Source organism: Rattus norvegicus, chromosome 10 (genome assembly GCF_021556685.1).
Source record: "Rattus norvegicus strain SHRSP/BbbUtx chromosome 10, alternate assembly SHRSP_T2T, whole genome shotgun sequence".
NCBI classification, from domain to species: domain Eukaryota; kingdom Metazoa; phylum Chordata; class Mammalia; order Rodentia; family Muridae; genus Rattus; species Rattus norvegicus.
Window position 1 is genome coordinate 107,791,125 of NC_141543.1, and position 60,948 is coordinate 107,852,072.

The window sequence follows — 60,948 nt, forward strand, 5'->3', positions numbered from 1 at the left end:
TGAGACGTGCTTCCTAGGAAGAGGAGACAAACTGAGCCACAGCTCGAACCTCTCCAACTCCCCGCCCCTACCCCCACCGACACACACACACACACACACACACACACACACACACACGCTGTGCTTAAACTCTGGCACAGCAACACCAGAATGGCAGAGGTGGGGGAAGGGTAGGAATAGAGGCCCAGTGCTTCAGTGACCCTGAGGGTAGAGCTCTTGCATGGCATGTGCAGGGCCTGGGTTCCATCACCGATTCCAGAAAGGAATGTAATGGCCCCGGCACTGCCTCCGCCCATCTGGGACACTGACCAAAGCCTTCAGGACTATGTGTAGCTGTCAACCTGTAGCCATCCGTCTTGCTATATCCTCCTAGGGAAGGACAGAGAAGAGGGAGGGAACGGGGTGGGGGGAGGAAACTCCTAAATCATAGGCAGATGGCGAAACTTAGAATAAACTCCCATGATAGTCAAAACCACGTCAATAAACAGCCGTGAAGCTCCTGGACACTTTAGCAATTCCCCAGGGAGAAGGCAGCCTCCCTGAGCACCCCAGGCTAGCCCACCATGTTCCCATAACCCTTTCTAGTTCGCCTTGGTGTGTGCTGGGATCAAGAACCCTCCTCAGCCCCTGCACACTATCCAGCCTGTTCTTGTCTGAACCACATGGAACCAACATTTCATCCTGGTGGGCCTTCGCTTTCCAAAGGGTCCGAGGGGCACCTGTGTGTTTCAGGTTTATGCCAGGTTTATTCTTCCTTGAGTTGCTTTTTGTGATGGCTGCTGCTGAATCTGTCATGGAGATTAAATAAAAGTATGTCCAAAGTAAACAGCCACAAGAGGAAAGGACAGAAGGAGGTGTGGCGGCATCTGAATCACAGATGGGGACACGGACAAGTGCTTCTCAGGCACACCTGGATCTCAGGCACACCTGGATCAGCCACATCTGGCTGCCAGCAAGGCAGGGCGCACTTGCCCTCGTCATTCAACCAGGTCCCAGGAGAGCTGGGATGTGGGTGAGGGAAGACAGGCACAGACCAGGCACAGTCTCCATCATCTTTGCCTTTTAATAGAAGATTTGGTTTCGTCATTTACGAGTGTAACATAGTTAAAAATAGAGCACTCTGCTTGTTCTCGGAGAAGGGGTAAGGCTGACCACAGCTCTGGGTGACACTGCTCATGTTTCAGTCACTGACAAAGTTCAGGAGACTCTGGACGCTCACAGCAAGGAGTCGTTTCAAATCCCTGGGACTGAGGACACATGACAAACACTGCCAAGCCCCCCAGGCCTGGTGTGGACCCCGAACACGTACTGACCAAAAGTGACCAGCCATGGCTTACAAGGGCAGGACAGCAGCAGTCCCCAGGAGGCACAGGGGACACAGAGACCCTGACTCTGGGCCCAGAAGATGACAGGCTACCAAAGTAAGTCACAAACACACAAGATGAATGGTCACAGGGCCGAGGGTACTGAGCTCTGCCCCAGGCAATGCAGAACTGGATTTAATGCCATGAAACTTGCTGGGTCTGTTTCAATGCAGAGCAAGTCAGGACCTCCCTGCCCCTGAGGAAGAGCCTGGTTAGCTCCTGAAACCAAAGATGCCCTTGATGTAGCCTGTGAGGCCGCTCTTGGTCTTCTGCTCCAATTTGTCCTCAAGAGGTGGGAAGGCCACGTGGTTGAGGGCCAGGTCAAAGAACAGAGGCTTGCAGGGGATGGGCTGGAATCCGGGGGGGAAGTGCACGAGGCTGGCCTGCTTGGTGACAAGGGAAGGGTCCAGGCAAAAGGTCTCAAACCGTTCAACGAGAGGCTGGAAGACAGAGCAAAATGTCAATCAGAAGGCCACAGTAGGTACTTGAAATCAAACCTGGGTCCCCTACAAGAGCAACAAGTGCTCTTAACTGCTGAGCCATCTCTCCAGTCCTGTGTCTTACATCAATTACTGGCAAAGAGTAGCTTGTAGGGACCTTCCTCCACTTCCCTTCCTTAGGGGATGTGGACCCCACCCCCAACAAGCCACTGAGTAGGGTGTCTGGGCAAGGAAAGGAAGTGGGGTGCCTAGACCCAGGGACAGAATGTCCCTTGCCCCTCAAATCCCAGAGCCAGCCTGGCCTGGCCTTACCGTATTGTCCTTGACTTGGGAGGCCGTGTCAGTTTGATGGGACTCATTTGCATCTGAAAATTCCACAGGGATTTAGTAAGAATGGGGACTTTGCACACTCTTGCCATGGTGTGGCTTTTCATCAGTGTTGATCAGGGCTCTAAATCCCAAGTAAAGCTAGGCAGCAGGAACACAGCAGGGATCCACTGTGACCAACCCACAGGAGCTGCAGAGTTTGGAAGATGCTAAGGAAAAAGGAAGTTCGACTGGGTTTTCCACATTGCTCTGCATGGCTGAGTGCCCAGTGTAGTGTAGCAGGCACGGGCTAGGAAACATCAATCTTAGAAGATGCTTTCTACAGTAAAACGGTGGTGCTGGGTGTGGAAGCAGAGTAGCAGAGGGGGTCTGGGGACTCGGCCAAGAGCAGGGAGGGGGCTCACCCAGGATAGCTGCGGCCTGCAGCGAGCACTTCTCTGACCGCACCTGAGTGATGAGCTCTTGCACATCAGGCAGGTCCTGCAGTAACAAAGAACACACTCACCAGCAGGCCGGGGTAACTGGTCCCACTGGGGTTTCACCATATTTTTTTTAAACTTAAAAAACAACGCAGGAGGCAGAAGCAGGCAGATCTCTTGTGGGTTCAAGGCTAACCTGGTCCACAGGAGAGTTCTAGGACAGCCAGGGATACACAGAGAAACCCGTCTCAAAAACAAAACATACCCAAATGTCTTTACTATAAAAAAGAAAAACAAAAAATTCAACACATGTTGGTTCTTGTGGTTAATCCTAGCCCCTGGGAAATAGGGGCAAAAAGAACCAAGAGTTCAAGGCCAGACTCAGCCACACAAGTGAGTTTGAGACCAACCTGGAGATCCCATTTCTGCAAACATCAGAAACCAATACCAAGGCTACCCTGTCTTCTTTCTCGTGGGAAAGGCTGACACAGCTTAAGAGAGCAATGCTCTGCTGAGCTCTGAATGCCGACACCCAGTGTACACAGCCGTTAATTCAAACTTCACGAGCACTCTGGGGCAGCCGCTCTGAACTTGGCATTTCACGAATGAGAGTCCTGAACCATGGCGATGGTAAAGGCTGGGCCAGCCACACCCCCAAGGCCAAAGGTGGGTGCAGAGTCAGGCTGTGAAATCCCCAGTGTCAATCCCAGATCTCACACTAGTCGGAAGCACTCATGGGGACACAGGTGATCCCAGTGAGTAGCCGATCTGAGGACAATATGTGGGTGGGGTTTGTTTCTCTTCACACAGCCCTGGCATTTCCCCACTCTTATTTCTGCACACAGGCCTTTGCTGTGATTCTGAGCTTGCTTTACAGCCTAGACTAGCTTCAAACTCCTGATTCTGCAGCCTCAGCTCTTCAGGGCAAGGGTTACGGGTGTGTCCTACAAGAGCTGGTTGGAATGACTTCCGGTCAGAGCTAAGCCCTCCTCAGGCCCAGAGCAGAGTGGGTTACAGTCCAGTGACTCAGGGCGAAGGGAGGAGAAGGGCTGCCTTAGTGCCAGCCAGTGACTGCACCCTCACAGTCCCTGACCCCTCATGAGCGCTGGAAACACAGAGAGGTCAGCTCACCTTCAGGCTGTTCTTGAAGGCTCCCCCATGAGAACTCACTTCACTTGCATATTTGAGAACTCTGTCATACAGGACGAGGGCTTCGCTCCACTTCTTCACCAGCACGTAGGACTGAGCGATGAAGAAACACCTGACAGAGAGAGTTGCCGGCTAAAGCAACAGCCACCCAACACCAGGGCTGTCCTTGCTGGCAGGCTTAATGTTAAAACTGGAAACAGGACTCTCAACTCTGGATCACAGCCTGCAAAACCCCACCCTAACGCTCGGCAGGCAAACTTCCAAGTGTCCCAGCAATTTCAGATGGCTCTGGAGGTCTAACGAGCGCCACTGCCTTTCACTTTTCACTGGCTGATGTCAGAGGAGGCAGTTGCCCAGGATGATGGCAGAGAGGCAGGTGAGAGAGGAGTGCAGACTACATCCAACATAACCCGAGTCATTGCTGTTCACATGGCTACACCATAACTATCTATTCATCTCTAACCATAGCTTTTCAAAAACAAAAAAAAAAAAAAAACAAAAACAAAAACAAAAAAACACATCAAAATTCTACAGGGCTAACAGAGCTTTAGTGCTGCCATTGACATAGCAGGAGGGACATGAGTAAAGACAGGGCGCCCGAGGGAGACCAGGAGACGACGTGCTCACTCTCCTCTGCCCTCTGCCTAGACCCGTGTCCTTGTGAGCGGTCACTTTCAAGTGAGCCACACTAAGACTCAGCTCTTGGTGTGAGGATTTGAGGTGCTTGGTTTACCTCAGTTCAGCTCCCTGACCTGGCTGCTCCACTTTGCCAATGTCTTTGCAACGTGTGGCTCTCTCAGAGCTTGTACTGGAGTGAAGAAGAGACAGAAAATAGGGCTAATCCCGAAGTCCATCAGAAACTCAGATGGAGGGCTGGAGAGGTGGCTCAGTGGTTAAGAGCACTAACTGCTCTTCCAGAGGACCTGAGTTCAATTCCCAGCAACCACATGGTGGCTCACAACCATCTGTAATGAGATCTGATGTCCTTTTCTGGTGTGTCTGAAGAGAGCAACAGTGTGTTCACATACATGAAATAAATAAATCTTTAAAAAAAAAAAGAAAAGAAAAGAAAGAAACTCAGATGGAGAACTCGGGGCTCCTGGCCGCCATCTTTGCTGAGGATCCCCTTTAAACAAGCCGGGCTGAGAGCCAACTGTAATTGACCTGTGGGAGCGGGAGCCACCAAGCTTAGTGCTGGAATTGAGAGCAGAGCCCCTAATCCTAAGGGATGTTACCTGTAAGCTTTGAACACCAGGGTCTTGAGGCCTATCTCTTTCTGGAAGGTTCTGTCTTCTTCTAAGCCAGGAAGCTGCAGCAATTCCACCAGATTCTGTACAACAGATAGAACAAGAAAACCCATGAGGAGGAGGCCCAGCCTGATCTTGTCAGGAGACCTTTCAGAAACAGGTACAGGCAGAGGAGTCCACAGTCAAAATGACTGCCGGTGTCCCCACCCTCCCGGCACCAAATCACACCTGTGCTTTACCACTCAACCCATCTCACCAACCTTCAGGGACTTCCTGGACCACATGGACCGGGAACCTGCACTTCAGGCTGGTCCACTCACTTGACGGTGACAGGCAGCTTGTGTTTATGCATATACTAACATGTATGTACACGTGTGCATATATGTACATGGAGGCCAGAGGTCAAAACTGGGTATTTTCCTCAACTGTTCTCTGCCTGATTTTTCTTTCTCCCTCCCTTCCCTTTTGAGACAGGGTCTCTTTATTATGTAGCCCTGGCTGACCTGGAGCTCACTAGTGGAGAGACCCAGCTGGCTGCCTCTGCCTCCCACACCTCACCCAGGTGTCATCTCTTTTTCTTTGCAGGATGTTTTTTACTTGTGTGTGTTTGTGTGTGCACACGTACAGTGCTCAGCGAGACCAGAGAAGGGTTTCAGATCCTCATGAGCTGGAGTTCAGGTGATTGGGAGCCATCTGACTTGAGCTCTGGGAACCAAACTTAGGTTCTCTGAAACGGGTATATGTGTGCGCGCGCGTGCATGAGTGTGTGTGTGTGTTCTAACTGACCAGCAGGTGACACAGCGTGGATTCAGGTCTCTGAATGCCCCAGCACCTGCAGAGTATCTTCCATGGGGAAAGCACCAAGGGAAAGCCTGCAGGTGCACAAGCATTTATACCTCAAAGTGCCTGATCTGGAACACTAGGCTGTCAATTCCCTCAAGACCTTTGTCCTCCCTACCTACTGTCACCCTAGGCTCTCAAAAGCCCTTCATATCCTAATCATTTCGTGTTCAGCACGGCAGAGGGGAGCTGCGTTTCTGGTCCCTGGGGGTTACCTGCAGAATGATGTCGTAGAGCCGGATGAGGTCCTGAGGCCGGGGAGAGCGCTTGCTGTCATCTTCCGGCTGCTGCTGCAGCAGAGCCCTGTGCAGCCCTTTAGCCATGTTCTCATTTCTCCTGATCGCTGTGGACAGCTTGATGTAGGTCAGGTAGCTGCAACGTACACACCGGCTCAGGCTACACAAGGAAGCTCTTGCTCAGGAAAGAATGCTAGACTGACCTGGGACTGACCTGGGGCTGACCTGGGGGTGACCTGGGACCGACCTGGGGGGTGGGGTGCAGAGTATCACAGAGAAGGGCTGTCTGGCCCTTCACACCTTCCCCAAAGCCACAAGCTCCCAGTTTCAGAGGACACTGCTAGTCCTCAGAAAGCAGCAACCAACTTCTGATGGGTGAGCTGCTGGGTCATGACCCAGGGCAGTGTGCTGTCACCATGTGGCCGCAGTCACACTTAGTCACAGGGGCTGCTTTAAGAGTGCATACAAGGATGAGAAGGGAGAAGGCCACAGCTACACTAGTCAAGACCAGCTAGGTTTTGAGAGAGAAGAGACGTAAACACGTAAAGAAGGTTAAAATAACTGAGTTTAAACATGGTGTGTACGGAGAGATGCTCCTAAAAGATTTTCCTATTACACACGCAGGCACAGGTTTACTTACAACAGTCATGAAAACACAGTAACTACCTGATTCCTCACTCATTACTCTGCCCCAAAGACGCCCTCTCCACATGGACATCTTAACAGAGCAGAAAGCCACACCCTGACCCAGCCAGCTCTGACGGTGGGATGGCGTCCCACGTGTCCTCAGTCTGAGTGGAGGTGAGGGTTCAGAGGCCCCGCTCCAGGTCAGGTGAGCTCAACCCTGACTCTGGGGCTCTAGAGGCAGAACTCTCCAGGAGCTTCTTTCTCCTCAGGCTGATTAAACAGATAACATCTATGGCCAACCCTGTGCGATATGCCAAGGACCTGAGTCATCTGACAGTCAGTTTGACATCCACAAATACCAAACCCCCAAGAATGGAGATCAAGTGTGACTAGGGAGGAGTGTGTGTGTGTGTGTGTGTGTGTGTGTGTGTGTGTGTGATGTCAAGCGGACACACTGACACAGAGCCTTGTGTTATTGCACAAGTAGCAGCAGCAGCAGCAGCAAATGCAGAGGGAGAACCAGCCACCAGCAGGCAGGGTAGCCAGTGCCCACACAGGAAGACACCAGGTAGATGCTGGTCTCACACAGAGGCTTGCAGGGCAGATGGGATGGACTGAAGCCAGCCTGGTCTACACAGTGAATTCTAGGACAGCAGGGCTATGTAGACAGACTCTGCCTCAAATGAATAAGCAAAGAGAAAGGAAGAAGAAAAGGGCTCAAGAGTCAGACAGGTGGTTAAGAGCACAGGGTGCTCTCACAGAAGACCAGGGTTAGAGTCCCAGTACCCACACAACAGCCCACAACCACCTGCAACTCCAGTGCCAGGGGACCCAGCGCCCTCTTCTGGCCCTTGGGAGCAGCAGGGACACATGGGTGCAGGCAGCTGTATGTAAGAAGTAAAACTTCAAACTGTGGATGCACATAAACCCCCACCAAGTCACTCACCTGTGCAGGTACTGGAGATTCGATACCTTCCCTGACTCTCCATCGACGGTGTAATCTCTCTGTTTCTGAAAAAGCAAAAAGGGTAAAAATAAAACTCCTGGCCTTGGGGTTGGGGATTTAGCTCAGTGGTAGAGCACTTGCCTAGCAAGTGCAAGGTCCTGGGTTCGGTCCCCAGCTCCGAAAACAACAACAACAACAACAACAACAACCCAAAAAAAAAAAAAAAAAAAAAAAAAAAAAACCAAAAAACTCCTGGCCTTGGCTCTCAGGAACCATCAACTACTATGGGCCACAAAGTTCCCTCCACAGAGTCACACATTCTGTCAAGTGCCTGTCATGCCCTCAGAAATCAATTCACAGAAGGACAAGATTATCCCGTTGCCACTGACAGCCAACACCTGGCCTTGACGACAGAATGCTGACAACAGCCGGTTGAGGCTCCCAGTCCTCTGCTCCCTGTCCTGCCCCAAACCCTACATCAGACAGTCCTGTCAGGCACAGGTGCACCCCTGCACTGCTATGGCGAGACTGAAGAAGAAAGAGTCTGAACTTGATTACAGTCCGGGAACTTAGTGAGATCTTGCCTCAAACTATCATTTAAAAAAAAAAAATAGGGTTGGGGATTTAGCTCAGTGGTAGAGCGCTTGCCTAGCAAGCGCAAGGCCCTGGGTTCGGTCCCCAGCTCCGAAAAAAAAAAGAAAAAAAAAATAACCCACAAGACTTGCCTAGCACGCACAAAGCTCTGGGTTCAATGTGTAGAACCACAAAACAAAAAAAGCAACGAGACCACAGCCCCACTGCTTTAGACCCAAATTCTACCGTCTCTGGTGTGCCCAGTGCCGTCACACCTGAGTGAGGCTGAGGACAGTCCCCTAAGCCACCCACACCCTTGACCTCCACCATCCGTGGAGATGTTACTGCACGTGGTACAAAGACTCTGGGTGTTTCGGCAGTCCTCCAGCCTCTGTGTTACAATTGCAGGTGTGCGCCACCTCCCCTCTTTATAGCCATCTCTGTGTAAGTTAAAATGGCGGGAACCAGTCATGGCTTCAACTTGTGCAGACCTAACTCTCCACAGGCTGAGGCTGGGGCAGGAACCGGGATCTATCTTGGGTTACATAGTTAGGTTCTGTGTCAACAGAAGACCAACAGGTGGAATCATCTACAGGGGACGCTGCACGAGGGAGACACTAGGGTGTGGTAGAAAGCTGCTCTTAGGTTTTCAGTCTAGAGGCCTGGAAGGATCTCGGTAATAACACCATTAGGAAAGGCAGTGCTCATGGGCACATCCAGCTGAGACCATTGGATGATGGCAGAATGACCAAGGGAATGACCAGAGCCCAGAGGCCTCTGCTGCTTACAAGCTCATCACATCTACAAACAGCCCAAGGCCAAGTGCTGACCCCTGGGAGCACCCTGCAGGACAGCACAGACGTGGGAGGACGGAGGACCCAGCCCAGGGCAGGAGATGGGCTGACCTGATCAGGCTTGAGCTCCTCCCTCACGGCCTGGAGGGCGTCTCGGCACTCACTGAGCATCGACTCGAACAGACGCTCCTTCGTTTCTTCACTTTCAGCCTACACAGCGGCAAAATGGAGCAAGAGATTGTTTGCAGCAGACCGGAGGAGGGCATGGCCATAACGCCATCTCCCCCCACCCCCATGTGCATGCACCCCTTTCCCCAAGATTCTTTAAAAGTTCTGTGTAGGGGCCACAGGGGGCCAAAAGAGGGTGCGGGGTCCCCTGGAGCTAGAGCTGTGAGCCACCAATAGTGAGCTGGGATCTGAGCCTGGGTCCTCCGAGAGCAGCAGCTGAGCCTACATCAGGTCTCACCGCCCTTCCAAACCCCTGAGGAAGGCAGGCATCATATGGCTCCGAGGCCTCATCTGCAAACCTTCACGATGTGAGCCAGTTTCTGGTTTCTTTAAGATTCAAGCACGAGACACACATTTCTAATCAATAACCAACCAGAAAGATATTTCTCCTAAGACTAAGTTGTCTTCTCTAGACATTCTGGGTCCAATGTTGTACATGGCCAACTCTTTGAGAACAACTTCTGGGCAGAAATGGTTAACGAGAGGTGACAGTCTTCACACAGTACTAGGCGTTACCCTTGCTACACCGCTTGGATAAATGACCAAGTGACTCATTAACTGTTACCGACCTAAAGAATCCGACCGAGCAGGGAGGCCACAAAAGGCAAAAGCAGTTGGCCCTGTGCCGCTGCCGACCACTGAAGTGAAAGCGTCAGCACTCCATGGTTGTGTGTGACTTTCCACAGAGCTAACAGGCATCCTGAGAAAACCCTTCAGCTGGCCTCTCAGGAACCACAGAAACCCGTCCAGAACAGCCGCCCACGCCCGTGAGAGGCGAAGGCGCTTGGGTGAAGCTGTCTGAAGATCTCTTGTGTTTTTCCTCCTTTTTAAGTGTTACTAAATCTCTGTAAACTGTCCACTGTATGCCACACAGGCACTTCCACTCACAGGCCACCTGACTTTCCTGTCCCCTACTCACCCGGGAAACAAATCAGGGCCGTGGCCTCCCTCCCGTAACTTGAAGGCAAACAGGGCCCCATCAGCTCACTTCCCACCAGAGCAGTGCCTGCTGTCCCACAGACACCCGTGCTCTAGACAGGCCGCAGTGCAGTGAGCAACAGCGTATGTAGCTGCTGGGACTAAACATCTATGTGATTTCCATTCAACAAAAACCGGGAGGTGCTGTTCTGTCCGCTGGGACTCCAGAGAAATCCTCTTCATCACCTAATCAGACTCTGAGGTTTCGGCGGAACTGGGAAAATAGAGTAAGATAGGTGAACCCCCGTGAAGCCATCTAAGGACTTGGACAGTCACCACAGAAGGGCTCAGCTCCGCGGCAGCACTGCTCAGATGTGGGGCTGTGCTGTCTGGCAATGGACAGTAAGTAAGGACCCATCTTCCTTCCTATTGGTAGGAAATGTTCAAATTTAAAAATCAAAGGATTCCAGAACACTAAGCCTCCCAGGTCACCACGGTACCCGAGTGCTGAGGACAAACTTCGACGCTCCCCCACGTTCTACATCTCAGTGAGGATTTATGAAGATTTTCCACAACAACCAAGAAGAGGTCTGAGGGAGGGAGGGACTTGGTGGGCTGTTTTCCATGTGCTGCCCACGCTGCTGAGTGACTCAGAGACCAGCAGGACCTGAGCACTTGCCATGGGTCTTCCTGCCTAGGGCAAAATGTCTCCAGACAGGAAGTCTTCGTGTGTTTGCTGCTGTCTTTTACTCTGGAACCTAAACCTGAAGCCCAGGTGACGCCCGAAAGCAGACACACCTTTCAACATGCAGGGGCAGGACTCCTCACTGCACAGCCCAGCCCACATCTGCTACAGAGCCGGTGCACAATGGCACACTCCCTAAATAAAACCTTGTGGCCCAGCCAGACCCTGTCCCCGTGCCGTGCCTAGAAGTGACGACCTGCCTGCCTAGTCTCAGTGAATCAGTGGAACTCCAACGCTCAGGGTGCGTGTGCTTCGGACTTTCTTCCCCAGTGGTGCCCTAGGCCAGCCAGGGCAACGACACCGCGCCACACCGGCTCCAGCCGTTACAGACACTCCTGGGTTGTTCTCACTGGTTGATAGGAATTTTGGGGAGATGGTGGTGTGTGACTAAGAGACACACAGGCATGCCTGGCCGCATTCTCCACCACACCCACAGGAGATCATGGGGACAGGACCCAAGTCTCACCCAGCCGGAGAGAGAGGTCCAGAAGAAAGAACACAAGGAAACAAAGACAGCTACAGTGTACTCATATACATAAATAAATAAATCTTTAAAAAAATGAAAATGTTATTTTAAAAAAATGGGGGTGGGGAGGGGTAAATGCTCTTATTCTTTCTATTCAGCTGGGTTCGATCGTTGGGACTTGCATGGTGGAAGGAGGAAACTGACTTTTCTCTCCAGTTGTCCTCTGACAGCAGCTGTGTGTTGTGGCACGCACGTCTCCCCCAGCCCCACAAAAGCACATTTAAGATGTAATAATAAATAAATATAACAAACAAAGACAGGTTTGCTGGTTTCCCCCAGAACTGAATGGGGTATAAATGATCAGGCACGCAAATGTTTAAAATCTCACAAAGGAGCTGCCCGCCCCAAATAACCTCCCAGCACCACTGCGCGTGACCACGGGGACTGAGTAAGTATAAGAATGTAAGATGATGGGGTTGGGGATTTAGCTCAGTGGTAGAGCGCTTGCCTAGGAAGCGCAAGGCCCTGGGTTCGGTCCCCAGCTCCGGAAAAAAGAACAACAACAAAAAAAGAAAAAAAAAAAAAAAAAAAAAAAGAATGTAAGATGACGCCGGGTGCTGTGATGCACACCTTTAGTCCCAGTGCTTGGGAGGCAGAGGCAGGAGGATGTCTGTGAGTTCGAGGCCAGCATGGTCTACATAGCAAGTTCCAGGGCAGTAAGGGTTACAGAAAAACCCTGTTTCAAGAAAAAAAACAAACACACGTGCACATATGACAGCAGGAATGAAGACGGCACGTTCGTCCCCCGTTACTCCTCCCTCCTCTACCTCCGACAAACGGTTCAGTATTTCTGTCATGAAGATTCCTACCGGGAAGAAATCAGCTAGGGCTGCCAAAATGGCACTGCACTTCCTGGACAGCGGAGGGGCCACTGTCAACTGAGACACCAGCCACTGAAGTCAGGTAGCCACATCTCTGAGGCACGGGTGGATAGCACTGGAGTCCCCGAATGAAGACAGACACAAACTACCCGCCCACTGCTCCAGGCGCACCCGAATCCAGTTTGTCTGTGCAGGAGAAGCTGTGTGTGTCTCCTAACATCCACTCTGCCGAGGAACAGCCACACATAAGCAGTGAAAGGCTCGAGGCCAGGGGCACAGGGTACTCACCCTCAATACAGAACCCTGGACCAACTTCCCGGCAGACATGCACAAATCATGTTCATAAGGGAGAGGCACGTGCTGGGTCTGCCTGCACGCCCCCTTTGACCTCAGACTTCAGAGGCCAGCCTGGTCCACACAGAATTCTAGGCTAGCTAGGACTACACGGTGAGAAAGTATGGTGAGACTATCACTACATGTTGCATGAAGACACACCTATATGATTTCACGATTAAAAAGTTAAGTAGGGTTGACAAGATGGCTCAAGGGTAAAGGAGCTTACCCCCCACAACGCCAACCTGATAACCTGAGGTCATCCCCAGTACTCACAGAGAGAAAAGGAAAAAACCAACCACATAGAGTTGTCTTCTGACCGCCACATATTGACATACACCCAAGCTCTTGAGTACACACACACACACACACACACACATCTGGCTTAGCACACACCAGAGCTCTCGAGTGCAGGTGGGAGTGCACACACTCTCTCACACATACAATACTGGCCCTCTGGTGGAGTTGGGGAACCTCTGGGAAATGTCACAAGACAGAGCAGCCGTACCACAGAGCCTGCTCTCCTGTGAAGTTATTGTTGGCAGCTCCTTTTCTTCTTGGAAAAAAGACTTTAAGGCCAAGAGAACAGTACGTGCAGAGAAGCCCGAGTCATCAACACTGACGTCCGGCTGCAGCCCTCACTTTCAGAGTAGGAGGCTGAACAAAAGCTTCAAAATAATCATTCACTCAGAAAACAGACTGAACCTGTTTATTTTAAAACAGAATATCATATCAAAAGCCTGAACTTGCTAAGTAGACCAGGCTGATGACCTAGATGGCCTTGAACTCACAGAAATCTGCCTGTTTCTGCCTCCCTGGTAGGGTTAGAGGGAACCTGCCACCAAGCCTGCAGACCTGAGTTCAATCCCTAGGAACCATGAGGTAGAAGGAAGAAACTAACTCCTTCAAAGTTCCTCTGACTTTCACATGTGTACATGTGGCCTTACATGTGGTAAATAAAAAAAAAAAATAATAAAATAAAAATTTAAAACTTGGGGTTGGGGATTTGGCTCAGTGGTAGAGCGCTTGCCTAGCAAGCACAAGGCCCTGGGTTCGGTCCCCAGCTCGGAAAAAAAAAAAAAATTTAAAACTTAAGACAGTGTTCTTAGTTTGAAAATCTATTCTCAATAGTAATTAAAAACATAGAAAAAAACCCTTTGATCCTAGCACTCAGGAGGCAGAGACAGGTAGGTCTCTGGGAGTTCCAGGCCAGACTGGTCTACAAAGAGAGTTCCAGAACAGCCATTGCTACACAGAGAAATCCTGTCTCAAAGAGCCCCCAAAAAAAGGGGGGCGGAGGAGGCAGGAGAAAGCCGGGTGTGCACCCCAGGCTTTAACCCCAGCTCACAGGTAGGAGGCGCAGGCAGGCAGGCCGGCCTCTGTGAGTTTAAGGCCGGCCTGGTCTACTCAGCAAGTTCCAGGCTTCAGTATGACTGCCTTGCTGCTCCATCACTTCGGGTGCGGTGAGGCCGATAGCAGACCGCACGCAGGCCCTGAGAGGCTCACCTGCTCTAGCCGCATGGTAAGCATCGTGTTCATCTCCTTCTGTGAACACAGTTCCACTCCTGAGTCATGAGCTCACGGTGGTTGGCTAGATTTTCTTTTCTTTACTCAGAACTGGAATATGGTCACTTTACTTTTTTTCTTCTCCTTGTCATCAAAACCCTGAACCGTGACCTGTCTTGTCTTTTCCTCCCAGTGCCAGGGACTGCTCTGAGGTGTCTAGCATGAGCGTACTTGCAGCCCCCGAGCTGCTTTACGAGTGTCTACCCGATGTCAGCCCTTAGTCACAAAAAAATCCACAGGCATTTGTGTGTACGAACCCACTCACAAAATAAATGAACGTAAAGAACTTGAGTTCGCTCTCCAGCCCTCTAGCTTAGGAAGAACAAACTTTAGGTGCTGTTGTCTCTCCGCTTGAAGCAAAGGAAAAGAAGGTGGCAGAGCAGTGTGCAGCACAGGCCGGCACAGAAGTAAATCCTTCAATTGCTAAAAAGTTGCTTCCGACCCAAAGCAGCCCCTGTGGGAAGTGGCTGTGAAGTCACCGACACAGGTCGCAATGCAGGCTCCAGTAGGTGCCAGACTTTGGCAGCTCCTGACCTGAGAGGCCAGTGTACCTCACTGTTTTCAAAGCTGCCCCTCGCCTGCTGTGGAGGAACTCTAAATGGCCTCACCGTGGCCTCAGGAGTGCTCTGGATGCCTATCTTTGGGGCTACATCTGCTTGTTCACAGCTACAAGCAGGTGACCATGTCAGTAAGGAGCTTCAAGTACAGCTCTACACGACCACTCTGTGCCAACCACACAGAACCCGATATTCTGGTTCACCCAGGCTCTTGTGAACGGCCCAGGTATGAGGGGTGGCCCTGAGGGCAAGGAGGAGGAGACAGCAGGTCAGACTCCAGCAGCCTGACAGCAGCTGCACCCCCTCTCCCACACCTCTTTTTTTTTTGGTTCTTTTTTTTTTCGGAGCTGGGGACCGAACCCAGGGCCTTGCGCTTCCTAGGTAAGCACTCTACCACTGAGCTAAATCCCCAGCCCCTCCCCCACACCTCTTAAAGCTCCTTTTCCCCCATGACTGTCACTGTAACCTACCCTGTAAATGTAATTCCTGGGGTTGGGGATTTAGCTCAGTGGTAGAGCTCTGCAAGCGCAAGGCCCTGGGTTCGGTCCCCAGCTCCAAAAAAAAAGAAAAAAGAGGAAAAAAAAAAAAAAAAAGAAAAAAAATGTAATTCTTTCACACCTGACTTTACAAAGATGACCTTCAAATACACACAGAAGCGAGCAGCATACCAAGAGTCCTCCCTCCTCACCTGCACAATGGCGGCTTCATTGTCAGCCAGTCCCAGTAAGAAGATCCTCACTTTGTCGATCTTCACGGGAACCGTCCTGCCCCTCCACTCCACCTCACTCATGGTCGCTGCCTGCTTGGCTCGAGTCTGAGTGATCAAGGCCTGCATGGTGGAGTTTAGAGGTTAGAGGTGGCCACACTCTTCCAAGTCACCTTTCACAGCAACATGTGTATTTCAGATTACCTCAAGTTTTTCAGCAAGGAGCCCCTCTGTGCCCCCAGACCTCAGTCTCATCTGCATGAGTTCATTGATGGCTGACTGGTCCCCTGTGAGAGAGAGAGGGGGGGGCAGTTGTTTAGGGCTTTGTGCTCTCTGGACAACCCCTCCATTTAGTTGAGACTGACAGTTCCTTCCCTTTAGCGAAGTGGAACATGCCACAGCAGCCCCTCGGCACCATCTGCTCTGAAGATGAGAACCTTGGGAACACTGGTCACAGCGCGGGTACACGGCCTCACACTGGTCTAAGTTCTCAAGAGCTCAAGGCCAAGCTGAGCCCTAAGATTAACCATGGACCTTGAGAAACTACGGCAGGCTAGTACAGGCCCCACTGGACAACAGCTCTACCATGGGGCTGATAGGACTGGAGACGGCTCAGCAGCGAGAGCATTCGTGGCTCCACAGAGGATGGTATGGCGGTCCCGGGGGACCTCCCTAGGCAATGCATGCACACGGGACACATAAACACGGGCCGGCGCATAGACACAAACATCAACATCTTTAAGGAAAAAAGTCCCACTCTGTGGAGAGGATGGGAAGGGAAGTTGTGCAGGTTTGGGCTCAGGGAGAACATGAAAATCCTCTTATCTTCTACTTAGTCTTACTGTATACTCGAAACTCCTCCAAAATGTACGACCACATTGGCCGGAGACGCTCAACTGCTCCGGGGAGTGGAACGTAAAGGGATGCAAACAGAAGCCAAACAGCCAGGTCTGAGGATTGGAGTGCGGCTGTCAGAGACAGCTCTTCATCAGTGTGTGTGTGTGTGTGTGTGTCTGTGCGCACGTGCGTGCGCGCACCCGCGAAGGTATGTAACACAGTGCCCGTCAGACAGCTGCACTGTTACTATCACTAAAACTAAGGCTAACTCAGCTGTAGTGTGTGGTCGCACCCTCAATCCTAGCACTTGGGAGGCAGAGGCAGGTGGGTCTCTGCGAATGTGAGGCCACTCTTGTCTACACGGTGAAACCCAAAACAAACACTCTCAGGCCATGGTTGGATGTTGAGACACAGGGCAAGTCACATGAGCCTCCCAGCAAGCCGAGAGAGGTGAGAAGCACCTCCCTGGAGCACTGCTCACCAATGTTATATGCACAGTAGCGGATGTTGGGCGAGATCTCCTCTACGCGCTGGTTGTACAGCACAGCCTGCTCCTCTGTGAACGCGCTGGCTAGCTTCTCATAGATAGTTCTGCAAGCAAAGACATGCCAGACATTCTTAAAACATGGAAGCCATATTTTAAGAAAAGAAACTCACAAGGACCATGTGGTCAAAAACAAAGCCCAGCCTTTGAGGGTATCTGTTGCCCACCAGAGGGGCAGATTCTAAGGACAGGAGGGGAGAAGGGAAACGGCCTAACTCCCATGAAGGCAGTAGCAGGTTCTACAGCCCGACTGGCTGTGGCTGGAGCAGCCGTCCTGTCTGGAGCTTACTTGCATCTGTTGAAAGCCTCAATGGCAGCTTTCCACTCCTGGTGTTCAAAGCGCAGCATCCCCGAGAGGTAAGCTGTATAGGCCTGTGAGGGGACGGACAGACGGAAGGACGGAAGCAATGAGCAAGGAGCTTTTCAGGTTTGCTTTTCTGTTGCTGTTGGGGTGCTGTGGAAGGACCCCAGACTGTGTACACTAGGGAGGTGCTCGACCACTCAGCATGCTTAGCCCGCAGAGAACTGCTGCTTCAGCACGCCACGCTCTGGCCCCATGCCCACGATGGCTTCCAACTACTGCAGCGAGTGTGGTGGCTTGCATGCATGCTCGCTCGCGCGCTCTCTCTCTCTCTCTCTCTCTCTCTCTCTCTCTCTCTCTCTCTCTTCCCCACCACCTCCACTCCCTTTCTTTTCTGGAGACCTTCGGCTTTTTACCGTGCAGCTCTGGCTGGCCTAGAAATCACCATGAAGACCAGGCTGGCCTTGAACTCTGGGTTCCACCTGCCTCTGCCTACTGAGTGCTGGATGAAAGGTGTGCGCCACCCTGCTTTGGAGTCAGATTGGCTTTTCTTTCTTATCCAAATATATGTGGACGTTTTGCCAGCATATATGCCTGTGTACTGAACTTGTGCCTAGAGTTACAGACAGCTGGGATCTGCCGTGTGGGTGCTGAGAACTGAACCCAGAGCCTCTGGAAGAGCAGCCAGTGCTCTCTCTAACCACTGAGCCACCTCTTCAGCATCATCAAGTTGACTTTTAAAGAGAAAAACTAACTAAAATAATAAAGTGTGATACATAGATAGTTTTTATGGTTCACTTTTTCCCAGGAAAGAACTCAAAACAAAGGATACCCAGGTCACAGCTCATGCCAGACATGTGTCCATTTCACCTCATCACTGGTTTCTAGGCCATCACATAAGCATCAGAAGTTCAACACTCGGCCTTGGAGGTGCTCAGCAGGCAAGTGTTACTGTGAGAGCATCAGTTTGATCTCTGGAATCGTTTCCTTCTACAAACATGTCACCCCACACCCACACCCCAAACACAATAGCATTTCTGTTAAATTTCAATACTGCCAGGCATGACAGTACACACCTTAAAATCCCAAGCATTCAAGAAACTGAGGCGGGGGGAGTGTGGCTCTGATTCCAGCACTCTCCCACGAGTATAATCTCCGCACTTGTTTAGGCCTGGCAAGACGGTTGAGTGAGGTTCAGCCCGGACCATAGAAGGCCCAGTTTAAAAAGAACAGACGTGGGGCTGGCGAGATGGCTCAGTGGTTAGAGTGAAGACAACCGGCTGCTCTTCCAGAGGACCCAGGTTCAACTCCTCACTCCTATATGGCAGCCCACAACTGAGTGTGACTGAGAACCAACATTCTCCTCTGACCTCCAGGAGTACTAATCACGCATGCTGTGCACAGGCATACATGTAAATAAATAGCCACACATAAAATAATTAAAAACAGGGCTGGAGAGATGGCTCAGTGGTTAAAAGCGCTGACTGCTCTCCCAGAGGTCCTGAGTTCAATTCCCAGCAACCACATGGTGGCTCACAACCATCTGTAATGGGATCTGATGCCGCCTTCTGGTGTGTCTGAAGTCAGCTACAGTGTACTCATACATAAAGTAAATAAATCTTTAAAAAAAAGAAAGAAAGAAAGAAAGAAAGAAAGAAAGAAAGAAAGAAAGAAAGAAAGAAGGAAAGAAAGAAAGAAAAGGCAGTGACCTGAGCCTCTAGCTTGGTCTTAGCATCCACACGGCTGCTCTCACACAAGCGCTCCAGTTCCTCGGCGTGCTTCACGGCTTTTCGAAGGCGAGACAGCAAGTGAAACCGTTTTCGGGGCTCGGTGTTGGCTTCCTGTTTGAGCTGCATGGCGTAGCTCCAGGCTCTTTCTGCATCCATCAGAACCAGCAGCAGGTATCTACAGCAGAGCTGGGAGTGAGCAAGGGCCGGGGACCGGACCCAGTGCATTCTGAGGTACATTTCTCCATCCTTCTGTCCCTCCCTCAGGATTCCTCACAGAAGAGACCCCAGGTCAGCATCTCTGACACTGTCCAGGGCTATACCTCACAGTTGTAGTCACTAGAGGGTCTATTTCAGATTAGGCCACTCCAGGGGCAGAACCCAGTCAGAGACAAATGCCTAAATGGTAGGATGCTCTGTTGGGCATGGTGGCACTCACTGCTAACCCTAGCACTCTCATGGCTAAGGCAGGAGGACCATAAGTTCCAGGAAAGACTGGGCAACAGAGTGAGACCCTATCTCACAGCAGGCAAGCAAAGAAACACTACAACCTCAGAGAGACAGTTATGTTGAGCAGTGTTGGACCGCTGCACTACAGGCTGCGCTGGAGGACCTGCGCCTTCACTTACAGTGACTGGGACACTGATCTCTCTGTGCCTCACTGCGCTAACACACACAACACCAACCATAGCGGCACTTCCCGATAGTCAGCACTGATGTCTGCCGTGGTCCTCAGGAGGCTTTAAACTGCAGTCTCATATTTTTTTTCCTCTTTTTCCTTCTTTTTTTTCGGAGCTGGGGACTGAACCCAGAGCCTTGCCTAGCAAGCGCTCTACCACTGAGCTAAATCCTCAACCCTTTTCCTCTTTCTTCTAATGGAGATTAAACTCAGAACCAGCCTCATGGATAGTGGCAAATGCTCTCTACAACTGAGCTGGGTGCCGAGCCACGAGTTTGTTGGTTTTTGAGGCAGAAGCCCTAATGGTGGTGCCCATGCTGGCCTTCTCACTCTGCTGCCCAAGAAAGTCTCAATCGCAGTCCCTTCTGCCTTAGCCTCCTCAACAGCTGAGGTACAGTCCCGCTCCCCAGGCCCGGCTAGCTAATCCTTTTAATACTGTCCAACCAAAATAAAGAATCTCGGGGCCGAAGTGGCTAAGTGACAGACTGGCCCTGGGTTCAAACTCTGAAATCACAATAATAACCAAGAAACTTCATCAAAAGCAATTCTAACTGGACCTCCTGGGCTCACCGCTCTGTCCTGTTCCTTCCACCACAGCCCCGACTTCTAGCGTTTTGACTGCACCCCCCATACCAGGCTAGTCCCTGCTTCCCAAACACAGGGCAACCTCCAAAGCTGTAGTTCCTTCAATCCTTAGACTCACCAAGCTGCTCTCCCTCCTCGAAAACCCTTCAAGGGCAGTTGTCCTCTGTGTGAGTTTCCTCATCAAGTGCGACTGGCTCAGTCCTCCCCTCCGTGAGTGGACATGCTTAGAAATGCTCCCTGGTTTTGCATCTGACACAGAGCTCTGAGCAGGATCCTACCTCCTCTCCCTCTCTACCCAGCACGGCATTGAGCTCAGCCCTGGCTGTGCTTTGGACCAGACTTGTTCTTTTTTCGGGAAGTACAGGTGGGGTGGGATAGTGGTGTTAAGACAAGGTTTCCTTTCGGTCCCCAGCTCCGAAAAAAAAAAAGAACCAAAAAAAAAAAAAAAAAAAAAAAAAAAGACAAGGTTTCCTGTGTAGCCCCAGTCTGGAACTCCTTTTGTAGACCAGGTTAGCCTCAAACTCAGAAGACCTCATGCTTCTATCTCCTGTGCTGGGATGAAAGGCATGTGCCCCACCCCTGGCTATAAGATTATTTTTCTAAAGAACTCATGCTTTAGGTTCTGAAGACCTCAGTCTACCATTCTTCTTTTATAACAAAACATAAACAATACAAATCTTTTCTTGTTTTGAGACAGGGTTTCTCTGTTTAGCTTTGGCTGGCCTTGAACTTACAGTGATCCGCCAGTCTCTACCTCCTGGGATTAAAGATGTGCACTTTTAATTTGTATGCATGTGGGGTGTATTCATCTGTGTGTGCATGTACACATGCATGCGCTTAGAGGCCAGAGGTCAACACCAGGTGACATCTCCATAGTCTATCTCCACTTTACTTTTCGAGACAGATGTCTTGGTGAAGCTGGAGCTCACCACCTTGGCTAGCCTGGCCAACCAGCAAACCACAGGGATAATGTTGTTTCTACCTTCCTGGTCAGCACAGTCACCACCCAGCTGTTTACTGTGGTGCCAGGGATTCAAACTCAAGTTCACACGTTTGAATGGACACACTCTCCCAACAAGCTGTCTCTTCAGCCACAACACAATCTACACAAACAGGCAGCAAGAAAACCATCTGGTCCAAACTGAAGCTCCAGGAACTGATTTCCTGAAGACACAATTCAGATTACTTCACAGACTTGATTCTTTCTTGGAGGGAGGGGAGCAATTTGAGATAGGGCGTCACAGAGCTCATGCTGCCCTCAAAGTTACTAAGTAGCCAAGGACTTTCCCGAATTCTTGGTCCTCCTGCCTGTTTCCCTGCATTGGTGTGTACGCTAGCCCATCCATGTTCTGTGCTGCTGTTGAGCACGGCCAGGTTTTTGCATATGTGAGGCAGGTGCAGCAGCTACTGAACTGTACCCCAACCCCTGCACAGCTGTTGAGCAAGCTCCTGGCATCTCTTCCCCTAGAACTGCAACCCCCACAGAGCTGCTCAGGGGCTCATGAGAGACACTGCTCAGTCCAGATCAGCAAAATGGACGTAGAGCCTGCACCTGCTGTCAGTCAGGAGCTCCTCTGTCACTTTCTTCCCGGTGAATTTGTGTCTGTTCCCCATCTTAAAGTTGAGTGTTTTCCGGAGGCGCCTTTGTCTTCGAGAACAGTAGCCCCTGCAATGAAATACAAAACAAGACCCACTGAGCCGAGCTGTCGTACTGTGGACACAATACTCTATAATAATGTAGGGACAAACTCAGGACTGTTCATGTCACCTGCCTAACAACTAACACAGGGCAGCAATGTGACTGCCAGGACAGAAAACAATGAAATTCTACACACCCACGAATCATCTAATACGACATAAAATGACCACATTTTCCCACTTCTTGGTTTTCTGAGACAGTGTCTAACACTGCAGCACAGCAGGCCTGGAACTTATTAGGTCGCCCAGGCTGTACCTCAGATTTCTTTTCTTTTTTTTTTTTTAAGATTTATTTATTTTATTTATTATGAGTACACTGTAGCTGTCTTCAGACACACCAGAAGAGGGCATCGGATCCCATTACAGATGGTTGTGAGCCACCATGTGGTTGCTGGGAATTGAACTCAGGACCTCTGGAAGAGCAGTCAGTGCTCTTAACCCCTGAGCCATCCCTCCAGCCCCTGTACCTAGAATTTCAAGGCCATCCACCTGCCTCCACTTACCAAGTGCTAAGATTACATGTGCGAGCCACATGTCTTGCTTCAAATATTTAAATATTGCCCCATTATCACGGGTTTTTTAAAAGATTCCTTTTTTTCTTAAAATTTTTATGTGTATAGTGTTTTGTCTATGTGTATATCTGTACATTACTTGTGTGCCTGGTAGGCTCAGAGGCCAGAAAAGGGGTGTCAGATCCCTTGGAGTTAGAGTTGTAAGCCATCATGTGGGTGATGGGACTCAAACTTGAGTGCTCTGGAAGAGTAGTCAGTGCTCCTAACTGCTGAGCCACCTCTCCAGTCCCAGAATCACAGTCTTAAAAGCTTCCAGAACATAGAGTATCAAATACAAGGTCCAGGAATGGTGGTACACACACAACACTCAGAGATCAAGGCAGGAGGAACAAGGGTTTAAAGTAAATCTTGTCCACACAGTCAGCCTGAGCTATGAGACGTGTCTCAAAAAAGCCAAATCAATAAATTAGTAAAGTCTAAATCTGAAATCTATCAAAATGTCCACAATACTTGCTTCTCTCTGGGTCTCTAACAAAAAAGATCCATCCCTTTTGGTTCCATTGTTGTAATAGTTTATAAATTCATGCAATGTGGAACTCAAAAAAAAAAAAAAAAAAAAAGGTGGAGCCAGCCCTGTGCCTTGGACTGGGAAAAATACCAAATAAGGGGTGTGTCACTAATCTTTGCCTAATGCACAGATAGACATTATGTAGCACACTAGGGTACAGTTCAACCTTTGATGCTAGAAGAAAAAGAGAGCAGGAGAGATGGTTTCTGTGGAGGTGTGGCCTGCAGGAGAGACAGTCTCTGTGCTCTGTGGAGGTGTGGCCTGCAGGAGAGACAGTCTCTGTGCTCTGTGGAGGTGTGGCCTGCAGGAGAGACAGTCTCTGTGCTCTGTGGAGGTGTGGCCTGTAGAAGAGACAGTCTGTGGAGGTGTGGCTTGCAGGAGGAGAGACAGTCTGTGGAGGTGTGGCTTGCAGGAGGAGAGACAGTCTGTGGAGGTGTGGTCTGCAGGAGAGACAGTCTGTGGAGGTGTGGCCTGCAGGAGAGACAGTCTGTGAAGGTGTGGCTGTGCACAGCTGTGGAGTGGCAGCAGTTGCAGTTCCAGACAAGTTCAGAGCTGCTCAAGTCTCCAGCATAAGGACAGCAATAATCAGCATATGTTTACTATCAACTGCCAGCCTAGTGAGGCACATTTTCATGAAAATCTGTTGTGTAAGAAAATCCTGGAGTAGAGCTGCTCCCAACTGTCATCAGGCAGCGCCTCATTAAACAATTGGGATGCACAAGTCATGTGACAGACAATAAACAAGGGCAGCCCTAAACAAGGGGAGAGTGAGCTGAGAATTTCCTGCAGTAAGGAGCAGTTCCTCACGGGACATTCACAGGTCACGCTGGTGCATGAGATCTGAATCACACGAGTCTGGACTCATTCTGACAGGACACGGGTGCTCCGTCCATGCACACCCACAGGCGAACTCTGTCTGTCTCTATAGAGTAGAACTTCCTCGGCCCCTTCTCTGCTCCCTCAATCTACTCCACGCGTGTGGCCTTTGACCCTACTGATTCTTCCTAAGATGTCATCAACAAAGCCCAAATAGGGGCCAGGGAGTAGGTAAAGCACAGTAGAAAAAGACATCTGCCACCATGTAGATGACCTGAGTCCATCTTCGGAACCCACACTGGTGAAAGGAGAGAACCGTCTTCTGCAAGCTGTCCCCTCAACCTCCACAAGTGTGCCTCAGCATGTATGTACCCATACACAAACACATGTGAACACAAAATAAATAACACATACTAAGAAAGGAGGGACTGGAGAGATGGTTCTGTGGTTAAGATCGACTTCTACTCCTCCAAAGGTCCTGTGTTCAGTTCCCAGCAGCTCACCAGATGGTTCCTACCACTAGTGGTAACTCTAGCTCCAGGGGACCCAACACCTCTTCTATACTCCTCAGGCACCTGCCCTGAAGACAGCATCAGACGCCCCGGAACTGGAGCTACAGGTGGCTGTGAGTCAATTTGGCAAGCCAGCCCAAGCCAAACTGTGAGATGCTGCCTCAAAGAAAGCAAGACTTAGGGATGCACACAACAGCGGAGCACTGGCCGAAGTGTCTAAGGTTCTGGTCACAACCCCCAGGACCATAAAGTAAACAACCAACCTGAGACTGGCAGGCTCGGGGAGCCACACCCGAACGACCACTGTGTGGCAGGCTAACTTAAGCAGATCTTAACTTAAGGCTAGCCTGGGCTACTAGCAATTCTGAAGCCAGCCATTACTATGTTGTAAGACTCTTTCAAAAGAACAAAACAAAACAAAACAACGAAAGCACAGCCAGGCGGGTGCCCACCTATAAAGCGAGCACTTGGCAGGAGGTGAGAGCAAGCAGGAGGCCAGCGTGGACGACAGCCGCTAGTTCAGAACACCTAACCCAGATGCCATATCTAAAACAGAGGCACTAAGAGGTGCAATTCAGCTTAGTAATAAAGTTCCTCCAAACACCCAAAGACCCTGGGCGTCATCCCAATAAAAGTAAGTTGCACTTGAACAGGGCACATTCTAATATATGCAAAAAATGACTGCAGGATACCTAGTCAAGTAAGGGAAGACTGTGGTCGGTTATAACCTGACAGGGTTTCTGCTGACCAAACCTGAGTCAGTTTAAGCACCAAAATAATATTAATGTATAAGTCATAAACTCAATGGACACTACAGAATATACATGGACACACTATTGCCTAACAAGAATGTACATTTACGGGGTTGGGGATTTGGCTCAGTGGTAGAGCACTTGCCTAGCAAGCGCAAGGCCCTGGGTTCGGTCCCCAGCTCCGAAAAAAAAAAAAAAGAAAAAGAAAAAGAAAAAAAGAATGTACATTCACAGAATTTCAAAGTTCTTTCTTATAAAATACTTATTAAAAAATAAAATAAAATAAAGAAAACAGTGACTTTGCAGGGAGACTCTCAATCAAAGACAGACAGACTTCAGCAAGCAAGCACTCAAACCATAAAAAAATTATTTGTATTCTTTCTGTGTGTGTTTGCCTGAAAGTATGTCTGTACACTACATGCATGGAGTGCTGGCAGGGGCCAGATGAAAGCTTTCAACTCCCTGAGACTGGGAGTCCACAGATGGCTGTGAGCCACCTGGGTGCCGGGAATCAAACCTAGGTCCTCTGGTGCTTTTCACACCGAGCCGTCTCTCTAGCCCTTGTGAAAACTTACACTTGGAATACATGCCTTCTGAAGATGCAGGATAATGCTGAACCATCCCACACAGCAGAGCGAGCAGACCAACAAAATCGGCTATATTAGAAAATGCCACCGTTACCGCCACCCACGGTGTGCAGGACACTGACCTGTACCGCTGGAAGTCTCCGTGCCGTAGGCCATGCTGCTGCTGCGACTCCTTAATAACCTGCAGAACTAGAGCCAGGATCAAGGAAAAGCTCACAGCGACGAAAGCCCAGCAGGGCAAGGACTGCGCTGCCACTGAAGGCACACTGACCTTCTGCGGGAGCCCAGGGATGTTAACCATGGGTCCTTCTGTAACTGTCCAATAGTCACCTTATCAAAGGACAAGGCTAAGTTTATACTTTGTGAACTGTCCCAACTGTTACTATTTCAGACACCAGGAGGGGAAAGTGCTGGTAGGGAGTCTCAAACCCAGCAGATTAAATAAAGCTTCTGTGTTCTAAATGCTGCCTCTGAGGTGTTTACCTGGACCTCACACATCACTCATTCAAACAGACTCCAGTTATAAATGCCAGGGGCCAACTATACAGCTATACGCCACCAGGGCTTGCCAGATTTAACTTTCCAACAGCTGTTAACACTTCCAAAATCTACGGTCAGCACGTGTCAAGCAAGATGTGCCAATTTCCATTAAAAAAAAAAATCGAAGTTTATCTTCTTCCTGGGCATTCTAACATGTAGTAAGAACAATATTACCAGAGCAAAAGCAAAATACAAATCCGCGAGAATTTACACCAAAAAACCAAACAAAAACAAAACAAAACAAAACAAAAAAACCCTGCATGTTTTATTTCAGAAATTCCTCTGAATCATCTCCATTTGATACACATCTCAAAAAGCCACAAAGGACTCCAGCAAAGGCCTAATCTTAGCATTCAGAAGGAACAGGGACGAGAAGCAGTTCAAGGCCAGACTGGGCTACACAGCCAAACTTTGTCTCAGAAACAAACTGGCTGGAGAGATGGCTCAGGGCTTAACAGCACTTGCTGCTCTTCCAGAGGAATCCAGGTTCAACTCCCAGCACCCACAAGGAGGTGTTTAACATCTGTAACTCCAGTTCCTGGGGATCCACATGTACTTTAGGCCTTTGTGGGTACCAGGCACACATGTGATACACAAACATGCAGGCAAACACACATAAAATAAAAAACATGTAAAAGTATTTAAAATAACACATAAAACCAAAAGAGCCACATGCTACTATTGGAACCACACAAATGATACATAAACTAATACAGACGAGAAAAAGACTCCTGAGGTTGGGAGATTGCTCAGCTGGTGAAGGACTTGCTGTGTAAGCAAGTTCCCCAGAACCCACGTAAAAAGGCCATACTGTTGCTTGCACATGCTCTCACAGAGTCGGGATGGCAAGAGAAAGATCCTTGGAGCCTACAGCCTCAAAGTAAAAGTAGAGAATTAGAAAGTCGATGTTGACCTCTGACCTGCACACACAGAACCGGCGCGCGCCTACACCCATACCCACGGGGACTCGCACACTCAAAAAAAGTAATTCCTCCAGTACTTCACGAAGAGCCCAACAAGATAAAATGCCTTACAGTCCTACTTTGAAAAACTGTACACACGATATTAACAAACTAAAGTAACTTATATTCAAAACAGGGAAGAAGCTTTTCCGGAGAGCACTCGACCTCCATTTTCAAAGCATCTAGCTGTCTTATTATCCAGCATACAACAGCTGTCCGACAACAGCCCTACGCAGAAATGTTAAAGCTGCTGTTTCCTCTCCACAGTCGGGTGGCTCACGGTACCAACTAGGAACTCTGCAGCGTGGGCAGAGTGTCAATCCCAGCTCAGCCCTCCAACCGGACATCTGAGGGGCAACAGAAGGAAACCTGTCCAATACCTCCACACCACTTGCAAAAAAAGCTCTGGCAAGCGAGGAGCTTGCGAGGAAAGACAGGACAAGAGGCAAACCATGGACGTGGGAATGCTGAAAGTAAAGAGCAAGAGAAACGGCAGGCCTCGACCTCCGCAACCCAGGTACCGGCACCGGCTGCCTCTCCCGCCCCCAGCCCCCAGATCGACACGTAGTCATTGCGAGTTAGGCCACTGCTCTAGGATACTCTCCAAACTCAGGCTATCCCCGAACTCTTTGTTTGCCTTCGATCCGGCTGAAGGGCGTTCGTTTTCTTTATTCTCGTCTCCTCCGGCACTGCGTCCACCTCCGCTCCCTCCGCCGCCGCCGCCGCCGCCGCTCCCACCACCACCACTACCACCACCCGGGATCTGCTTCTCAGCAGCCATCTTGCCCCTGAGCCGCAAAGCAGGATGGGATGGAGGAGGCGAGACGACCAGCAGCGGGAGAGAGCGGCACCTTCCTGGCCGGGTTGATGGTACACTGACGGACTCCGCCTCGTTTTTTTCTCGTGCCTTTGCGGTGTGTTGGTGTGCGCCTGCGCGACCGGGGTTGAGCTGGTGGCTTAGCTGGGTCTCGACGTTCCAGAGCATTAGCCTCCCTCTAAGTCCAAGGGTAGGAGGACTCGAGAAAGATGCTCACCTCGTGCATCCCTGCACCCAGAGAGTGATAGCGCACGCCTTTAATCCCAGTACCGGGAAGGCTGAGGCTGGAGGATTTCCTCGAGTTGAGGTCAGTCTGGGCTGCACAGTTAGACATTATTAAAAAAAAAAAAAAAAAAAAGGAGAGGAAAAAGTAGCGAAGGTCTAACACTTCGGATTCCTGATTGTAAATCTGAAAAAGGTTCCCCATTCTAGGGGACTCCTGGCTAGTGTGTAACTGCTTCCACAGTTCTTTATTTATTTTTTCCTGAGGTTGATGGTGAGAAGCACAGGCCTCAGTCAGAACACAGTGTCCCCAATAGGAGCTTGAGATCCGTGCCCTCGTCTAGATTGTGTGACCATCCATGGATAGCTTTTATGAGTCTTTGCAGTCGGGCACTCCAGGAGTCTCAGTCCTGTGCCATTCACTGTAGGCGCAAAGATGCTGGGCAAGTAACTCAATCTACCCTTTGTGTTATTAAAGTAGGTTGCAAAAAAAAAAAATTATGTCTACAAGTCCTCCCCTCCCCCCAACCCTTTCGGAGTTCAGAGGCCAGCTAGTGTGGAATATGTAGTTTTCCAGCAAAAGCATCAAGAGACTGGGCCTGGACAGATGGCTCAGTGGTTAAGAATACTGGTTGCTCTTTTTTTTTTTTTTTTTTTTTTTTTCCACGTGGAAAGGTTTAATGAGAGAAGAGTAGAGGTGGGGATAAGTAAAGGCTGGCCATGGGCACGTGGAAGGAAAGGCAGGATGAGGAGAGAAGGGACAGGGACAAAGAGGGCACGAGAACAGAGAAGAGTAAGAGCCTGGTTGCTCTTAAAAGAGGGTCTAGGTTTAATTTTTAGCACATGAGTGGTGGCTCAAAACCATCTAGAATTCCAGTCCCAGGGGATCCAACTCTCTTCTGGCCTCTTAGTGCACTACGAGCATGTACGCAGTCATACATGTAGACAGAATGTTCGTATTCGTAAAAACGAAATAAATATAAAGGTTAAGCTGCTCTCTGGAGGGTGAGCTCATTGGCCCCAAGGACTGAGGCCAGGGGAGTTGCCATAGGAAAAGTGAGGGAGGGGAGAGAAAAGGTAGTTGGGCAACCCCATGGGGCAGTTAAAACCACAAATAATATCTTAGTTAGGGTTTCTACTGATGTGGTAAAATGTTGTGGTGGTTGAATAGGTTTGGCCTCCATAGACTCAGGGTTCATCCGTGCCATGACACGGTTAATATTCTTCTTTTTATGCCCAAGTAATAATAACATCACAGGGTTGGGGATTTAGCTCAGCGGTAGAGCGCTTGCCTAGCAAGTGCAAGGCCCTGGGTTCGGTCCCCAGCTCCAAAAAAAAGAAAAAAATAATAATAACATCACAAGGTTATCAGGACTTTTTTTTTAAAGATTTATTCATTTATTATATATAAGTACACTATAGCTGTCTTCACATACACCAGAAGAGGGAATCGGATCTCTTTACAGATGGTTGTGAGCCACCATGTGGTTGCTGGGAATTGAACTCAGGACCTCTGGAAGAGTAGTCGGGTGCTCTTAACCACTGAGCCATCTCTCCTGCCCAGTTATGTAGGACCTTAATATTTGAATGCTTGGCCCATGAGGAGGGGCACTATTAGGAGGTGTGGCCTTGTTGGAGGAATCATGTCACAGTGGGTGTGGGCTTTGAGGTCTCTTTGCTCAAGTACACCCAGTGTAGAATTAGAGCCTCCTACTAGCTGCCTGCAGAAGACAGTCCCCTTCTGCTCCCTTCTGATCAGGATGTAGAACTCCTGACTCCTCCAGTCCCAAGTCTGCCTGCCTGCTGCCCTTCTTCCGGCCATGATGATAATGGACCGAACCTCTGAACTTGTAAGCCAATAAATGTTTACCTTTATAAGAGTCACCTTGGTCATGGTGTCTTGTCACAGCGATGAAACTCTAAGGCAAACATCATGACCAAAAGCAGCTTGGAGAGGAAAGGGTTTATTTCATGTCTCTGCTCTCAAGTAACAAATCGTCCATCACTAAGAGAAGTCAGGAAAGGAGCTCAAGGCTGAACCTGGAGGCAGGAAGTGAAGCAGAAGCCACTGAGGAACACTACCTACCAGCTTACTCATTTCTTCTGTGACTCAAGACCAGGGCCATCCCCAGGGAACTGGTGCCTCTCAAGTTAATCATTAACCAAGAAGAAATGCTCTACACTCTTGCCAAGAGGCCAATCTGATGGGGCCATTTTCTTAATTAAGAGTTCCCTCTACCTAGATATGTCAAGTTGACAAAATCAGCCACCGTACATAATAATTATATATAATTATATAGTAATTATAGCTGGGTGGTAGTGGGCATAGCTTCAATCCCAGCCCTCAGGAGGTAGAGGCAAGTGAATCTCCCAGCTTGAGGCAAGGCTGGTCTACAGAGTGAGTTCCAGGACAGCCAGAACTACACAGAAAAACCCTGTCTCGTAAAGTATGACAATTGTCACCCAACTCCATGAAAACACCAAAAACCAAGCAAACACTTTAGATGGGTATGTGGCAGAGCGTGGCCATGTCACTTAAGGGAAGCTGGTGGGGAGGAGAGAGCAAGTCTGTTAGTGTTCTCCTCAAAGCCCTTCAGAGCCTCCTCACGTTAGTGAACTAAATGCCACTACCCTCAGAGTGGAAAAAGATGGTCAGGGATGCTACTCAGCTAAACTTGTCTGCCATGCATGGAGTCTTGGGTCTGAGTCCCAGCACCACACAAACCAGGCTTGAATCCTAGGGTCTGGGAGGTGGAGGCAGGAAGATCAAAAGTTCAAGGTCTTTGGCTACATAGCAAGTTCCAGGTCAACCTGACTACATGAGACTCTGTCAATCAATCAGTCAGTCAATCAATCCATCATTCGTCAATGGCTGGAGAGATGGCTCAGTCAGTGGTTAAGAACACTTGTTGCCCTTGCTAAGGACCCAGGTTCGATTCCCAGCATCCACACGATGGCTTACGACCATCTGTAACTCCAGTTCTAGGAAGTATAGTGCCTTCTCTGCCCTCCATGGGCACTAGGCATGTGGTGCATACCTATGCGTGCAGGCAAAATATTCACATATAAACAAATCAAAATTAAGGGGTTGGGGGTTTAGCTCAGTGGTAGAGCGCTTGCCTAGGAAGCGCAAGGCCCTGGGTTCGGTCCCCAGCTCCAAAAAAAAAAAAAAAAAGAAAAAAGAACCAAAAAAAAAAAATTAAAAGGGAGGGGGCAGCTGGAGAGATGACTCAGGGGTTAAGAGCACTGGCTGCTCTTCCAGAGGCCCTGAGTTCAAATCCCAGCAACCACTTGGTGGCTCACAACCATCTGTAATGGGATCCGATGCCCTCTTCTGAAGACAGCTATATTGTACTGATAATAAATAAATAAATAAATCTTAAATAAAAGGTGTCCAGAGAACAGAGCAGGAAAGATAGCTCAGACCTTAAGAGCATTCACTGTTCTTGCAAAGGACCCAGGCTCTGTTCCTAACACCCACTCCAGTGGCTCACAACAAACTCAACTCCAATTACAGGGGTTGTGAGTCCTTGTCTGACCTCCACAGGCACCACATGCAGACAGTCTATACAGACAAGCAGACAAATACCTATAATTAAAAACACAGGCCCACACATCTTTCATTTTAGCACTTAGGAGGCAGAGGCAGGAGGATGTCGGTGAGTTCCAGGCTAGCCTGGTCTGCAAAGAGAGTTCCAGGACAGCTAGGATTATGCAGACAAACCCTCTCTTGAAAAACAAACAGGGGCTGGAGAGATGACTCAGTGATTAAGAGCACTGACTGCTTTTCTTCCAGAGGTCCTGAGTTCAAATCCCAGCATGGTGGCTCACAACCACCTGCAATGGGATCTGATGCCCTCTTCTGGTGTGTCAGAAGACAGCAACAGTGTATTTACATACATGAAATAAATAAATCTTTTCAAAAAAAAGAAAGAGAAACAAACTTTTTTTTCTATTTTTTTTTCTTCAGGAGCTGAGGACTGAACCCAGGGCCTTGCACTTGCTAGGCAAGGGCTCTACCACTGAGCTAAATCCCCAACCCCACAAACGAAATTTTAAAGAGCGTGTTTGTGTGTCTGTGCACCCTGTGTGTGCAGCACCCTCAGAGGTCAGAAGAGGGTGTCAGATCCCCTGGAACTGGAGTTCCAGATGCTTGCAAGTCGCTATGTGGGTGCTGGGAACTGAACCTAGGTCCTCTGCAAGAGCCAGTGCTCTAACCACTGAGCAGTCTCTCTGGCCCCATAAGCATTTTTTTTTTTTTAAAGGAAAATTGCCCTCACCTCTTGCCACTTTTCTTGCTCATTTAACTGAGACATACCAGCCATGACTTAGGGACCCACCACTCTCCTGCAGTAGGGCACCTTTCCATCCTTCCCCCTCTTTCTGTATCTCCCCTCCCACCCCTCACCCCCGATAGTGGGCTCTTTCCTCACCTCTATACCTATGTTCGAATGTTTGGTTGTGGGTTTTTTGGTTTAGTTTTATTTTCTTTTTGACAGTGTCTCATTGTTTTATCCAGGCTGGCTTTGAACTTCTGGACTTGGTGGTAGATTGCTTGCCAGGCATGTCAGGGGCCCTGTATTCAATACTCAGGGGACACACATATGCTGACTAATAATGTCACATTCCTTTTTCTTTCTTTTTATTTTTGACAGTGCCTTCCTTTTTAGCCCAGGCTAGCCTCTAACTCACTCTGTAGCCCAGGCTGGCCACCAACTCACATATATCAACCCACCTGTCTCTGCATCCTGAGTGCTGGGACCAAAGGTGTGCACCACCACATCTGGAACATCCCGGCCCTCTTAAGACAGGATTTCACTGAGTGGCTCAGGCTGGCCTACAACTCACTCTGCACCCCAGGGTGGCCTTGAACTTGCAATTCTCCAGAGGGCTGACATTACACGTCTGAGTCAAGAAAGCCAAGTTTTAGGCCCTGGGTTTGGTCCCCAGCTCCGAAGGAAAAAAAAAAAAAAAAAAAAGCCAAGTTTTAGGAAAAGAATCTTCATGGCTAAGATTTCAATGGCTTTTTTTAAAAAAAGATTTATTTATTTAATGTATGTGAGTACACTGTAGCTGTTTTCAGACACACCAGAAGAGGATCTCATTACAGATGACTGTGAGCCACCATGTGGTTGCTGGGAATTGAACTCAGGACCTCTGGAAGAGCAGTCAGTGCTCTTAACCACTTAGCCATTTCTCCTGCCTTCCCCCTATCCTTTTGAAATAAAGACTGAATGGTTTAATAAATTTAACCCACTAATAAACTGGTTTCCAGTCTTATATCTCCCTGCATTTGATTTTATTTGTGCAGGATGTGTGTGTGTGGTCTCTGTGTATAAGTGTGTGTGTGTGGGGGGGTCTCTGTATATGTGTGTTTGGTCTCTGTGTATATATGTGTGTGTGTCTGTGTGTGTGGTCTCTGTGTATATATGTGTGTGTGTCTGTGTGTGTGTGTGTCTGTGTGTGTATGTGTGTGTGTGTCTTTGTGAGTATATGTGATCATATTTATGTAGGAGTCCATGAAGCAGAAGCAGGTACCAGACCTCATGGAACTGGAGTTACAGGGGGCTGTGAGTGCTGATGTGTGAGTTCTGGGAACTGAACCTGGGTCCTCTTAACAGCTGAGTCTTGTTCCAGCCCTTGTAATACTTCTTGCCTCACACTTCTTTGAAGGCAGTATGTTTCCAGACACAGACAGACTGAGAGTAGGGTTAAGATGGAGGGAAAATACTCAGCAGATGAGATTTTCCATTCTGTCCAGGCATGGCACATGGCTATAATCCCAGCACCACAGAGACTGACATGGAAGTCACCTGTGAGTCAAGGCCAGTTTGGGCTCCACAGAGACACTCAGTCTCAAAACAACAACAAAACGCCCTCCCTTCCTCCTCTTCTGGGCTGCTCTCTCGAGTTCCTGTGTGGCAGGGTGAGGTATTCCAAGGAATTAGAAGTGGGAGAGAGGCCTGGAAATAGGGCTGGCCATTCCACTTTGCTAGTTGTGTGTTTTGGGGGGCCGCTGGGGGAAGGGAGGACCAACCACAGGGCCAGTAATCCGCGTCAGCCCTCTCATTCCGAGAAGGGGGTGGATCTCTTAAAGGCGCTCCATCCCCACCCCACCCCCGCGCGCACCCCGCTCCCTCCACACCTCCAGGGGCAGTGAGCCACTCAAGTCTAAAGCAGAGCGAGTCCCAGGACTTGAGCGCGGGAAGCGAATGGAGTCAGGGTCATTCGATTGCACCTCTCTCGGCTGCGGGCCGGAGCGGGGTACCATCCTACACTCTGGGTGCTCCCTCCTCCTCCCGTCCCCCGCGCACCCCTGCCCTGGCTCCTGGAGCTCGGCAGTCTCGCTGGGGCGCTGCAGCGAGGGAGCAGCGTGCTCACCAAGACCCGGACAGCTGCGGGAGCGGCGTCCACTTTGGTGATACCATGAATGGCTCCGGCAGCCAGGGCGCGGAGAACACGAGCCAGGAAGGCGGTAGCGGCGGCTGGCAGCCTGAGGCGGTCCTTGTACCCCTATTTTTCGCGCTCATCTTCCTCGTGGGCACCGTGGGCAACGCGCTGGTGCTGGCGGTGCTGCTGCGCGGCGGCCAGGCGGTCAGCACCACCAACCTGTTCATCCTCAACCTGGGCGTGGCCGACCTGTGTTTCATCCTGTGCTGCGTGCCTTTCCAGGCCACCATCTACACCCTGGACGACTGGGTGTTCGGCTCGCTGCTCTGCAAGGCTGTTCATTTCCTCATCTTTCTCACTATGCACGCCAGCAGCTTCACGCTGGCCGCCGTCTCCCTGGACAGGTGAGTGAACATCGGAGAACTATTGTATCTGAGATAGGGGCTTGGGCTGGAGTCACTACACAGGGGATCCAGAAGGCATGAGCAGAATGGGCGAGAACACTGAAATTACAAAGTGGCCTGAGGCCGTGAAACGCAAGGGGGAGGGAGATTAAGACTCAGTGACTGAGAGTGTCTAAGTCGATGGGAGAAATCGGGTCTCTGGGGTCCTCGCATTATTACTGCTTGAGTTAAATGTCTCTGTGAAACATTGCAGTTCTCAGGCCAGAGTTGGCAGGAAAAGTAACTCGCCAGTGTTCAGATGCTGTTTGAGAGCTGCAGAGAAGCATCTGCTTCTTAGCACCAAGCTCAGCACCTGGGGCGTTGTCCGGCGCCTTAGGCTTAGGACTGGGCTGTGCTGTGTTAAGACCCATGCTCAAGTCCAACGGAGTGTAAGCGAGGGCTCCTAGCTGACACCCAGAGCCCTCCAGGCCAAGGCTCCCCTCACCGAGATGCCAGCGGTTTTATGCTCCTTCCATAGGTAAAGGACCCAGAAAGAAACATCCAGTATGCCCGGAGGGATCTTGACTGGAAAAGACTGAATCCTGGTCTGGTGACCTTAGTTCCCTGCCCTTTCACATCACTTGGACATTCCCACAGAAGAGCGGTGAAGAGGCGGTGGTCCTTATTCTCCTCTGGTTTCCACTGAGTGCAACATGTGCGTCCTGAGTACGCTGGAGGGACGCACAAAATTTCAGCTTTCTTTAGGAGTTTCCTTGCTGTAGTTTGACCCAAGTCTTCTCCAGGTTTCTGTCAGAACCTCAGGCATGAGGGATCTGCCTCCCCTGGTTGTCACCAGAGGATAACAATCACTGCCCCCAGAAATCCAGACAGATTCTACAACTTTTAGTCTTCGGTGTTTTGGGGGTGCCCCTTCACGTGGAGTAGGTCGGTGGCCACATTCCCAGGAGTGACAATAGCCTAGCAGTGAATCCTCTCGCTTAGCTGATGCCCCCCCCACTGTCCCCACAGGTATCTGGCCATCCGCTACCCGCTGCACTCCCGAGAGTTGCGCACACCTCGAAACGCGCTGGCCGCCATCGGGCTCATCTGGGGGCTAGCACTGCTCTTCTCCGGGCCCTACCTGAGCTACTACCGTCAGTCGCAGCTGGCCAACCTGACAGTATGCCACCCAGCATGGAGCGCACCTCGACGTCGAGCCATGGACCTCTGCACCTTCGTCTTTAGCTACCTGCTGCCAGTGCTAGTCCTCAGTCTGACCTATGCGCGTACCCTGCGCTACCTCTGGCGCACAGTCGACCCGGTGACTGCAGGCTCAGGTTCCCAGCGCGCCAAACGCAAGGTGACACGGATGATCATCATCGTGGCGGTGCTTTTCTGCCTCTGTTGGATGCCCCACCACGCGCTTATCCTCTGCGTGTGGTTTGGTCGCTTCCCGCTCACGCGTGCCACTTACGCGTTGCGCATCCTTTCACACCTAGTTTCCTATGCCAACTCCTGTGTCAACCCCATCGTTTACGCTCTGGTCTCCAAGCATTTCCGTAAAGGTTTCCGCAAAATCTGCGCGGGCCTGCTGCGCCCTGCCCCGAGGCGAGCTTCGGGCCGAGTGAGCATCCTGGCGCCTGGGAACCATAGTGGCAGCATGCTGGAACAGGAATCCACAGACCTGACACAGGTGAGCGAGGCAGCCGGGCCCCTTGTCCCACCACCCGCACTTCCCAACTGCACAGCCTCGAGTAGAACCCTGGATCCGGCTTGTTAAAGGACCAAAGGGCATCTAACAGCTTCTAGACAGTGTGGCCCGAGGATCCCTGGGGGTTATGCTTGAACGTTACAGGGTTGAGGCTAAAGACTGAGGATTGATTGTAGGGAACCTCCAGTTATTAAACGGTGCGGATTGCTAGAGGGTGGCATAGTCCTTCAATCCTGGCACCCGAAAAGCAGATGCAGGAGCAGGAGCAGGAGCAAAGCCAGCCATGGAGTTTGAGGCCTGCTTGAACTACCTGAGATCCAATAATAAAACATTTCATATGCTGTGATTCGTGTGGGATTTCTGTCGTGAAACCCCATGCCCCAGGATAAAGTCTCTGGGACTTTACAGGGTAAGGAGAGGCTTCCCAGTGCTGGGTTTGCTTAGCTTCACTACTGGAAGGCAGCAGCCGGGACAGAAAGTGCTGCGATGAATCCTAGCATCTATGGATTCAGTGAAGCCTAACGTGGTCACCCAGAGGTGCCGGTTGTTCAGACATCACTAAGTCATCATCAACTCATATCATCAGAAGTAACACATTTGAGCGGGTTGAAGCTGATTGATGGACAGCAGGAATTATTTGTTTTAGTTTGTCCATGCACAAGATCAGGGGGGCTCTCATGGACTTCCTGCTCCCTGGGGCCTAAGTCTGGGCAACCTGACCAGTGCTTTACTCCTGGCCTTGTATTTGCCTCCCTGCTTGCAGCAGGGCAGGGTCAAGCATCCAGCATCTTAAGTTTTGTTTGGTGTCAAAAAGGCACCTTCCATCGGGTTCCATTCCTCATACACTACAGTGATTGATTCTATGGTCCTTTAGGTTGGGGCAAGCACATGAGTAGCCCAGCCTGTTTTCTATCTGTCCCTGAGTTCTTGAGCCAAGGCACTTTACACAAAATCAGATCAGTGTATAAAGAGTGAAAGGGTGAAGACATCTCTGTCTCACATCATGAAGTGGGCTGACTTTGGCCAGTCACTGAAGTGCACAGCCTGTACCCTAACCGTAACTAAGACCATGTAGGAGAGATGAAATGGGGCTGGAGAGATGGCTCAGAGGTTAAGAGCACTGATTGCTCTTCCAGAGGTCCTGAGTTCAATTCCCAGCAACCACGCTGTGGCTAGCAACCATTTTCAATGAAATCTGATGCCCTCGTCTAGCAGGCACCATATACATACACACAATATTTATACTTAAGTAAAATTTAAAAAAGAAAGAAAAGAAACAGATTGGGTGTTTGTAGAAGCGGGTAGAAGGTATGTTTAGTCCAAGGCTTAGCCCCTGCACAGAGCAGTTGCCTCCATCCAGCGGCTCAGGCCCCATTGAATGGACTGAGTGCAGGCTGTAGCCCAGCTGCCCATGATCCCAGCAGCTGGGAGCCGAGCGCTCAGGGTTTTAAGTGTTAGGGCGTGGGTCAGGTGGTAAACCTGACCCCATCCATCAGCCTGGCCACCCAGATCCTAAGAACTGGGAGTGTAGCACTGCTGTCGAGCATGCAGGTGTGTATCCACCATGTTTAATGTGGTGAATCCCCTGATGATGCAGGAAGGAATGGGACCCAGTGACAAACAGGGGGCGGGGGAGAGCAGAACTCAGCCTTGGTTGTGCTTGGGCTTCCTGCTGCCTGTGACAGTAACCAACCCAATCTGATGTCCCCGTCCCGAGGACATCTGGCAGTTCAGAGTCCTCTGTGCTGTGCCCAGGGTGGTAAGCTCCCACCTGGGAGAGTTAGGGGTGGGCCACACCCCAAAGCACCAGCTTCCATCAACACACGGAGTTTAAGGACACACGTATGTGGGAGATGAAGCTCCATTGCTGGCAAAACTGGAGGCCTCTCTTACCCCTGCACAAGAATGGCCTGGGCTCTGGCCCTGGTGCTTCTCCCTGAAGGTTATGGTGGACCAGGATGGCCATGTGGAGCTAACCTGGCCCTAACCACAGAGACTGACTACAACTTTGAGCTTCTCCGTTTCCCCAGGGACTAAAGTAACAGTAACTGTGGTGTCTTCCTTTCAGCAACACTGGTACTCACAGGACCTGGAATGGGACACAGGGTGGGATGTCTGAGGGGAGGCTGGCACAGGGCTCCATGGTCCACTAGACTAGTATTCTCCCCTCTACCCCATCAGTCTTACTGCAGCGGAATGGTGCACAGAACAGCAGATTCTCCATCTCCCAGCAAGTAAGTCCATCTCCAGTTCCCTAGAAGGATCTTCCTAGTCCCCCAGTGTCACAGCTCCAGCTATAGTGGCTGCGTCAGCGGCTGACTCCTGTCACTTCAGTCTTTTCTCCCCAGAGCGACTGCTCTACACGGCCACAGCAGCTACAGTGTCTGGGCCAGGAGTGCTCATTCCCAAAGGCAACTGAAGAGGCAGCTACCCAGTCATGCACAAACCCACCAGATGTTGAATTGGCCAAGTGCTCCCAGGAAGCCCACAGTTGCCGCCCTGTGGACCCTGTTTCTAGTGTGAAATGGTGGAGGTGACCTGTAGTCACTTCCCTGCCACGAGGTGCTGCCAAGTGCATTTATTTCTGTAAGGAAAACTCATCTCTAAGGCCCTTCTTTAATTGGAGGCCATCTAATGTGCTTCTAAAGGTTAGGGGAACCCTCTCCCGCCTGCCCCCAGAGGCCACCTGAAGCCTCCAGTCCCTCCTCCTAGTTCTCCTTTTCTGCATCCCTTCCCTTTCAATGAGGGAGCTGATGGAGTTTCAGGTCCATGGGGTAGGCTCTCAAGATTACAACCCCAGTACCTATGCCCTGCCTCCAGGTGACAAAGTCTACCTGGGAAGAGACCGGGAGGGCCTGGTGGAGGAGAGGGGATGGTATATACCCAGAGGCACTGTGGCCTCCCTATTGTCCGATCCCTCTCTGATTCCATCCCAGGAAATGCCTTTTTTCTTCCAACTGAACCGGAACACAGAGCTCAAGTCTGTCCTGGTGCTGCCAGGTCCCAGGAAGGCACTGCTGTTAGCTGATGTGTGTGAGGGTCTGCTGTCCCTCTGAACCACTGAGTTCATTGCCTACAAAGTGACAGGGCTGCCCGGGCACCCTGTCTTCCACCATGCAGGCTCTGCTCAGTAAGGCATGCTCCCTCAACTCCCTGACTCCCTTGGTCACTGAGGCTCTGCGGGTCAGGGCCAGGGTCTGCTTGTTCAGCAGCTTCTCCCTAGCACCACGGTCACCGTCCACATACGGCCCTAGAGACAAGAGCAGCCCCAAACCTATACCCAGAGGAGAACTGAGTGATTAGGAGAACCCAGGGCCTGAGATGGAAGGTAGGCAAACCCTAAAGACCACTCCGGTAGTGGAGGGCCATGAGGCATGGAGAGATTTAACCCAGCAGAGTGACAAGTTGCATACCCAGGATTGGGCCAGACTTGGATGGCTGGGCTTGCTGGACTGAAGTCTCCCAGCATTTACTCTGCAGGGGCCTGGCTCCGGGCCTCACTCTGTCCTCCTGAGGTAGAAGCAGCTTTGAAGTAGGACAGATTCATCCCCATAAAGGCCTCATGTCTGGCAAAGCTCTCTAAGAGGCTGTCTCCCCCACTGGAAGACGCTCAGGATGGGCCAGACCCAAACTTGAATTAGTTGAGCATCTAAAAAAGGGAGACTCTGGACCAAGAATGCCTGCCTTTGACTGCTCTGCTCTGGAAGAACATTCTGGAGCAGCCAAGGACAGTTCCTTTCCCTGGCTGCAGCTCCTGGAGGAGGGAAGAGTTCAAGGAGGGGCCGGGCTACACCGGTGACCACACCCTCTTCCTTATGCACGTGGCTCATGACCGTGGCCAGCCTTCTGCATGGGAGCATGTGCAGGTCTGATCCAGCCCCTGGCAGGGTGTGTGCACACAGACTGGGCTGTAAAGACTGAGGCTGGGACAGAGACTTCAGGGTGCAGTACAGGCCCTACAGCTAGGTGAGGGTTACGACAGTGTCTCAGAGACAGGCGTCAGCTCCATTCTCTAACAGGAATGCATCCTGAACTCTCCCCTCTGCGTAGAAAAGAAAAATAAACCATCACCCAAGGGCACTTCTTGAATACAGTTGATCACTGCCATCCCAAGCGGTAGGGCCAACTTTACTTTGGGATCCTCTGGTTTGATCCTGAATTGCTTTGCTTCGCGCCCTGGCTCCCTGGCCCTCATACACTTGGCCTGCAGCTCCTCAACCACTGCTGTGTGGCCTGGGCCAGCGAGCACAGAAGTCAGGGACTAGGGACCAGGTGCTGAGTGGCTGGCCCCGGAGGGTGGTGCAGAATTCCTCCAAACACCTTTTGAAGTGTACTAGATCTAAAGGGACCAGAGACAAAGCAGTCGGGCCTCCTGACACCCAGCGGACTCCCAGGCGTCAGCACATCCCAGAGCTCAGCACACGGACAATGCTGTACTTAAGGGATTGGGGGCCTTTCCTCTGGGGCTGCTGGCTGCAGTTTGGCCTGGTTCTCTGAGCCCATTCACATCCGGGGACTGAGGGGATGGAAGCAGGCCAGGGTGGAGCCTGGGATCCACATGGCAGCTGGGGTGCCCATCGGGTCTGTCTTCGTTATAATCTCTTGCCTCAGCAGCCATCTTGTGGCCCTGCTGGATACCTGAGAGCCACGGTGTGAAGGGACCTGCATTCTGGGGGAGTGCGGCTGTGAGATGAGGCCGCAGGGAAGATGCAGACACCAGGACTCCTCAGGGCAGGGCTCCTGGGAGGGGCACACCGGTGTCTGTTCGGAAGGACTTCACACTCACCCGGCCTGGAGTGTGTTACCACTGGTTTATGAGTCCGATGACATGCTAGGCACGCCAGTGGCACTGGGCGGAAGCGCTGGCCGACTTAAGCAGAGGTGTCGAAGAGGCGGTCGATCATGTCGCCCACCTGCTCCACACGGTACTTGATGTACTTCTCCGGGTTTTTGGTGAAGGGCACGCTGCTATACCTGACCAGGCACCATGATGAGAGGTCAAGGGAGGGTCATCTCCACCCTCAACCTAAGGCACCTCTGACAGGCGCTAAGGTGTCATGAGCGGGCCTGAATAAAGTCCCAATGTCTAGAGCACCGAATGTGCTGTCTCCCGCCCCATGGCCCCCACGGCCCCTTTGTGTTTCCCTGAGAGAGCACGAGAGCCAGCTGGAAAGCGAGCAGTGAAGGCCAGGAGAGGACGGCCTCACCTGTGCAGAAAGGCCCCATAGGTCTCCTTGACGATGCTTTTCTGAGCCTGTCGGATCTTGTCCCTCTGCTCCGTGTCTGGGATGGCCCAGGCCTTCTGAATCTTGCACAGTTCTTCGAGCCCATCATTGAATCCCTGACCACCAAACAGGGAGGAAGAAAGAAGGGATCAAGAGACAAAGTTAAGGCCGGGTATGGTGGTGCACACCTTTAATCCTAGCTCTCAGCAGGCAGAGGCAGGCAGACGGATCTCTGTGAGTTTGGGGCCATCCTGGTCTACAAAGCGAGTTCCAGGGCAGCCAGGGCTACACAGAGAAACCCTGTCTCAAAAAACCAAAAACTCTGTGCCTCTGTTGCCGCCACCGCCACTGCCACCGCCATTGGTGCAGGGAGGCCCCTGACTCACCTTGAAACGTTCCTTAATCATTTGCCGCTCCTTGTCCCGGAGCTGGAGGTTCAGAGAGCAGAAGGAGGCATCAGAGAAAGCTCTGCTCAGAGCAGAACCACTCTGCCCTCTCCTGCCCCAAGCACTGTGAGCCCCGCCCGCTCCTGCGGTCCTCATGGCCTCAAACACCTCTGTGGCAGGATGCTCGCCCAGCTATCCTGAGATGCAAGTATCCCATCTGCTCGCTGCCCGCTCCCGGCACAAGCCTTGGGCTTTACCTTGACTCCAGGCTGGAACACAGGTAGATTCTTCTCTGCGATGTAGTCAGTCACCTTTAGCCAGCTGCCGGACAGCAGGGTGAGAGGGAGGACAGAGAGGGGCAGCGTCAGACAGCTGCTTCTTCCCTAAAGTCTGCTCACTTTGCTTTTCAAACCTCTCAATCTACTGGACGTGGGGGCAGAAGGAATTATCTGGGTCAAGAGTAAGCAAAGAACAGAGAGGCTCTCCTTGGGAACAGACAGTGTTTGAGCTGCTCGCTCTGACAATTAAGAACAGGAAGCAGAAGGCGCTCAATAAACTGAACAAATGCTGTCGACCGCAGCTCACATCAATATTGTGGCAAATTAAGACAGAGAAACAGATGGGAAAAGAGGCCAGATAAACAGGAAGGAAGCGGGAGACACTCAGAAAGAGACAGGTCGGGGAAACTAGAGGACCAGAGAAGTAGCTAGAACCTTCCAAGCTCAAGGGCTCTCATGACCCTGCTGTTCTCTAGGGCTAAACACTGTTCACAGTTCGCTTTTCAGCTATTATTAGCCAGGACACTTGGCAGACCACTCTGAAGAGGCTTTGTGGTCTCCAGGGAGCAGCTACCAAGACAAGGAAGACACAGCTTCTCTCTCCTCCCCCATGAATTAGATTTTAAAAATAGAGAAAAGAAAAATGCTAGGGGCTCAACTCATCGGCCTTCTCCATACTCAGCCTGTATAAGGTCCTGGCTGTGAGCCCTACCGTAAAATCAAACTCCAAAGACAGAGAAACAGAGGGTGGGGTTACCACTGTAATGCTGGGCTACAGCTGCTGGCCTTGCTCTGTGAGGGGCTGGAAGGAAGGCCGGTGGCGGCTCACCTGCGCTGGTAGGTCTGGATCTGCTGCTCAATGTGCTCCCGGTAGGAGCGCTCAGCAGTCTTCTGGGTCACAGCCACAAGCTGGATCAGCTCAGACCTGGGTGAAGGCAGGAGAGAAAGAGAAAAGTAAGAGGGACCTGCACGTCTTTGGCCTTGCAGCAACACCAGGAAGGAGGCCTCCCTTTCCAAGCCTTCCTGCGCTCTAAAGTGGGTGCTGAGCAGAGAGAGAAAGTAAACACACAGGCCAGGAGACTGTCTGGTGCATCCGGCCCTGGAGGGCAGAGGCTGGCATGGCTGCCCAGCTGAGGCGAGCCCACTTACTTCTCCAGGGACTTGAGGATGTAGTTGTAGTTGTTGTGTAGGAAGATGGCGCTCAGAGCTGGATCCTCATACACCTTGGACTTGCTTAGCAAGTTCAGCTGCAGGTTACCCAGGACTTTGCCTGTACAGAAAGATGGGGCCACATCCACCAAAAGTGTCTGATCCAAATGACCCAACTGTAAAAGTATCTTTTATTCGGCCTGATGTAATTTTCATCTGAGAGGCTCACTGCCTTTGTCTGCTAACCTAGGCCTAGGCCTAGAAGCTTCTAGCCTCCATACAATCTAACCTAAGCCGAGAGTGTTTTCAGTCTCCGAGACTTACTGCTGAATAAGCTCACCCTTTCTTTGTTCTTTCTGAGCTCTGGCTGTCAACTGAGCTGTCCTGGGTCAAACTCCTCTCCAAGCCAACCGATTCGATCTGGTGTCTGTTTATGTCTGTCTGTGTGTCTGTCTCTCTGTGTGTGTCTGTCTGTCTGCCTGTCTCCCCTGAACTGCTCTGCTTGGCCTCATACTAACTCTGCCAATCTGATCTAATCTTCTGGCTCCTCTCCTTCTCCGGCTCCTTCCCCTGTGTTAGCTTGTTCTCTCTGCAGCCCGTCTCTGTACAACTCTCCCAGCAGAAACCACCCCTTCCTTCCTTCTGGGATGCTCTCTTAGCAGTCTCCTCTTCCTCTCCCTTCTCATGAGGGCACATCCTGTTCTGTCAAATCATTCTCTGATTCGTCACTTTGTCTGCCACTCAATTAGCCATCACGTTCACACATGGGTGCTTCCTTCTACACACTAACTTTCCCTTCAGTGACTGGGATTAAAGGCTGAGGCTGAGCCACACAAGTGGAAACAGGGCTTTTCAGTAAACAACACAGTCTCGGGGTTCACAGTGAGATTAAATATCCCGAGACACCTGACCTCCAGGGCCTGCTGACCAATTCCAGACAACTGTTCTGCGTTGTTCTGACTACCAGGCCTCTGAGGCTCTTCTCAAAGCCCTGAACTAGAACTGGCCAGGAGAGGGACCAGGAAGAGACGACAGCACAGAGATGGGGAGAGAGCCAGAGTGGGTTCTGCCCTGGGTGGGGATGGGGGACTCACAAATGTAGGTACTCAGCAGTCGCTTGCTGAACTCGGAGTTGTAGCTGGTGGCCGAAGAGCTGGTTTCTGAGAGAAAACGTGCTGTTACTACGGTGGCAATGGCAAGACCCTTGATGGCCCTTGCTACACCCCAGGGGCAGAGGAGGAAATGTTGGGACAGGCCCGGGCTTTGTGGGGCAGGCAGGACTGAAGTGAGAGCTCGAGCAGAGATAGTTGGGCACCTGCAGGGCCTCAGGAAGCAATGACTCCTCCTGCACACCAGGGCTAAGCTCTACCGGAATGGATTAAGGAACCAGCCCATGATAGCAGGTGAACAGTTAGGAGAGGTGCGGGGTACCAGCTCCTTCCCAACCTGGTTCCCAGTATATGATGGTTAGTATCTATTTGCTGACAGCAAAGTTTCTGGATAGGGTCACCCAGACTTCCCACCTCCCCACAAACCCCTGCTACCCTGCCACCCCAGCATCGGGACCTGCTGATATAGAACAGAAGGCTGAGGGGAGGGGCTGGGCTAGCCAGGGGTTGTTCCTAGGGTGCTAGACCCATCAGGGAGTAGCCTAGATAGGCTTAGAGACAGAAGGAGGCTGTGAAGGGAGCCAGGGAGATGAGGGCACCTTAGGGAACTCATGCACCTTTGACCTGCCCCCAGTGGGCCCTGAGAGTTGTTCCCCTGGGAGCCTCACCCACCGGGTGTTGGAGGGGAGGATGGGACTGGGGAGCCGCACTGCTTACCTCGGGGGTCTAAAGGAATATTGTATGTGTCCCCAAGAACTACGGAGTGACAGGCAGTGCACACAGAGGGAGAGGAGGGAAACAGAGGAGGGAGAAAGATGCAAAGTGCAAAAAACAGGTTAGAAATGGCTGTGTCACCCCAAGCCAAGCAGACTTCTCCCCCAGAGCAGCCAGACATGGACAGCAGCACACACCAAGCAGAACTAACTCAAGACCAGGAAACACGCTGCGAAGTGCAGCCCAAGACAACTTGGCTTCTTGTCCCCCAAATAAAAGCAGACAGGTGCTGGGGACCTCAGTGCCAGAAGAGCACTCTTCCTTATAGGCCACTCCTCCCCCCAAGGTCCGGTCCCACCAAGGGGCAGTGAGGAGATGGAGTGGCAGAGCAGGCAGACGACACAGGAGCGAGTGGAGAAGTATGGAGGTGGGGTGAGCACCTGTGGTGTCCACCCCAGAGAACCCACAGCCAAAGGAGCAAGCACAGGGTTAGGGCTCATGAGAACGACAGCAAACCAACCAAGTCCATGGGGCTTAGGGTTCCCACAGGCTGGAGGAGACCCCTCTCATTATACCCTGCCCTCACCTAGAGCAAGCAGTGCCCCTAGAGGCCTGAATCCATGTCCCTAGGGATAGCAGGCACAGGCAAGCCCCGGTGCTGTATACCTTGGGAGGCCAGCATGGCGCCTGCTGTCTCCTGGAAGTCCAGAAGCTGCTGTAGGAACAGGATGGCCTGGTGGAGAAGACGCACAAGAGGGTCAGGCAGGGCAGTGGCCTCCTACAGGTGCCCCTTTCTAAGCAGCAGGGAGTCCCCATAGTGACAAGAACAACTAGAAATTTCCAGTGTCATCTCTGGACTCTGGCTGCCTGAGGGGGCCTGTTTGCCTGACGAGCCAGCCCTTCACCACCACCGCCTGCTCATGAAGGCCAGGAGCTCTTGGTCAGCCAGCCAGGGTTCCCACTGACTGACGCTGTACGTGTATCCCCAAGGCTGAGCTGGAGGGTTTTCTCACACCTCTCCAGCAGAGACTGAGTGACACCTACATTGCTTGTGAGCTCATGAACGGTGCCATCTTTAGGCATGTTGTACTCCTTGTCTGGATCATTCTGTAGGAAAACAAACAAGCAAACAGCCTTTGGTTCCCTGAAGGGCTCTGACCAGTAGCCTGAGTCACTGAGCCCTAATCGGCCTGCTTATGGCGCCATCTACTGGCACATGGGTGCTGTAAGGATGCCCCTCCGCCTCGGTCTGTACAAGACCAGGAAGTCAGCTGCAGAGGGCTGGGAAGAAACGAAGGTGCTCAAAGGGCCCCCCAGGGAACCAGTACTGCAGCAGCAGTTCTAAGACCGACTGACTCTGTTGAGGGCCTGCTCTCTGAGGAGTCCCCAGAGCTCACTGAAGGGGAAGGGGTTGCAGGCACCTTGATGTTATCCGCAAAGTCTTCTAGAGCTTTGGCCCCAATGGTCTCCATGGAGGTGATGAGGCCTGGCAGCTTGTTCTTCGTGCTGGCTGCTGTGCCCTGAGGAAGGACATGACTGAAACAGTCATCAGAGTCCAGTCACTGCCCTCTCCAGCAAGCCCTGAGTGTGGTATATCCTTCTAGGCCCTTCCCAACCCTTAGTCTGAAGGCTGGATTCTCCAGGTCAAGATTAACCACAGCTCTTCTGTTGCCTTGCAAGCATCCTGACTTGTCCAAAGCCCCTTGGGAGTCACTCATTAGAGCTCTAGGTGAGCATGGGCTAATTCCCCAGAAGGAGTAAAGGGACACCGTGGCATGTACCCGCGTGCGTGCATGTGTGCGTGCATGTGTCTGTCTGTCTTTGTCTGTTTGTCTGTGTGCCTGTGTGCCAGTATGTGTGAGTGTGTGACAGAGAGACAGACAGAGAGAGAGGCCCTTAGGACCTCCTGGCTCACATACCTGGAGCACCTGGTCAAACTCAGGCTTGGTCTGCTTGAGGTGTCGCAGGATGGGGAAGACGGTGAGCACGGTGGAGAAGTCATGGCGGATGATGGCTTTCCTGGCCGCGGACACTATGTTCTCCCCTTCAAGCATCAGCCCATCTAGGGCATCCTAGAGGAGGGACAAGGCCAGAGCTGGTTCCTGGGACAGTGAGTCACTTTGTGGGGCACGAAGGAAAGCCAGAGTGCTGTGAGGGATGGGGGAGGAGACTACATCCAATAGAGTTGAGGGCTTAGGGCAGCAGCCCCGCCCCACCCTCTAGATTCTGCAGTAAAAGTTACAGGGTCAGCGCAGAGCAGCGTGGCGGGAGGAGTGAGACCTGTATCAAGGAGTCGAAGGTTTTCTTCTGGTGATGCTCGGGGATGATGCCCATCAGCAGCTGGTATTCACTCTGTGCCAGCCTGACAAAGGCACTAACGCAGTGAATGTAGGCGTCTGTCTCCACGTCCAGCATGTCATCTCTCCCTAGGGGACAGCAGTGACCCTGAGTGCTGGTCTGGGAGAGGCCACTCGCTCTACTTGGGGTATGAGTATCCCCAGCTCCTGGGCTGAGCCCAGACAGGCAGTAAACAGGAAAAGGAAGACACAAACAGGACAGGAAGCTATAAAGACTGTTCTGGCAGACCTGGGAGATCAGGAACTGAGTCCAGACCGTGTCCTGGTGCCACTGTCAGCTCTGCACAGGCAGCATTTAAGTCCCCAGATCAAACACTAGAGGTGGTGGCAGAAAGCGCCAAGGAAGGAAATTCCCAAACCAACTTCCTGGATAAGGTTGTCTGCCCAGGTCTGAGGATTCTGAACTGCTTCAAAGAGGGTGGTCCAGGAAAGGCAGGTGGCAGTGTTCATTTTAAGAAGGGGGTTGATGTGGTCCTCAACCTGGGAGATGTGGTTCCTACGAAGGTCATTACCAACTGCACCGGGCCCTGAAAGTGTGAGGGAGTGGTGGGCTCTGAGGCTAGCTGGCATGTGTACAGAGGAGAGCTAATTCCAGGGAGAATTAGCAGACCGAGTGTGATGTATAACTATGACCCCAATGCCCACCCACTGGGGGGTGATGACTGAGTTCGAGGCCAGCTTGAAGGACATAGCGAGGTTCTCCCTCAACAAAACAGAACAGTCTGAGAGGAGATAAGTGAGTCTCGGCGTCTCTTTGTCGAACAGCCCCAGGGAAGACAGCGTCCCTCTATTAGAAGTTGGACACAGCGCAAGGCCCTGGGTTCGGTCCCCAGCTCCGAAAAAAAGAAGCAAAAAAAAAAAAAAAAAAGAAGAAGTTGGACACGTAGGGGTTGGGGATTTGGCTCAGTGGTAGAGCGCTTGCCTACCAAGCGCAAGGCCCTGGGTTCGGTCCCCAGCTCCGGAAAAAAAAAAAAAAAAAAAAAAAAGAAGTTGGACACGCATGCCAGGGTAGAACAGTCCGGTTTTATATGGCATGGGCAGGCTCCAAGAAGTGCAACATCCAGGTTCCTTGACCTCAGAGGAGCCACCTGTCCTCCTGCCTCCTTCCGAGCTCAGGCTGCAGCTGCTCCTCTAGCCAGGCCCCAGGAGCCAAGCATGCACTCCCATCTCATAAGAGGCAAGGAGACCTAGGCCCAAAGGAGCCTGGAGTGGGAGCTAGGCCATGGGACAGGCCCATCCTTCGACAGAGCAGGCCATCGGGGGCAGTACTTCCAAGGCAGTGTTTGGCTACCCTGGGGCTGGGCTACGGTACTCACCGGCCAGTGGCCCGTGCTTGTCATTCAGGGCCTCTGACAGGTGCTTAACTCGAAAATCATGCTCATGACCTAGCAAGATGTCGGCCGCACAAACACAAGCAGCATTTATCCAGGGGCCAGGCAGCTGCCCCTTGGGTATGGGGACGAAACCCTTGATCTCCAGGAGCGGAGCGTGAAATGGGGCTAGGGAGGGGGCACTGAGGAGGGCTCTGAGCCCCTCCACCACCTCAGATGCCACTGGGAACAGCCTTTTCAAGCCTGATTCTTAAGGGGTCTCAGGACCATCCCTGGCTGTGTGTTTTCTGACCTAGGGAGACCAAGAGAAGGCACACAGCCCCAGGGAGACACAGTGAAAATGTCACTGCTGAGTGAATGAGGACAGCCTTCCTTTGTAAGAGGCTGGGTCCACCAGGTCTGCAGATCTACCTGTCCCTCCCTTCACAGGAGAGGAGGGACATGTCCCTCAGGCAGCCTGTCCCCTTAGCTACATGAAGTACTCTTTCTACAGAGGCAGGTAGCCAGGAGGCCCTGGCCAACTTGGTCCTGCCCTGCTGATCTGGGCGTGAAAGGGCTGCCCCAAGACAGTGTTCTCTGAGTTCACACAGGACACAAGGACAGGGACAGGGAGCAGGAGCCTTAGGAAGGGCAGAGCCAGGCAGGATCAGGGCCATGAAACTTGTCCTCGGGCCTGCTGAAGCCTGAGGAGCATCAGGGGTTTGCCGCTGCCACCCAGCCCCCTCAGGATCTGTCCCACGCTCTCCTGGGGGAGGCTCTGCCCTGCCCGACAAGTAAGCAGACACACAGTGGAAGAGGGGAAGGAGCACAGGGTGATTACCTTCCAGAGGAATGAGGTTAGAGCCCCCCTTTTTCCCATCTAGACCATGCTGGGAATACTGTTTCAGAAGGTTCTGAGCCTTACGGATCGTCCCTGTCACCAGAGCCACACAGAGAGGAGAGAGGAAGACCTAGGGAGTGAGCGAGAGAGAACAGCAGCGGCCCAACACCCACCCCGCCCTCGTCCACCCTCGCCCAACCAACAGCGAGCATGCCCCCTAACACCTCTGCCAGCAGGCCCTGCCAGGGTCACCAGACACCCTTGAGGACGGAGAGAAGAAAAGGTATTCAAACAACCCTGGGCTCTACACTGTCCCTCAGGTCTGGATCTGAGTCGTTTTACGAGGGACAGAGGTGATAACAATAAGATGCAGGAGAACCCCCAACACCCCAGGAAAAGTAGACCGCTCTACTGAGTTCTACTGGGCAGCATACTTGACAGAGTGGCTGGAGGAGCTAACAGAAGCTCTCACAGGACAGGGCAACCTGGAGGTTCCCTGGAAACCAGCCTAGACTCCAGAGTGAGTTCCCTGAGCATGCTCAGTGTTGGGACATAAGCCAGACAGCAGTCAGGGCAAGCAGCCCTCGGGGTCAGGAGTCGGGTCTAAGCTTCCTGGGGAGCTGTAAACAAAATGGAGGTTCCAACACCCATAGGCAGAGGCTCCCACACCCTGGAAATCACTTAGTCCACACAGCAATGGTAACAAGCTGAAAAGCTAGAGAGGGGTCAACGGGAGTCACCACCGGCAAGGCGAGTCAGAGTAAAGACCACGTGCTCTTGCCGTGGGGAAAAAAAGAACAGCTCGTGTCACAATGAGTACGGATCAAGTTGTGGCAGCTGGCCTTCTGGACAGCCAGCTCCCGCAGCGGGACATCCTGAAGCCCACAACGTGGGGACATAAGCAGCATTTCAGCCACAGAGCAGCTTCCGGTTAGCAAAATGTCCCCAGGGAGGGGTGCCTCACCCAGGAGCTTAGCTGTGCCGCTTCCCAGGAGACTCCAACCGTCAAACCTGACCCCAGCAAGGCTCTTGTCCTCACAGTACCCAGCAGGCAAGGAGGGGTGGGGCAGGCTTCGGCTGGCTCATCTCTCTTTGTACCACACTGGAATTGGCACTGGTAACTTTCTGGCACACCAACCCCCATCTGCTTCCCTCCATGTCCCTCCTCTGTGAGCACCCTAGTGATGAGTCAGTCAGATTCCTGCTGCTCCACAACCTACCCAGGAGCAGATGGGTGTGGGCTCAACTGGGACTTCACCAGCACACTGGCTGGGAGGACATGGGGACGCCGAGCTGGCAGCAGCCAAGTCCATCAGGTACCCAATGGTAAGTGATGATAGGGGCAGATGCTGAGGCCAGTGCCTCGTCACCAACAGGGCCAGCAGTTCTTTTGTCCTCAGAGCAGGGGCAGATGTCCAAGGGCCTGACTCCTCACCCTCACCTCAGTCTTAAACCCACTCCCTCCTGCCGAGTCCTAAAAGCCTCCAAAACCACAGGGACCTCACGGCCATTGTGCATCACCATGACAAGGACAGATTAAGTTCATGGTGGGCTTTCAGGTCGCTCCTCCTGAAGGCTAGGACCTGCATGGTCAGTGAACACCGGGGCAGGGCAAAGAGGCTCTGGAGCCTCCGGTGGCCTTGTCAAAGGACCAGCAAGAAGTGGGGAGAGCGGAGAGCAGCTGAGGCCCTGGCAGCCTCATGGACACAGTTCCACCCGACACAAGGAAGGCACAGAGGTGGACTGGCCAGCCATGCTCGGAAGGACAGGAGACAATGCAATCCCTGCTGAGACCCCCAAGCCCTGAAGGCAGTCCCCCTCAGCCACATCCCCAAACCCTAAGCCTAAGGAGCAGCAGTGATCGGCTGCTCTCTGAGGGCTTGGGTGGGTTGGGACCTTGCGTCCTGCTCAAGGCCTGTGGCTAGCAGAGGAAGTCCCCTAGGCATGCCTGAGCTGCAGCAGGAAACGCACCTGCTTTCCCTCCAGGGGAGACTGCAGTAGCCCAAGCCTAGAGCATCCTGGCTGTCCTAGAGCTACTCAGACTCTCCTGAGGCAGTCGGCCAGTCTGACAGACTGTGGATGTGGGGTGAAGAAGGGGTGAGCGATGGCTGCTTCCAGCACTCCGCATTCTCACTGACCACGACTGCCCGCCCACCTCTCAGCCATGCTGAGCTTTATGCTGCTCTGGCTTTCTAGAAGGCCACGGTGCCTGCTGCTTCTCACCTGAGGGGACCGCACAGTGAGGGGAAGGAGATCTAGGGAGTGGATGACCTATGGCCTCTGCCACCCTGCCTTGGAGACGATTGAGCACACAAGTGGCCTTGCGTCTCCATCTCCACCTTACAGAAATCACCCAGCTGCTTAGTGTGAGAACTTCTCCACAGGCCTTACTGGGTGGGGGACATTTGCTCTCTGTCCTGTGACCCTGTGAGTAGGACAGAGCCCATAGGCATGAGCTCCAGAGGGCTGACGCTCACCCCAGAGTGGACCAAGTCGGTCCAGACTCCAGGGATCCCTTTACTGGTCACTCACCTGGCCGCTTGATGGGCTTCTTGGTAGGCGTGTCTTTCCTCTTGTTGGGGATGGCGGGGGAGTAGGGAACCCCAGAGGAAGAACTGCTTTTGCGAAAATGCTCCTTCAGACCCTTGATGGAGCGGTCCAGCTGGCTAGAGCGGATCTGATAGTAGACATTCATGAAATCTGGGGAGAGTCCGTGGGGACGAGATGATACTGGTTAATCTCTTCCTAACTCCTGCTCTGACTTCTAGCTGCTCATGTGGTCTCATTTCAAACCAAGCAAAGTCTCAGAGGGCGAAGCCATCCTCCAACAGAGTAAGCACTGGTTTTGCTGCTTTGTCAGATTGGGGGTTCAAAGCCAGGACTTCCTGTATGCCGGGCGAACATTCTTCCACAGAGCTAGACCACCTGCCCTACCAACTCACACTTTAGTCCTGTTCTGCGTTTGTTTTTGTTGTTCTGAGTTTTTCTGTTGTTGTTCTATGTGTGTGGGGTGTGAGGTACAGATGCGTGTTGCTTTCAGACGACATGAGCTCAGCTCCCAGTACCCACGGCAGGTGGCTCACAAGCACCTAGAACTCCAGTTCCTGGACAGGACTCTCTCTCGCCTGGCCTCTATGGGCAGTGCATACGTGCATGTGACATGTGTGGGCAGGTGCGTGCGTGCATGTGACATGTGTGGGCAGGTGCATGGGTGCATGTGACATGTATGGGCAGGTGTGTGTGTGCATGTGACATGTGTGGGCAGGTGCATACGTGCATGTGACATGTGTGGGCAGGTGCGTGGGTGCATGTGACATGTGTGGGCAGGTGCATGGGTGCATGTGACATGTGTGGGCAGGTGCATGGGTGCATGTGACATGTGTGGGCAGGTGCATGGGTGCATGTGACATGTGTGTGTAGGTGCATACGTGCATGTGACATGTGTGGGCAGGTGCATGGGTGCATGTGACATGTATGGGCAGGTGTGTGTGTGCATGTGACATGTGTGGGCAGGTGCATACGTGCATGTGACATGTGTGGGCAGGTGCGTGGGTGCATGTGACATGTGTGGGCAGGTGCATGGGTGCATGTGACATGTGTGGGCAGGTGCATGGGTGCATGTGACATGTGTGGGCAGGTGCGTGCGTGCATGTGACATGTGTGGGTAGGTGCATACGTGCATGTGACATGTGTGGGCAGGTGCATACGTGCATTTGACATGTGTGGGCAGGTGCATGGGTGCATGTGACATGTGTGGGCAGGTGCATGGGTGCATGTGACATGTGAGGGCAGGTGCATACGTGCATGTGACATGTGTGGGCAGGTGCATACATGCATGTGACATGTGTGGGCAGGTGCATGGGTGCATGTGACATGTGTGGGCAGGTGCATGGGTGCATGTGACATGTGTGGGCAGGTGTGTGCGTGCATGTGACATGTGTGGGCAGGTGTGTGCGTGCATGTGACATGTGTGGGCAGGTGCATGGGTGCATGTGACATGTGTGGGCAGGTGCATACGTGCATGTGACATGTGTGGGCAGGTGCATACGTGCATGTGACATGTGTGGGCAGGTGCATACGTGCATGTGACATGTGTGGGCAGGTGCATGGGTGCATGTGACATGTGTGGGCAGGTGCGTGCGTGCATGTGACATGTGTGGGCAGGTGCGTGCGTGCATGTGACATGGACTCTGTGTATTCACACAGACACACAGAGTACATGTAAATAAAAGGAAAACAAATCTAAAACAAACAACAAAACCAAAGTTTTGGCCACATCCAGACTTTGTCAAAGGATGTGGGCAGAGGCTGGGTGTGGCAGCCAGCACGCATGATCCCAGTAGGGAGCCAAAGGCACGACCTATGAGTTCATGGCTGGTCGGTTACATACAGAGTTCTGGGACAACCAGAGCTTTATAACAAGATCTTGTCTCAAAAAAGGAGAAGAAGAGTTGGGGGTGTGGAGGGGAGAAAAGCTGCCATTCTTCAGGCAGAGGGAGCCCTCTCACCTTGGTTCCGACCATATTCCACCAGCCAGCGGGAGATGCGGATCACGTCCTGGAGCACGCTCTCAGGCAGGTGCTCCAGGACCACGTCCTCCTGGACCTCCAGCTCGTCATCCGCACTGATGAGGTCCAGGACGAGCACAGGGGAGATGACCTTGCTGTGCCTGGTCATCAGACTGCGGAACTCCGATTCCAGGGACTCCTTCCCCCGCTCAAACAGCAGCTTCTGCAAAGACAAGACCAGGCAGGTTGCTGCGGCTAAGAGGGTTCTGTGGCTCTGGTCCTCCCCTGTCCTTGCTTGGGCCTCCACAGGTCACAGTAGCTTCTCCTTTATGCCACAGAGGGTACATTGAGGAGCCTGACTCGGTCACTTCTTTCCCTTCTGTTTCTCAAAACTGATGGTCATTCCCTCGGTGGTAGTGTAAACGCTTAGTCCTAAAACTCAAGAAGCAGAGGCAGGTGGATGTTCTTAATTAGTGATTGATGGGGAAGGGTTCAGCCCATTGTGAGTGGGGCCATCCCTGAGCTCATGCTCCTGGGTTCTATAAGAAAGCAGGCTAAGCAGGCCATGTGAACAAGCCAGTCAGCAGCGCCCTCCATGGCCTCTGCATCAGCTCCTGCTCCCAGGTTCCTGCCCTGTGTGAGTTCCTGTCCTGACTTCCTACAGTGTGGAAGTGTAAGCTAAACAAATCCTTTCCTCCTCAAGTTGCTTTGGTCATGGTGTTTCGTCATAGCAACAGAAACCCTGACTAAGGCTGCCGGATTATCGAAAGTTAGTGTCAAGTGTTACCAACAAGAATGTGAAAAAAAAATGACTGGGAAAATATTTACAAATCATGCATGGAAAACAGACAAAGATTCATTCACGATGGGCAAGAGACAGAAACAACTCAAATGATCATCAGGTGATAAATGGGTGGGCAGAGGTGGGATATCAGGTTGGCCAAGACCTAATATGGCTCTGTGGGTTTGGCGTCTGAGTTTGATCTCAGAGAGTGACTGCCACAGGGGAACAAGAGAGGCGAGCACTGTAACTTGTCCTTTATAGCACACTCGTGCCCACAACACAAATGAAATGAATAATTTCTTTCTTTTATTTATTTATTTTCATTTTCTGTGCATTGGTGTTTTGTTTTTTGTTTTTGTTTTTTGTTTTTTTTTGCTTGAAGGCACGTCTGTGTGGGTGTTGGATCTCAGAGTGACAGACAGTTGTGAGCTGCTATGTGGTGCTGGGACCAGAGAGTCAGTGCTCTTAACCACTGAGTCATCTCTCCGGTCTGAATAAGTCATTTCTTAATGTGGCCTATCTAAATTATTTGGTAATAAAAAGGCATGTAGTCTGGTACTGATATAGTACAGTGTGAATCAATGAACCTTAAAAATATGCTGCCAAGGTGGCGGCACACGCCTTTAATCTCAGCACTCCGGAGGCAGGGGCAGAGGCAGGGGCAGGGGCAGGGGCAGGGGCAGGGGCAGGGGCAGGGGCAGGGGCAGGGGCAGGGGCAGGGGCAGGGGCAGGGGCAGGGGCAGGGGCAGGGGCTGAGGCAGAGGCAGAGGCAGAGGCAGGTGAATTTCTGTGAGTTCAAGGCTAGCCTGGTCTACAGAGCTAGTTCCAGGACACACAGAACTACACAAAGAAACTCTGTCTTTTTTTTTTTTTTTTTTTTTTTTTTTTTGTGGCAGGTTCTAAGACAGGGATTTTCTGTGTATCCTTGGCTGTCTAAACTGGCCTCAGACTCAAGAGATCCACCTGCCTCTGCCTCCTACACACTGGAAGAAGTCGTCTTGAAATGAAAAAGGAAAACTTCAAGATACAAAAGAATTGTTATGCTAAAACAAAGAAGCCAAGGCCTAGAGGAACACAGGTCAGTTGGGTAATCTGTTTGCCATGCAAGAATAAAAACCTAAGTTCTGGGGCTGGGGATTTAGCTCAGTGGTAGAGCGCTTACCTAGGAAGCGCAAGGCCCTGGGTTCGGTCCCCAGCTCCGAAAAAAAGAACCAAAAAAAAAAAAAAAAAAAAAAACTAAGTTCTTGCGTCCCAGAACCCACATACCAAGCCAGGTGTGAGGCAGGAGATGGTGCACACCTTTAATGCCAGCACTTGAGAGGCAGAGGCAGGCAGATTTCTAGGAGGGACCAGACTTGAAAGTGTGCACGTGCTATGGCATACGTGGAAATCAAAGGATGCTGTATGGATGGGCGGTGACTGTTCTTAATCCTTGCTCTGGGGGCTGTGGACACAGGTAGATCCTTGGGACTCAGTAGCTAGCTGGTCTGGCCTAACCAGTGATCCACAGGTGCCCGCAAGAGACCCGGTCTCAAAAAACAAGGTGTCATTACGGAGGAACACACATGCACACATATGTGTACCCACTTTCTCTCTCTCTCTCTCTCTCTCTCTCTCTCTCTCTCTCTCTCTCTCTCTCTCTGATACACACACACACACACACACACACACACACACACACCCTTATTTAGATGCTGAAAGGAAGGCAGGGCTGGCTCTTGGTGTTCAATGGGTGCAGAGCTTGACTTCAGTAAAATGAGAGGTTCTGGTGATGGACAGGCACCAGTGGGAAAACTGTGGGATGCATGTATGCTACCCAACTGCGACTTGAAAGGGGTCACGGTGGGGGCTGACGGCTGTTTTGTTTTTGTTTTTCAAGCCCTTCCTGGCCTGAAATATGGTATGTGGCCCAGCTTGACCTCACATTTGCAGCAATCCTCCTGCCTCTGCCTCTCAAGTACCAAAAGCGCGGGTACTCGGCTGCCGTGCCTGGCTGAAATGGCCGGTTTTATGATTAATGTGTTTGTTTTGCTTTATAGGGTTTTGCTATGTAGCTCTGGCCATCCTGGAACTCACTATGTAGGCCAATCTGGACTTGCTGTAATCCTGCCTCGCCCTCCTAAGTCCTAGTATTATAGTGTGAGGCACCCTGCCTAAGTACAGGAGATATATATTTTTTTTTTTTTCTTTTTTTTCGGAGCTGGGGACCGAACCCAGGGCCTTGCGCCAAGCGCTCTACCACTGAGCTAAATCCCCAACCCCTATATTTTTTACCATAATGAAGAAACCACCAATGCATATATAAAACTCAAACGCTAAACTTACATTTGAAATAGTATGATAAAAAAATTATGCCTGTAAGTCCCGAGGCACAGGACCTAATGTGTGCATTCTGAATGCTATTATCTCTCCCTCCTTTATATGTTTGCTTAACATTTTGAGATATGGTTTCACTACATAACCCAGGCTGGACTGGAATACCATATACCCCAGGCTAGCCTCAAGCTCCCAAGTTCTAGGCATGAACCACCACACCTGGCTTCCACATACTTCTTTAAACTGTCACGTGTCCCTCATGAGATGCGGATGGGGACTGATGTCCGTCTGTCTGTCTCACACTAGTCCACAGGTTCCTTACCACTTTGTTGAGCTCTGGGCTATCTGGGCTGTTGTCCTGAAAGTACTCCACAGCCTTCTGGATTTTGGCCATGCTTCCCAGGTATTCTTCCAGCCTACCTGTGGGGCTGGGAAAGAAGACATCACCTGGGTCAGTCAGCCTTGGAGGACGGGGATTAACTAGACAGACTACAGACAAGATCTGCAGGAGAGGAAGGGAATCCCTACGAGGGGCTCTACCCTCAAATGTGTTTTACTGCCTTCTAAGGACTAGGGCCATGGGTCCAGGAGACATTAATTATGTGACCCTCTGCATGAAACTCACCCCTCTCTGATGATCTTCTCCGTGTCGCTGGCTACGTGGTAATAGCTGATAACATGGTCCAGGCAGGATAAGGTCTTTTCGACATTCTCCTGCAGCCTCTGTAGGTTCTCTGTCTGCTTGTGCACAGGGATGATGGAGTTCTCCAGCTTCATGAGTCGGCTCTCAAAGGACGACAGGATAGACACCTGTGGGAGGAACTCCTCTGGTTCATGGCCCTCAGGGCTGTCCTGGAAGTACTCAGACATTTCTTGTCTTTCCTTGGTTTTCTAGACAACAAGCTACACATAGGAAGGCACACGGTCGACTTGTTTGCTACCCTGTATCCCTAGTGGTTCTGGTATGTGGTTGGAATTTCATCTTAAGGCAAGATAAACATTCAACTAATTCTTGCTGAGATCATCATTCCCAGGGACCTACAGAGATGATTCTGTTCTTGGACTTGTATTGAGTTCCCAGCATGCAATTTACTCCAGTTACAGAGGATCTGACACCCTCTTCTGACCTCTGCAGGCGCTGCCCATTCATGGTATGCATACACACATGCAAACGCTCATACACATAAAATACATTTTCTTAAAAAAAAAAAGATAATCAGGCTGGAGAGATGGCTCATCGGTTGAGAGCACTGGCTGCTTGTCTGAAGTCCTTGTTCAATTCCCAGCAATCACACAATGGCTCACAACCTTCTGTAATGAGATCTAGTGCACTCTCCTGGCACATGGGCATATACACAACCAGAACAGTATACCTAATAAATAAATCTTAAAAAACAAAAACAAAAACACTTCAGGATAGCTTCCTTTCTACCCTTGAAAGCCAAATCTCAATTTCTGTTCTCTCTGAAGTTTTCCTAGACTGAACAGAAAGTAGCCTTACCCAGAATAGTTGCAAATATTATTACTGTTGCCTAAAACGAAAAACAAAACAAACAACAACAAAGCCCAAAAAACTCTTTCCCCAAGGAAAAGATCAAGCACTTTTAAAGTATCTATCATATACCAGACACTGTGAGCATGTATATGCCCCTTCACAGACACACTGGGAGGCTGACATTGTTTTACCAGATAAATTACCCACCAGGAACCACTAAAGTAAGCTGTGGTACAAGGGCTAGATCTAAGACCCATTAGTTCTCTGAGACACTTCTGTTTCTAAAGCCCCTTGGGACTTCTCTACCTCGGTAATCTCACTAGCTCAACCTTTCAGGCAAGCATGCATCGCTTGAAGTTGACAATGACACGGAGCCAGCACCAGACCATGTACAAAGTATCACTAAATGTTTGCAGAAGGACAGACAGTAACAGGTCCAGGCCAGCGGTATCCTCAGTGAGGGGGTGGAGACTGGGGAGTAGAGATACCCATCGCCGCATGAGATGCCTACATATTACCACAGTTTACTACCCACGCTGGAGTCCCTGGACTCAGGCGCAGGACACGTCCATCACATGCCCCTCCTCTGGGGCCCAGGAGCCTGTCTGCAGCCTCCCAGCTGAGGGGCAACTCACCATGTTCTTAGTGAGCTGGTCGCTCTTCTCCAGGCTGTCTCGAATAAAGGACAGCGTCTCCTCCTCCTGCGAGGAGCAGAGAGGTGGACATCACCACAAACGGATGGTGAAAGACCACCACCACCACCACCCAGCACCACGGCCTACACCTAACCCTATGTCCCCTTCCACCCCGGTTCGATGCTCCTGCGCCCTTCTTTCACTTCCTCCCCAGCGTCACCTGCTTCAGCTTGTCCTCGATCTCCCGCCGCCGAGCGGAAGCCTCCTGCGGGGGAATCATCGCAGCGGACAGCGCTGTTCCCACTCCCCTATGTCTTAGCTCCAAACTCTGCTCGGCTTCCGTCCCTGTCACACCCACTTCCTCCCTCGGCCCCGCCCCCGGACGCTCCGGTGGCGCCATGTTGGGAGTGGCAGGCGGAAGTGTGTGCCTGCGGTAGCTCGCGAACGGGCTGCGGATCGAAGCCATCTTGAATGTGGCTGGACAAGCTGCTCACCTGAGGCATAGATCCTTTGCTCGCCTCTTTGAAAGACAGACCCTTGCTGGGAATTCTGGCTCACATCTTCACACTCTCACACTGGGAGACTGAGGCAGGAGACCATTCACGAATTCGAAGCCAGTTTGGGTTACATAGTAAATTCCAGGCTAGCCTAGGCTACAGTGTCAGACTCGGTCCCCAAACCAAAAACCAAGCAAATCAACAATATACCTGAAAAAAAAATTTTTTTTTGAGACCATTCTGGCTGTTCTGGAATAGGTTGTGTAGACCAGGCTGACTTCTGCCTACCGTGTGCAGGATTGTAGTGGGTATACAGGGTATACAGTTCTTTCCTTCACGTGTGTGGGTCCCAGAGGGATTAGATTCGGGTGTCAGGCTTGGTAGCAAGTGTATTAACCTGCAGAGCTATCTCACCAGATCATGATTTATTTATGTTTTTTTTTTTTAAATTGTGTATAGATGTTTTTTGCCCGTGCCTGGTCCCCTGGAAGGCCAGAAGAAGGTTATCTGATCCCCCTGAAACTGGAGTTACAGTTATGAGCTGTCATGTGGCTTCTGGGAACCCTAACCCTAACCCAGGCCTCCTGGAAGAGCAGAAAGTGCTCTTAACTGCTGAGCCATCTTTCCAGCTGCCACCCCCTGATTTGTGATAAAAGCTCTGGCTGAGGTGATGAATTTGTTTCTGCAAATCATACCTTAACGGTTCAAGTCTGGAGACAGGATCGCACACAGAGTGGCTCACAATAGATACTTCAGGGCTTTTGGGGACCCCACGTGGAGATTAATAATAAAGACACTGAGACATCTGTATAGTACAAGGCTGTTTACCTGTTTGCCGG

The 60,948-nt window shown here is 51.4% G+C and overlaps 3 protein-coding genes and 2 long non-coding RNA genes across 11 annotated transcripts; 3 read left to right on the forward strand and 2 right to left on the reverse strand.

The window, feature by feature from the left end:
- Positions 1-1,045: 1,045 nt before the first annotated feature.
- Srp68 (signal recognition particle 68) lies at positions 1,046-27,872 on the reverse strand. Of its 3 annotated transcripts, none has more exons than XR_015630847.1 (16): positions 27,583-27,779; positions 25,603-25,669; positions 21,588-21,701; positions 18,754-18,949; positions 17,033-17,115; positions 16,681-16,790; positions 15,567-15,649; positions 15,345-15,485; positions 9,074-9,172; positions 7,596-7,660; positions 6,002-6,158; positions 4,935-5,029; positions 2,747-3,811; positions 2,536-2,611; positions 2,117-2,169; positions 1,046-1,804 (listed from the first exon to the last, which is right to left on the reverse strand). XR_015630847.1 is itself a non-coding variant. In NM_001108840.1 (16 exon segments), coding segments are annotated over 16 exon segments (1,878 nt in total). In that variant the 5' UTR covers positions 27,764-27,872; the 3' UTR covers positions 1,047-1,576.
- Positions 10,605-11,419, forward strand: LOC120095213 (uncharacterized). The gene is made up of 2 exons (XR_015632267.1): positions 10,605-10,696; positions 10,807-11,419. It is a non-coding gene; the product is annotated as an uncharacterized LOC120095213 (long non-coding RNA).
- On the forward strand, positions 22,019-25,068 carry LOC148003188 (uncharacterized). Its single transcript, XR_015632271.1, has 2 exons — positions 22,019-23,178; positions 23,213-25,068. It is a non-coding gene; the product is annotated as an uncharacterized LOC148003188 (long non-coding RNA).
- A 6,037-nt stretch (positions 27,873-33,909) lies between the features above and the next one.
- Galr2 (galanin receptor 2) lies at positions 33,910-36,851 on the forward strand. Of its 2 annotated transcripts, XM_087571067.1 has the most exons (3): positions 33,910-34,815; positions 35,333-35,509; positions 35,824-36,851. In XM_087571067.1, coding segments are annotated over exons 2-3 (753 nt in total). In that variant the 5' UTR covers positions 33,910-34,815; positions 35,333-35,507; the 3' UTR covers positions 36,575-36,851. The 2 variants fall into 2 exon arrangements, with proteins under 2 accessions (XP_087427193.1, NP_062045.1); NM_019172.5 differs by lacking the exon at positions 35,333-35,509 and having other exon boundaries at positions 34,419-34,815; positions 35,824-36,848.
- A 3,743-nt stretch (positions 36,852-40,594) lies between these two features.
- Positions 40,595-59,956, reverse strand: Exoc7 (exocyst complex component 7). 4 transcript variants are annotated; one of them, XM_087574196.1, is made up of 20 exons: positions 59,833-59,946; positions 59,613-59,678; positions 58,108-58,292; positions 57,805-57,910; positions 54,383-54,605; positions 52,407-52,574; positions 49,875-49,967; positions 47,647-47,792; positions 47,286-47,438; positions 46,788-46,886; positions 46,411-46,473; positions 46,033-46,099; positions 45,370-45,408; positions 44,638-44,703; positions 43,544-43,664; positions 43,224-43,319; positions 42,374-42,437; positions 42,117-42,158; positions 41,713-41,846; positions 40,595-41,479 (listed from the first exon to the last, which is right to left on the reverse strand). In XM_087574196.1, the coding sequence occupies exons 1-20, from the start codon at positions 59,890-59,892 to the stop codon at positions 41,377-41,379; spliced, it is 2,094 nt and encodes a 697-aa protein (XP_087430322.1). In that variant the 5' UTR covers positions 59,893-59,946; the 3' UTR covers positions 40,595-41,376.
- Between the last annotated feature and the right edge of the window lie 992 nt (positions 59,957-60,948).

Bases quoted from the DNA above. Each gene is read 5' to 3' on its own strand.
- Srp68 (XM_087573492.1), bottom strand. From the start codon at position 9,133: ATGCTCAGTGAGTGCCGAGACGCCCTCCAGGCCGTGAGGGAGGAGCTC. The intron at 7,661-9,073 runs GTCAGCCCATCT...TTGCTTTTTCAG, and splicing joins AGGAGCTCAAGCCTGATCAG to AAACAGAGAGATTACACCGT. The intron at 3,812-4,934 runs GTAACATCCCTT...TCTCTCTGTCAG, and splicing joins CTGGTGTTCAAAGCTTACAG to GTGTTTCTTCATCGCTCAGT.
- Galr2 (NM_019172.5), top strand. From the start codon at position 34,448: ATGAATGGCTCCGGCAGCCAGGGCGCGGAGAACACGAGCCAGGAAGGC. The intron at 34,816-35,823 runs GTGAGTGAACAT...CTGTCCCCACAG, and splicing joins GCCGCCGTCTCCCTGGACAG to GTATCTGGCCATCCGCTACC.
- Exoc7 (XM_087574196.1), bottom strand. From the start codon at position 59,892: ATGATTCCCCCGCAGGAGGCTTCCGCTCGGCGGCGGGAGATCGAGGAC. The intron at 47,439-47,646 runs GTCTCACTCCTC...TCCCTCCTCTAG, and splicing joins CCTTCGACTCCTTGATACAG to GATGCCCTAGATGGGCTGAT. The intron at 41,480-41,712 runs GTGAGGCCGTCC...GTGCCTGGTCAG, and splicing joins TATGGGGCCTTTCTGCACAG to GTATAGCAGCGTGCCCTTCA.